This window comes from Aquarana catesbeiana, linkage group LG03 (genome assembly GCF_042186555.1).
Source record: "Aquarana catesbeiana isolate 2022-GZ linkage group LG03, ASM4218655v1, whole genome shotgun sequence".
In the NCBI taxonomy this organism is placed as follows: Eukaryota; Metazoa; Chordata; class Amphibia; order Anura; family Ranidae; genus Aquarana; species Aquarana catesbeiana.
In genome coordinates this window covers 401,689,923-401,762,011 of record NC_133326.1, presented here as the reverse complement: position 1 = coordinate 401,762,011, position 72,089 = coordinate 401,689,923, and positions in this window count along the sequence as shown.

Genomic DNA, 72,089 nt, shown 5'->3' with positions numbered 1-72,089 from the left:
ATATCACTCTGAATCACAATGATAATGTATTATATTCCATTCCATCTATCAAGCCAAACTTTAAGCTCCTGCTTCAAATTTTCCCCAAGACTAGTAAAATTGCACATTTTTAATGCAAACGTGCAATCCCACTCATTTACTATCTAAAAGGTGTAAATTGAATTTTGGAGATTTAACACTTTTTTTAGCAGCATTAGATTTGTTGAAAATGTTGCAAAAGTACCATTTGAAAGTTAACTGAATCAAAAGGAGAAAAATGGAAGAATAGCACTGATCATTATTCAATACATTTGAAATCAACTGCTGCAAGAAAATATGTGAGGTGTCTGCTGCTGGACTGACATTGGCTATCTGCAAAATATGCACATGACTTACTACTGGGAAAAAGCAAACTTTTACAAATGAATGGAACAGAGCTATACCAGACTATGAAGGCATGTTCTAAGTAAAAGTTCACAATCAGAATTTAACACATGCAATTCCATTAAATTTTAAATCCTAAATCCAGTCTTACATGTTAAAAAAAATGCATTACTATGTACTATACCTATGTACAGTGCAAGCAGCAAACTGAAAGTGCAATGTGCAATACATTTTATAAACCAGAATTTACTCTACTAAAATTTGACCACTACAAAAAGATCCTGACTGATTGAAGTCTGACCACTACAATGTATTGTAGATCCCAATGGACTGCTTGTACTCTAAGTGCTTTGGTCCTTAAACAATTTATTGAATAAGTCTATTGCCCTGTACACACGATAGGATTTTCCGATGGAAAATGTGTGATAGGACCTTGTTGTCGGAAATTCCGACCGTGTGTAGGCTCCATCACACATTTTCCATAGGAATTTCCGACACACAAAGTTTGAGAGCTTGCTATAAAATTTTCCGACAACAAAATCCGTTGTCGGAAATTCCAATCGTGTGTACACAAATCCGACGCACAAAGTGCCACGCATGCTCAGAATAAATTAAGAGATGAAAGCCATTGGCTACTGCCACGTTTATAGTCCCGACGTACATGTTTTACGTCACCGCATTCAGAATGATTGGATTTTCCAACAACTTTGTGTGACCATGTGTATGCAAGACAAGTTTGAGCCAACATCCGTCGGAAAAAATCCATGGATTTTGTAGTATGCAGGTGCGCTAATCTACCTACTGTTTTTTTACATTACTAAAATTCAGAGGTCACCATAGCTTAATTATCAATGAGAGGGAAATTTTTCTTATGGTTTTTGTGCTACTGCATTTCCCAAAAGAAAGATATAGTCATTTGGATACATTTTGTGTGAAGGGGAAATTCAATCTGTGCATGGATACCCTATTTTTGTGAGGGCTGTGCTGTTTATGACCAGAGCTAAACAAAGCAAATATTTAAGTATTTTATTTTTACAGAGTAGTAAGGTTTCCACAGGATACAAACTCATTTGATATTTCCTGTCAGGGGTACTGAAGAGTTTTTGAAAATCTCAACACCGACACTACCTGCATGCTTGTATGGTTTCCTCTGAGTGCTGTCCAGAGACATGCTGGTAGTTGAATTTAATCTTGTCTAAACTGGCCCTTGTCTGTGTATGTATGCATTTCAAGTATGGACCATAGATTGTAGGCTCCTTGAGGGCAGGTAGCTTGATAGCATTACATCTTCAGACAGCTTACAACCACTTTCCATTCATTTCCTCCTTTGCAATTCTCTATGGAAAATGGCCTCTATAGATCTTTTGTTCTTCTTCCACTTTCATCCCTAGCTCTGCGCTAACCTCCATTGTGGCCTCTTTTCTCCTAACTTTCTTTTGTCATGTCATCTCTTCTACTTTTCCCATTAGTGGTTCTGCTATTCTTCTCTGTATTCTTTCTTCTTTGAATAATTTTAGTTATACGTAGGGATGAGCTGAACACCCTTCAGTTCACAGCAGAACATGCGAACAGGCAAAGAATTTGGCAGAACACATAAACAACGTTAAAGTCTATGGGATATGGACATGAATAATCAAAAGTGCTAATTTTAAAGGCTTATATGCAATGCCTGCAAAGTGGCGCATTTTTCCCGTGTAACAGTACCACAGCAAGATGACATTTCTAAAGGAAAAATTGTCATGTAAAACTGATCGCAGCTCTAATGAATTGTTGGGTCTCAGCAATATAGATAAAACTCATTGAAAAAAATGGAATGGGCCCCCCCCCCATCCATTACCAGGCCCTTTGGGTCTGGTATGAATATTAAGTGGAACCCTGAACCAAAAAAAAAATTGCGTGGGGGTCCCCCCAAAATCCATACCAGACCCTTATAAGAGCATGCAACCTGGCAGGCTGCAGGAAAAGAGGGGGGATGAGAGAGTGCCCCTCCTCCTGAACCATACCAGGCCATATGCCCTCAACTTGGGGAGGGTGATTTGGGGTCTGACCCCAAAGCACCTTGTCCCCATGTTGATGGGGACAAGGGCCTCATCCCTACAACCCTTGCCCGGTGGTTGTGGGGGTATGTGGGCGGGGGGCTTATCAGAATCTGGAACCCCCTTTAACAAGGGGAGCCCAGATTCCGGCCTCCCCCCTGTGTGAATTTGTAATGTACCCCTACCATTTCACAAAAAAGTGTCAAAAATGGTAAAAAAGACAAGAGACATCTTGGGACAAGTCCTTTATTAAAAAATAAAAAAATAAAAATGTCCAGCATTGTCCATCCATCTTCTTCTATCACGCTGCCGACAGACTGGAAAAAAAAAGTCGCAAACCGATCCTCCTCCATGGGAGGCTCCCGCCGACTGATGCATCTTCTCTGTGACAGTTCTTATATAATTGAGGTGACCCTACCCCCCTCTGACACCACGGGGAAGTCCCCGTGGCGTCAGAGGGGGGTCACCCATTTACATCACCGGGTGGCCCTGCCCTCAGTTATATAAGAACTGTCACAGAGAAGATGCATCAGTTGGCGGGAGCCTCCCATGGAGGTGGATCAGTTACATGTTTTTATTTCTTTTTCAGCTCGTTGGCGGCATGATAGAAGAAGATGAATGGACAATGCTGGACATTTTTATTTTTTGATAAAGGACTTGTCCCAAGCTGTCTCTTGTCTTTTTTTTTACCATTTTTGAAACTTTTTTGTGAAATAGTAGGGGTACGATGTACCCCATTACCAATTCACACAGTGGTGGAGGCCGGAATCTGGGGGTCTCCTTGTTAAAGGGAGCTTCCAGATTCCGATAAGCCCCCGGCCCGCATACTCCCACAACCACCGGGCAAGGGTTGTGGGAATGAGGCCCTTGTCCCCATCAACATGGGGACAAGGTGCTTTGGGGTCAGACCCCAAATCACCCTCCCCATGTTGAGGGCATATGGCCTGGTATGGTTTAGGAGGGGAGACGCTCTCTCGTCCCCCCCTCTTTTCCTGTGGTCTGCCAGGTTGCGTGCTCAGATAAGGGTTTGGTATGGATTTTTTATTTTGGCGCAGGGTTCCCCTAAAATACATACCAGACCTGAAGGGCTTGGTACGGATTTTAGGGGGACCCCCCTGCTCTTTCTCCCACTATTTTCCAAAGGGTCCCTCTAATGGACCTACTTATATTTCTGACAAAAGTTATCAGTACCTCCTGTCATTATAATAACAGTACTTTTTCTTTCACCTCCTGTATAAATGTACCAAGTTTTTGATCCCAGGCTTTTAGCACATGAGGTTGCACCAGACAAACACACAAGAATTAAGAGGTCAAGCACATGCCACCATTGGGAGATGCTATATTTTATTTTATGAAATTTAAGTTTGTAGGTATGATTAAATAATGTTAACACAATTTTCCTGAGGTCAAATTGAAAAGCAATCAATTAGGTCAGAAATTTTTGTTTTCTATGTAGAATTTTGTTTCCTATGCAGAATAACAACTTGTTTTATATGGAAAAATTATGCAAAATTGAGACGTATAACAAGTTTACCCACTTCCTGCAAATAGAAGTACCCATATGTCCTTGGGGGTTTAATGGCTCTATTTTTTTCAGAGCCAGCAATTATCTATATTTTAAAAGTGAGCCAAGAGTGTATACAGGGGTGTCTAATAGACCCCAGATCTCTCAGTAGAAGTACTTGTCCATGCCCATGCTATCACAAGGGATGTTGCTCATACCTTATGATAGCAATAAAGTTGATTTAAAAAAAATGAAAGAGACAGTGTCAAAAAATGATTGTAAATAAAATAAATAATATATTTGAAAAAAAGGTAAAGTTCCTCCCATCCCCTTTGCTCATGCTCAAATGCAAACACATACATAGGTCCTGCACACTTATGTACAGTGATCGTCCCACACTTATAAGGTATCGCCATGAACGACAGAGCAACAATAGTTCTAGCACCAGACCTCCAGTTTATTTCTAAACTGGTAATCTGTAAAGGCTTTTTAAACATCAGCTACAGAGATAGTATAGTAAATTGTCATCATACTATGGGTGTGTGCAATTTTTAAGCATGACATGTTTGGAATCTATTTACTGGGCACAACATCATCCTTTATATATATTTACTAAACAATTAGATATTATATTGTGTTTGTGTGCACTAAAATTCATTATTTTTTGTCTTTTTTCTTGAACATTTGTGTTTGATAAACTCCTGTTCAAATGTCCTGTGACATAAAAAATTGCAACAACAACCATTTTTTTTCTACAGGGTCTTTGCTTTCAGAAAATATAGGTTTTGGGGTCCTAACTAATCATCTTTTTTTAAAAATGTTGATTTTTACATGTATGTGGGACATTTCAAAATTGACTTGGGCAGCAAGTGTTAAGGTAGGTATTTGTCATTGAAAGAATATGATCTGAAGTTGCCATTAAGAGTTATTAACTGGATGTACCACATATGCTCTCTTCATTCAGTAAAAAGAGTTGAAAGAGGGTGGAGTACATAAAAACTATACTAAAGTCAAAATCTTTTTTAAGCTTCCTGCTTTGGTCTTACTGTTGAATGGGGTAACAGAATTGACCAAACAGTTACAAACTAAAAAAACCATGAACTTCTGTGTGTAAGAAAACAGGCTTTTCATAGACATAAATATATATTAAATCACCTGATCTACAACTATTTGATACTTCCTCTCCATATGACTTGATACTGTAAGTGAATACAACTTTCTTTCAATAGCATTAACTGAACATTCTCCAGAACATTAATAAATCAGCCTCTTTCCATGTGATAAGGAATATGTGTAATATGCAATAGGTGATAAATGGTTTGGAGTGGAAATTCTGCCTTGTTTTTTTTTTTTTTTAGTTTTGGATAGAATTGAAAATGGTTGCTAGATTTTTATCGCTGGCTATATTCCAACTGTTTATTAGGCCAATAGAGTGAAAAGGGAGTAGAGTATTTCTAATGAGGATACAATAACAGCAATAACATATTTTTTTTTAAGAGTGGGAAAGCAGTAAAACTTTTTTTTATTTGTATCCCCATTTGGAAGATTACTTTAAAAAGTGAGGGGAAATGTCCCAATGGGACACATGTAGTGATAAAATATTTACTAAGTTATCAGTTTGTCCTTACTCTATACAAAACAAAACAAACATGGCTGGAATTGAACTTTAATTAAATGTGCTTTAATATCACAAAACAAAGGCTTTATTAATAACATATTAATTTTAGTATACATGACTAAAAAAATAAATATTATGCATACAGTCCTAAACACCTCCAAAATTACCTGATTAAGTATTTACTGACCAACGGCCATAAAAATAACAAGTTCTTTTGAGGTGGCAAGAACAACAGGTATATTGCAGAGCACAAGCATAACAACAGAATCCAGAAGACAACACATCTATAACCAAAGATTCACTTATGCATGACGTGATGTGGAAGACGATTTCTGGGTAAAGGTTATTTTCCATTGTCTGTGCCTATGCTGACAGAACTTTGGATCGCTTTAGTATATGAACTTTCAAAACATAATAACAGTAATTTAACTGTCAAAATTGCATGTAAGTTATATTTACTTTTGCAAATCCTTTTACTGTGTGACATCTATGCAAAACTATCCATCACTGTAATCATGGCTGTAGGAAAATTGTAAACAACATATTGAAGAGGACCTTTCACCAGTTCACAGACTTGAAAAACAATAGCAAATCTCTCTCTCTCTCTCTCTCTCTCTCTCTCTCCCTCTCTCTCTCTCTCTCTCTCTCTCTCTCTCTCTCTCTCTCTCTATATATATATATATATATATATATATATATATATATATATATTTATATATATATATTATATAGGCATTTTTAAAAATAGTTGAAGCCCTTCAACTGAGACTGATATGAGCCATATAAAGATGCCACAAGACTTACAACACAGACCTGAGGTGTGCCCTGGTTGGCTGGATGGTATGCCAAAAAGGGGGCGTACCCAAGATAAGTAACAGATGATTGAATAGAGAATATGTTGAGAAGTGCCCTGAAAGGGGGAATGGGTGTGAGGGTACTGTGCACTGGAACTGACAATGAACACAGGTGAGTGATCTGCTTATATAGCCCCCTGGACTCCTCCCATAAATTCAGGCCACCATACTGGCCTTCTTATTCATGGTCTAAGACCTTCAACTGAGACTGATATGAACAACATAAAGATGCCAAGATGCCACAAGACTTACAACACAACATAGACCTAAGGTGTGCCCTGTTGGGATGAATGGTATGCCAAAAAAGGGGGAAAAATACTCGGATAGGAAAGTAACTTTTTATTAGTCCCGTAATACTTATTGAGAAAACTTGTTGAAGGCCTGCAACATTTCTACCTGAGGGTTTGGAATGTACCTGGCGAAGCAGGTGGATTTCCACCTGCCTAACTTCTTGATGACATGGTCTGGCACCCCACGCTGAGATGCAGCTGAAGCTGCTCCGATCCGAAATGAGTGTCTAGAATACCGGCCGGGGTCAAGGCCTAGGTTAGTCAAGAGGAAATGAAAAAATGGAAAAGAGTCCCCCAGTGGGGTTTTTTGGCAGCTAACTATAGATATGAGCCAAGCATTAATGTAAAACATTGGGATTTTTTATTGAGAAGTGATAAATAGGTATAACAATATATCAATATAGATTGTGAGCTCAAGTGGGGAAATACCCATACCAAATTCAGACAATAGCAAACATATAGGTTATACATAGCATGTGATAAAGCCATTGCACAACAATACTGACGCATCCATGAAGTTTGGGGTCTCTTCAGAGGATGAGTTTGCTAAAGAAATAGAAAATTATGACATATCCAGCTCATTTTAAAGGGTTATAGCATAGACAAGTTTGTTAAATAACATAATGTACATAATTACCACTGAGTTTGGATGTACCCCTCAATCAGAGCTTCCCCACATAGCAGCCAGGCCATCCAGTGTGCCCGCATGTAGCAGCACCCCGGAAATAGGGGAACAGGAATCCACTTGATGTGGCTTGCAAGGAGTCACACATACAGTTGCCTCCCCACCAACACGCCACAAGGGAGGTGGGGCCAGAACCTACAACAATTATCAGAGCATTAGCTCATGGACAAACCCATGTTAATTAATGATTGGATTTATCTATATATAGGGCGGTCAGAAAATATTGTAATAATATATTATAGGTTGGGTGTATCCATCATGTAAAACTTATAATAATGATATTGATAAGATAACTGTGTTGGTATAACTAATGTATAATATGCCAGGAATGACCTTGTCTTTAAATACTGACAATAGGTAATAGGTATAACAATATATCAATATAGATTGTGAGCTCAAGTGGGGAAATACCCATACCAAATACAGGCAATAGCAAACATATAGGTTATACATAGCATGTGATAAAGCCATTGCACAACAATCCTGGCGCGTTTAGACCCATGAAGTTTGGGGTCTCTTCAGAGGATGAGTTTGCTAAAGAAAGGTTAGTCAAGAGGATCCTAATGTGTCTGATGAACTGGTTGCCACCCAGGGGACTGGTAGGAAAAGGTGACAATGGGCTGGATTCCAACTGGCTGGGCAGATGAGACAATAACCGGTCGAGGATCGCACCAGAAATTGTGGGTCTGGAAGAGCTTGACGTCCACCACGGGACCAGACTGTTGGGTTTTGGACACAGTGAGGTGTAGAACAAAGTGATCTTGAAGGCGAGCCAGGAGCCATCTGCGCAGCATCTGGCAGCTGAGGCGACTAAAGGTGAACTCACTAGGCCGCAAAAAGCAGTAGGAGGCCAGGTAGATGGCTGCTTAGATGACCAGGCTGGGTAAGAACCCAAATGGGGAGCGTGAGAGGATGGCAGACATGTCCCTGAAGATGGCACTTGTGACGGGTAAGTGCTTGCTGTTAGCTACAGGCTAATGTTTCTGGATGCTGCGCAGGATGGATTTGACTGCATGGGTTGTAAGGATGGCTTACTAGGGTTTTGTAAGGACAAGAAATTCTGGATGCTGGCTAGTTATAGCCTGATGGTGCTATGAGAGAGAGCCAGCACAAGTGCATATATATATATATATATATATATATATATATATATATACACACACAAAAATATATACACATACACATGCAAATACAAATGCATACTCACTAGTGTACAGTATATTCAGTGGTAACAAAATTGGAAAAACACACCTTTGTTTATCAAAACTCATAGACGCATTTGTGCGCAAAAATGTGCATAAGGGTTTAAACCTGTGAGAGTGCCTACTGAAAAATGGAGTGAGTTGACACACTGGTAAAAAATGGGGGGATCTGAATGACACCTACCTACATACCGTAGAATGAATGGTTGGTTTGTTATTTGTTGTTTGTTGTTTGTCTGTCATCTGTACCTACAGAGATATCAATGACACAGAAAGATGGACCCAGAGGGAATAACCCAATAAACTGATATAATGTACACTTGACAGTGTCAGTGGGTATAAAAGAAATAGAGTGAATTGAATCATCCATATTGCTGACATGCGTTTGAACTTGTAAGGCTGCAGCCCATACACATCAGTTGCAGGCTAAAGGCAGTCTTTCTGGGAATTTTGCGATCCTCCTAGCAGAGTGTTGTCCTGTGTTGCAAGAGAAGTGCTAGGAGACTGCAGCTGTGTGGGAACAGGCATCATTTAAATCAGGATGCAGGTGTGTGTAGAATGGAGGTGGGTGGGTCCATGGAATGATCTTGTGACCCGTGATATCAGACCTAGGAAGTGGATCCTATTCTATAGAGGCTAGCCAGGCCAGAGGGTGGTCCGCAGGGAGCCAAAAATCTGTAGGCTGTTCTGACTGTGCGAGTGAAGAGACTGGGTGGCTCCAAGCAGTGACCATGTGATCGGTGTGTGAGAACCAGGAAGGGACCCAGTGTTGCAGGACAATGACTGGTTAACAAGATGGGTCACGTTGTGAAGGTGTCCCTTTAACCCATCAGCAGCTGCGACCAAGGTGGGATAGGAGAAGTGGTCGGATCGGATCCAGGCTCCTGCAGAAAGAACACAGTATAGTTAAAGTGGGACAGTGCATCTGCTGCGATATTGCACTTGCCCAGGATATAAGTGCAGTGCACATTGAATTGATGCTGCGGGGACAACTGCACCTGCCTGCGTAGGAAGGACATGGCTATTGTTTTTGATCTGTCTTTGTTTATGATCTTGGCTGTAGCCTGAATGTCTGTGGCAAAGACCACCGTTCACCCTGTCCAGGTATGGCCCCAGACCTGAGCTGCTGCCACAATAGGATAGAGTTCAAATATTGAAGATGACTGGCTAAACCCGGGGATCAGGAGGATCTCTTGTGGCTACTGATCTGCAAACCAGTGATGGCCAAAAATTGCAGTGAAGCCTCTGGAGGCTGCGGCATCTGTGACCACATGAGGAGATGCGGCTGATGTCTAATGGAATAAATATAGATATGCCATTCCAGTTAGCAAGGAATTCATCCCACATTGTCAAATCTGCTATTGCTGCTGGGTCCAGCCTGAGGATTTGATAGAGGTCTTGTACTTAAGAGAGAAAAACCAAGAGAAGGGAAATGAACCACCCCTTGGGACAATCCTCAATTCATGTGTAAAAATTAAAAAAAATAAGAATAGCGCTAGGTGCGTGAATAATGTGAAAAAAATAAATAACATGAAAAATATCCTGCAGCTGAACACTATAACCCCAATATGAGGGCACAAGAGATATAAATAAAGGTAAGAGTGCAGCGCTGGATAAATACCACAAGTAATTAAATTGTGTATGATAACAATAAGTGCCATATATACCAGTAAATTAATAGCGTTAAATCAAGTGCGAATAATACTGGTAACAACATCTAATAATACTCCATGTAAAATTAATCAACTGACAGTGCATAAATACAAAGCACAAAACATAAAATATGAAAACAAATATATGTTAAAAAAAGCGGGTAAAAAAAGGTTCATTAGTGAAAAGTATCCAGATGGAAATATCCAACGGAAGACCCTGGGTCTGAGCTTTCACCACTAGTGCTGCCCGTCACCTTCACAATAAAGCAATGGAAGCTTACCAAAAAGCCTGCGACCGCCCTTATTTAGGGGGGTCAATACAGGCTTATTAGAACAGCAGGAACAACAGGATACTGCTGGGATCTCACAGGCTTCCTTTGCAGATCAGCAACAATGAAGAGCACCTTAAATGGCGCATTCCCAGGAGACAATCCCTATACAGTGATGGACATGCATTTCCATGGGTCCGAGATGGGCATTCCGTGGATTAAAAAAGGAAGGGAGAAGAAAGAGACTCCAATAGTGTAGAAAATCTTTTGCTGATTTATTTAAAAAATTTTTTTTTAGGAAAGTATCAACACATACACATTCCTCGCTAGGATATATAGTAAAATGCTCCGCTCATGATTAAAAACAAAAATTGCACATGCACAGTGCGTATAAGCGTGTTGACCCTACGACCGTTTTGTCACAACTGACGCCATCAGGAGTATGCAACCATGCATGCCCATGCACTTTATAAGTCCTCACGGCGAAGCAAAGAAGAGCAGCCATTGGTTACCATAAAACTATACTCAGAGCTTATTGGTCAGATTAAGATGGCTTTCACCTCCAGAGTTGAGCCAAAAAAGATTTAGCTCTCCCCTGACATCCACAGGACAGTTCTAACACTGCTCAGTGGTAAGACTTAAAAGGATATTGTAAAAAAGGTAATGATGAAAACAGTGCCATCTTGTGGATCATTACGATACTGCTTAAAAAAAGAGGAAAAAAACACATATATAAAACTACTATGGAGTGAGCGTTTCATATTTAGGCCAAAAATTGGTTATTAATCTTGGCCCATAACAGAAAAAAACGCCCTGGGGGAGAATTCATTATTATTGTAAAATACGCTTCTCCAAACTCCCAAAACAGAATTATCATAATTTAAACATATAAAAACAATCTCGTATGTGACCAAAAGCTATTAAAAGTTGGACAGCATATCTTATATGATGCAAAAAATGCAAAAATATAAAAATACAGAAATGAATCTCTAGGTATCAAAACTTCAGTAATTTAGTTACAGATTAGAGTCTGGTTAATAAAAGAGGTGACTAGAGGGGGCATCAAAAATTGTTAATGAAATAATTGATGTCCCACTCTACATTGAGGCCATTGGGAACATGAGATCTGAGCCCTATAGATCCAGTTAGTTTCGGATCTAGATATTGTTCTTCTACTGTTGCTGCCACGCCACTGGGGAATATATATTTCCAAAGCTTTAAAGATAGAACCCTTGGGGTCTCTGTTGTGTTTGAGATCATAATGCCTAGAGACATTATGTTTGTCAAAACCTTTTTTTAGGTTTGTAATATGCTCCCCTAGTCTGATGTGTAACATCCGGATTGTACGTCCCACATATTCCAATCCGCATGGACACCTCAAAAGGTACACAACACATTTAGTGGTGCACGTTATGAATGATTTGATGGGATATGTAACCCCCACTGATGTTGCATCGCTCTATACGGCGATATCTCATAGGTTGGGCCATGAGGTTGTGCGACATTTTCTCTATCGAGACTCCAATATCTCCACCACGCAATGTAATTTTGTGATGGAGCTACTGGACTTCTTGATGGAGCATAACCTCTTTTGGTACAGTGGTGTGCATTATTTACAAACAAAAGGAGTGGCCTTGGGAGCTAAATTTGCTCCCAGTATGTCCAACCTCTTTATGGCCAAATGGGAGGAGGATGTGGTTCTACATGATAGACCACCGCAACTTATCATGTGGAAAAGATTTATAGATGATGTCTTGTGCATTTGGGACGGTGATTCTGAATCTGTGGCCACTTTCCTATCCTTCCTGAACAACAATGATAGGGGTATTTTACTCAGCTATGAAGCTAGCCTGATCCAGATTCATTTTTTGGATTTGGTAATCGCAATTGAGGATGGTAAGATTACTACATCCACTTTTTTTAAATCAACTGACAGGAAGTTATATTCCACTGGATTCCTGCCATCACCGTTCCTGGCTGTCGGCTGTCCCTAAGAGCCAATTCCTGCGCCTAAGGCGTAATTAGTCCAATGTGGTTGAGTTTCACAGAGAGGCCTTAATCCTAAAATCTAGGTTTTTAAGTAAGGGCTATGACAGTGCGGCCCTGGATTCTTTGATTACCGAGGTAGGGAGTAGGGATCGTAAAGATCTTTTGGGTGATAAACCCTCTCTGGTTGAAAATAGAGAGAATTTTGGCCTAGCTTTTCTGACCACTTACTCTAGCCAACATTGGGCTATAAAGAGAATCATTAAAAGGCACTGGCCGGTGATTAAAAATAACCGGATTCTCGGACCCTTGCTGTCTGATAATCCCCATGTACTGTTTAGGGGTGCTACTAACTTTATACACGTATTAGCACCCAGTGTTCCAGACCCACCCACACGTCCAACTTTTTTTGGTGACTTAAAAGGTTTCTTCCCTTGCCGAAAGTGCAAAGTCTGTAGGGTGAATGCACTACGCGATAGGAGATTAACCAAATTTACATCTGAGGGCACAGGGGTCACATATCCCATCAAATCGTTCATAACATGCACTACTAAATGTGTTGTGTACCTTTTGAGGTGTCCATGCGGATTGGAATATGTGGGACGTACCATCCGGATGTTACACATCAGACTAGGGAAGCATATTACAAACATAAAAAAAGGTTTTGACAAACATAATGTCTCTAGGCATTACGATCTCAAACACAATAGAGACCCCAAGGGTTCTATCTTTGTAGCTTTGGAAAAATATATATCCTTTTAAGTCTTACCACTGAGCAGTGTTAGAACTGTCCTGTGGATGTCAGGGGAGAGCTAAATCTTTTTTGGCTCAATTCTGAGGAAAAAGCCATCTTAATCCGACCAATAAGCTCTGAGTATCGTTTTATGGTAATCAATGGCTGCGCTTCTTTGCTTCGACGTGAGGACTCATAAAGCGCATGCACGTGCGTGGTTGCGTACCCCTGATGACGTCAGTTGTGACAAAACTGTCGTAGGGTCAACACGCTTATACGCACTGCGCATGCACGATTTTTGCTTTTAGACACGAGCGGAGCCTTTTACTTTATATCCTTGCAAGGAATGTGTATGTGTTGATACTTTCCTAAAAAAAAAATTTTAAATAAATCAGCAAAAGATTTTCTACACTATTGGAGTCTCTTTTTTTCTCACTTCCTTTTTTAATCCACGGAATGCCCATCTCGAACCCATGGAAATGCATGTCCATCACTGTATAGAGATTGTCTCCTGGGAATGCACCGTTTAAGGTGCTCTTCATTGCTGCTGACCGGTCATCTGTGAAGGAAGCCTGTGAGATCCCAGTAGTATCCTGTTGTTCCTGCTGTTCTACTAAGCCTGTTTTTACCCCCCTGAATAAGGGCGGTTGCAAGGCTTTTTGGTAAGCCTCCATTGCTTTATTGTGAAGGTGACGGAAAGCACTAGTGGTGAAAGCTCAGACCCAGGGTCTTCCATTGGATTATTCCATCTGGATACTTTCCACTAATGAACCCTTTTTTTACCCACTTTTTTTCACATATATTTTTTTTTATATTTTTGTGCTTTGTATTTATGTACTGTCAGTTGATTAATTTCACATGGACTATTATTAGATGTTATTACCAGTATTATTCGCACTTGATTTAACACTATTGATTTACTGGTATATATTGCACTTATTGTTATCATACACAATTTAATTACTTGTGGTACTTATCCAGCGCTGCACTCTTACCTTTTTTTAATCCTCAATTCAAAATTGAGCATTCCTAACAGGGAATGTAGCTGTCTCTTGGTGGCATGAATAACTGACCTGATCTGGGCCAATTTTTTCGGGGGGTAGGCCTGCATGGAGCGAGTGTCTAAAGTGATACCTAGGAAGGTGATGGACTGCATCGGGCCTTTCATTTTACGTTCCATTATGGGCACGTTGAGATTGCTGAATACTATTCTCAATCTGTCCAAATCTAACGAGGGCTCGCGGGCCATTCAATTAGCAGGAAGTCATCAAGGTAGTGAATGTCTTTCTGGCATTGAGCTTGGTGCAACAGGATTCAGGTAAGAGACTGGGCGGAGGTGTCAAACAGCCATGGGCTGCTTTTTGAAATGAAAGTTAACTTGGTGGCAAAGTAATACAAACCTTTCCATTTAATGCCATGTCATCGCCAGAGGGATGCCTTGATGGGCAGTAATTTTAACGCATCTGAAATGTCTGCCTCTGGACAGCCATGTGCCCGTGTCTATGCTAATAATGGCTTGAATAGCTAGGTCCACTGATACATATTTAAGGGAAAACTCCTCAGAAGGAATTAGGAAGTTCAAACTTGGGATGTGAGAACAATGAGGCCTGGACAAGTCGTACACCAACCAAAGTTTATTTGAAAACTTGCCCTTGACAAGCTGACTCTCCAAGTAGCGAAAGGTGATTGAGCGAAGGGGCCGATGATGAACCTTCAATCCAGTTCAGACTGCAATAGAGTATCTATAGCTGCTCAGTGGTGGCAGCTGAAAGGAGATTCCTGCACTCGTGGGTCAAGTGGGGTAATATGATGAGGCTGGTGTGAAATCCAGATGTAAAACCGTGCACCAGGAAAATGGCCAGTGAGGGAGTTGGGTGTGAGGCAAGGTAAAACCCCAGCCACCGGACATCCACTTGGCCTAGTCATGATGTGTTGTGCTGCTTGAGGTTGCACGCGGTTTTTGGGTGAGCTCTGTGGCATGTGATGCAAATGTAGAGCCACCGGTATTGGCTAAAGTTGCAAGTACCATAATTAAAGTTGTTGCAGATTGATGCGCCCCCCACTGACTGGATAGGCCATCCCAACTTGTCCACATGGGGTGGCTGTGTGGGGGTCGGTAGGCCCTGACTTGTACCAGAGGTGGAGGGGAAGTTGAGGAGATGTCTAGCACCTGTATTAAAGCACCAGTTTGTAGCATGGGTGGAGGACTGGCAAATAGCACAGAGTGGGGAACGGAGACCCGCAAAGTGTCGGCAGAATAGTATTGTGTCAATTACCCTCCAGTGGGTGCTGGCCTGGAACTGCATAAGCCTGGCTGCAGCTTTAGCAGAAAATGACCGGTGGCAGTCAAAAAAAGAAAACCCCCAATACTTGTAACCTAGGTCCATCACTGCATGGAGGTAAAAGTCCAGCTCTTCCCTCCTGCTGGGGTTGGTCGAGCAAAGGACATCCAGAAACCTCTCAAGGGCCAGCATAAACTCCACGATAGATAGCTTGCAGTTGAGCCTGGGGTCTTTAGATTTAAGGACCACTGAAACGTCCCCCCAGGCATATGATTTATTCTCGGCCATGTCATGGACCGATATGAGGAGGGAAGCCAGATTAACGTCCCTACCATCCAAGATGCACTTCCTGATGCTGGCTGGGACAAGGTGTGCAGGGAAGATGGTAGTACTGATCTCTGGCATATCTGCAGGTGGAGGTGTCAGAACAGAAACATCAATTGAGCCCGGAAGGGCCACAGCTGGGTGCACTTTCAGGACTCCCACTCTAGCCTGGATGTCAGAGACTGCTGTGGGCAATGTGGACACCATAGAGGGGAGCTGGGTGATAGCCGAGGAGATTGACTGCAGGGATGCCTGGTGAGTGCTGGGCTGAGCTGCCACTGGTGGTGGGAAGAGCAGCTTGAAGAGCTTTGGCTTCCCTGGCTGTGGCGGGGTAGGGAATTCGAATCATTGTGCCGCCGACGCGACTAGACTCGAATCGGGCTGTATACAAATGAGTGGTATGATGATTGAGTAAAAGACTGGGGAATAGGGATGTGCTTTGTGTTTGAGTTGAATGCATGTTCGACTCGTACATCATGTGTTCGGTCATTCGCCGAATTACGAACGATATGGGCCTATCGCGCCAAATACAAGTGGCGTGTCACGGCCCATAATTCACTGCGGCATCGTGCATTGCTGTGCATTGCTGGCTGATGATTGGCCAAGCATGCACTATGACCCGCATGCTTGGCCAATCACAGCGATGTGTGTACAGAGAGCCGTAATTGGCCAAAGCCAAGGAGGCTTTGGCCAATTATGGATCAGGGGGTTTAGTACATTCTCCACACTATTTAAGGCCACCTGCACATCGGCCCTGTGTAGTGTGTTCCGGCTTGAGAGAGAAATAGACAGAGAGAGACAGTGTCATTTGATTTGAGTTAGATAGAGTAGGCAGGTCGAGTCAGTTAGCTGCACTTACAGTGTATTGTGTATATATATGCATCCCAGGTGTTGTGTTTTTACAGTATTTCCAGTTACTGTACTGTGTACCCTGCACAGTTGCACCTACAGTATAGCTACCTGAAGCCAGGTGCTTCTGTAGGCTCTTGACGTATTTCCAGTTACTGTACTGTGTACCCTGCACAGTTGTGCCTACAGTATAGCTACCTAAGGCAAGGTGCTTGTGTAGGTCCGACAATACACATAAAAGTTCATTAATAAAAACGGCATGGGAATTCCCCACAGGAGAACCCCGAACCAAAATTTTTAAAAAAATGACGTGGGGGTCCCCCTAAATTCCATACCAAGCCCTTCAGGTCTGGTATGGATATTAAGGGGGACCCCGGCCAAAATTAAAAAAAAAAAAAGGGCGTGGGTCCCCCGAAAAATCCATACCAGACCCTTATCTGAGCATGCAACCTGGCAGGCCGCAGGAAAAGAGGGGGGATGAGAGAGCACCCCCCCTGAACCGTACCAGGCCACATGTCCTCAACATTGGGAGGGTGCTTTGAGGTAGCCCCACAAAACACCTTGGGGACAAGGGCCTCATCCCCACAACCCTTGCCCGGTGGTTGTGGGGGTCTGCGAGTGGGGGCTTATCGGAATCCAGAAGCCCCCTTTAACAAGGGGACCCCCAGATCCCGGCCCTCCCCATCAGAAGAGGAGAAGCGTCACACAGCAGGAGCCTCCCTCCATGCCATCATGGATGCAGAGCAGCCCGAAAAAAAGATGAAGACAAGAAGATGAAGAGAAAAAGATGAAGAGAGAAGCGTCACACAGCGGGAGCCTCACCCAATGCCATCATGGATGCGGAACGGCCCGAGGAGAAGAATATAAGAAGACGCCGCGGAGGAAGATGCCGGACGAGAACACCGGAGGAAGAACCAGAAGAACCAGAAGAAGTTAGAGGAAGAAACCGAAGGAAGATAGAGGATAGAAGATAGAAGAAAGAAGATAGAAGATAGAAGAAGCATTTAAATAAAGGAATTGTCAAAAACTGTTTCTTGTCATTTTTAACATTTTTGACAGTTTTTTTGTGAAGTGGTAGGGGTACTTTTGTACCCCCTTACCATTTCACACAGTGGGGTGGGCCGGGATCTGGGGGTCCCCTTGTTAAAGGGGGCTTCCAGATTCTGATAAGCCCCCGCCCGCAGACCCCCACAACCACCGGGCAAGGGTTGCGGAGATGAGGCCCTTGTCCACATCAACAGGGTGTTTTGGGGGGCTACCCCAAAGCACCCTCCCACTGTTGAGGGCATGTGGCCTGGTATGGTTCAGGAGGGGGGGGCACTCTCTCGTCCCCCCTCTTTTCCTGCGGCCTGCCAGGTTGCGTGCTCAGATAAGGGTCTGGTATGGATTTTTGGAGGGACCCCACGCTGTTTTTTTTTAAATTTTAGCCGGGGTTCCCCTTAATATCCATACCAGACCTGAAGGGCCTGGTATGGAATCTAGGGGGACCCCCCACGTCATTTTTTTTTTAAATTTTTGTTCGGGGTTCCCCTGTGAGGAATTCCCATGCCATTTTTATCAATGAACTTTTATGTGTATTGTTGGACCGGCAATTCATTAATAGCCGCGAGTAGTTTTAAGTGACTTTTTTTCCTTTGAAATGTAATTTTGCTGTCAGACTGTTCTAAACACGGGAAACATGCACCCCTTTACAGGCATGCTATAGACACCCCCCAGGTATGAAATTTAAAGGGATATTACACTTTTATTGTTTCACTTTAAGCATTATTAAAATCACTGCTCCCGAAAAAACAGCCGTTTTTAAAAAAATTTTGCATTCATCCATGTCCCCTGGGGCAGGACCCAGGTCCTCATACACTTTTTATGACAATACCATGCATATAAGCCTTTAAAATTAGCACTTTTGATTTCTCCCATAAACATTTAAAGGGTGTTCCGCGAACACCCCAAATTGTTCGCTGTTCGGCGAACTGGCGAACACCCGATGTTCGAGTCGAAGCTCATCCCTACACGGGAACATACAAACGATTTGTAAGTCTAAATGCGGGTGGGAAAACAACAAGGCAGAGGGAATCTGTGAACCTACGGTGATGGTAATTACGAATGGTGAACATGATGAATCAAAACAACAATGCTTGACACAAGAAAGGCTTGCGAATCCTACCTACGACAGTGAGTAAGAACTGATTGACGAAAACCACAAACGAGAAACCTCAACACACTTGAATTTGAATACACAGACTCGCGAACACGAGGTGAGCTGGCAGAGTCGGCTTGGTGATGTAATACCACGCACTGGAACCGACAAGGACCACAAGTATGTGGTCTGCTTATATAGCCTGCCGGACTAGTCCCATAAATTCAGGCCGCCATGCTGGCCTTCTTATATATACACAGTGGGGAAAATAATTATTTGATCCCCTGCACATTTTGTAAGTTTGCTCACTTATAATTTTTATCATAGGTGTATTTTAAATGATAGAGACAGAATATCAACCAAAAATCCAGAAAAATTACATAATACAAATATTATAAATTGAGTTGCAATTCAGTGAGTAAAATAAGTATTTGTTCCACAAGCAAAACATGACTTAGTACTTGGTGGAGAAACCCTTGTTGGCAAGCACAGAGGTAAGACGTTTCGTAGTTAATGACCAGGTTTGCACACATCTCAGGAAGGATTTTAGTCCATTCTTTTTTAAAGATCTTCTCTGAATCCTAAAGGTTTCCTGGCTGTCGCATGGCAACTCGTAGTTTCAGCTGCATCCATAAATTTTCCATAGGATTAAGGTCTGGAAACTGGCTAGGCCACGCTATGACCTTAACGTGCTTCTTCTTGAGCCACTCCTTTGTTACCTTGGCAGTATGTTTTGAGTCATGCTGAAAGACCCATCCATGACCAGTGTTGTGTATAGTGTTCTGGCTGAGGGAAAAGGGTTCTCATCCATGATTTTACAATACATGGCCCCATCAATTGGCTCCTCCATGTGGCAAAGTCAGTCTGTACCTTTAGCAGAGAAACAACCCCAAAGCATAATGTTTCCACCTCTGTGATTGACTGTAGGGATGGTGTTCTTAGGGTCATAGTCAGCATTTTTCTTCCTTCAAACTCAGCAAGTCCCCCTCCTCAAGAAGGCACATTTACAGTCATGCCAACGAACATCTAAATGATTCAGGGATTGAGAGAAAGTGCTATGGTCAGATGAGACCAAAATTGAGCTCTTTGGCATTAACTTGACTCACCATGTCTACAATTTAAAATTGAGCTATATAGGTTATGCTGTAGTCAAAGATGAAAAATTCTACAGCTGTATTACAACTTGTGTAGATATTTTGTTTTTTCATTCAGACATTCTTGTGTTGCACCAAGCCCATCAATTTGCCTGTCATCTGGTGATGGTTGCACTCTCTTACTGCCTCTAACACATTGAAGGGTAGGAAACCTCCAATAAAGCAACAAAAGTACTTTTTTAGTAGACTTCACATCACTGGCTGTGCCCCTCTGTTGGAGATTTACCAAACTTCTCATGGATTGCTGTGCGGGGGTTCACGGCTGGTGCACTCTTTACTTCACGAGCTGCTGGACACTGCTTTAGATGTACATGGTCTCGATGGAGGATCAAGATGTGGAGGCTTTTATGAGGTTAATATGATATGCTAATGTCTATTAGCTTTCCGCTGAGTGCATAGTGATCTTCACACACTGGATTCACAATGCATACATTTTTGCACTGGGAATCACCATTATTGAATGTTGTAAGTGGATGCCGTTTGATTTCTGGGACTTTCATTGGACTCTTCGTATATTTAGTAGCACTAGCACCTTGTGGTCACCCTAGTGTCACGTTTATAAGGTCCTTTCATATGTTATGACAAATTCATGCACAATATTTATACACACATACAATATATATATATATATATATATATATATATATATATATATATATATATATATATATATATATATATATTTTTTTTTTTATTTTTTTATTTTTTTTTTCAAACATTTGATTGTATGAATTTTTTAATGCATTTTATATTTATAATTGTATACATTTTTATGCACTTTATGTTTAAGCGCTGCATGTATTTTTATTTATTTGAGTATTAGGTTGAGAAGGCCTCAAACAACATTAAGCCTAACACAGGTTTTTATCCTTCACTATTATCCTACTATCACTGTTGGGTGTTACAATTTAATACAGTTACTGTGTTCATAGGATAGCATAATTATTTATTTTCAGGAACATTTTTATTGGGAGCACTGGCTTTGGCTTCGCATAAACATTTAGCAAAATTAAGCATAATTTAGCAAGCTTCAAGCATTGTTGAACTTTGCTAATGCTATCTAAAAACCACTATAAACTTGTCTATTGCAGCAACCCGCACACATAAAAGATCTGCAGACAGCATTTCCAGAATAGAGATAACAGGTGCTTTAAGCATGGATTGATGGATTGCAATTCAACCATTTGCACAGGGACCAGACAAAGGTTGATTTATGTGTGGCTGCCTCCACTCAGCAGTAGTCTATCGTTAGATTGACTTCTTTAATAAGGATAAGCTGGGAAACTTTTGTCAATCAGCATCTGCAGCTGATGGTTGGAGTATTTTGGGAGCACCAGAGTCCCACTGTCAGAATACAGTGCTGTGTAAAAATATTTGTCACCTTCCTGATTTTTTATTTTCTTGCATATCTCTTGCACTTAAATGATTCAGATCATCAAACAAATTTTAATATTACACAAAGATAACCTGAGTGTCAGAAACCATGAATCAGACTGAGACAGAAGTACAGTTAAATCATACTTGTTTAATAATAAAATTAAATAGAACAAACGCAGTCAAAACATAGCCAAAGTTCGGTAACCGGAACGGATAGTCAGACAAGCCAGAAAGTCAGGAAGCCAGAGATCAGCATAGTGGAACAGCAAGCAAGATCTGGAGCCAGAAGGAATGTCAGCCAAGCAAGTATTTAACAGGAACGCTGGAGAGTCTCTGTGATGTTGACCAAGGCGAAGGCAGAGATCATCTGGGCTGGACGGATTAAATAGACAGGACTGACGAGCAGGATATAATCAACATGTGAGTCACTGTGGAGAGATAGGAGCTGGAAATTACCTGACAGCTGAGAAGCCAGCTCAGAGAAGGGAAGGGCTGAGCCCAGGCCTGACAGTACCCCCTCCTCAACAAACCCCACCCTCGGAGGACCACCAGGCTTGAGGGGAAAACCTGTACAGAGCGAGGACATGGCATTAAGGTGGTAAAACAGTTGCAGGCCAAAGGTTTTAATAGGGAGACATGAAATACATTAGAGATATGCATATTAGTAGGAAGGTCCAATGCGTAAGCCACTGGGTTAATCCCGCGAAGAATACAAAAAGGCCCAATAAACTGAGGTGCGAACTTCAGAGAGGGAACACGAAGATGGAGGTTGTGAGATGACAGCCAGACCCTGTGCCCAACATGGTAGGAAGGCGCAGGCAGACATCTGCGGTCAGCATGGAGTGTACCTATTATTAGCATGTCGCAAGGCCTCCTGGACTTGTTCCCAAGTGGAACGAAGACCACGGAGATGCTCCTCTAATGCAGGAATACTCTGCGTAAAACAAATGAGTCAGGCAACATGGAAGGTTGGAAACCATAGTTCGCCATAAACAGGGACAATCGGTAAGCAGAATTCAAGGCACTATTGTGAGCAAACTCCGTCCATGGTAAGGGGTCTGACCAGTTATTATGAAGGTCAGAAATATAGCAACATAGGAATTGTTCCAAGAACTGATTGGCTCGTTCTGCAGCCCCATTAGACTGTGGGTGATACGCGGGGGAGAAAGCAAGCTGAATTCTCAACTGTGTACAAAAGGCTCGCCAGAACCTGGACACAAACTGACTACCCCTGTCCGAGACAATCACCTTGGGCAGCCCATGTAAGCAAAAGATCTCCCGAGCAAAAATGGAAGCCAGTTCCTTAGAAGTGGGCAACTTCTAAGCAAAATTCAATGAGACATTTTCTAGAACCGGTCAACTACCATAAGGATAACTGTGTTGCCCTAGGAGTCGGGTAACTCTACAATGAAATCCATAGACATGTGGGTCCAGGGCCTCTCTCCATTGGGTAAGGGTTTTAGGAGGCCCACTGGAAGGTATCATGGAGTCTTACTCTGAGTACACACGGAACACTATGAAGGCGGTTACATCAGTACTTAGACTAGGCCACCAGAATTGTTGGGAAATGGCCCAAAAGAGTTGATTCTTCCCAGGGTGGCCAGCAGCCTTGGGAGAATGGTAAGTCTGGAGCATGGCAGTACGCAGACTCTCTGGGACAAAGCAGTGGTCACAAGGTTTCTCAGAAGGAGTATGGACCTGAGCAGTAAGAATTTTGTCACCCAAAGGAGAAGTAAGACTGGTGCAAACCGTAGCCAGAATACGCTCAGGAGGAATTGCAGGAATCGGAACCAACTCCATCTTGGAAATGGAAGAAAATTGTCGTGACAAAGTGTCAGCCCTTACATTCTTAGTACTGGGTAAGAATGAGACAATGTAATTGAAACGTGACAAGAAAAGAGCCCATCGCTCCCCTTCTGGGAGAGAGGCGTTTAGCCTCAGACAAGAATGTGAGATTCTTATGGTCAGTAAGAATGAGAACCAGCACAGTGGTACCTTCGAGGAGATGTCTCCATTCTTTCAGGGCTAAATGATTGCTAACAGCTCTCTGTCACCAATCTCGTAATTGCACTCCGCAGGTGACAATTTCTTGGAAAAGTAGCCACAAGGATGCATAACGCTCTCAGAGGTAGGAAATTGAGACAGAAGGGCACCAACTCCAGTCTCAGAAGCATCAACCTCAAGAAAAAAAGGTAACGTAGGATCAGGATGTGCCAACACACGAGCAGAAACAAAGGCAGCCTTGAGACTCTGAAAGGCCTTAATGGACTCCGGAGACCAACTCTGTGGGTTACTGTCCTTTCTGGTCATATCAGTCAGGGGCTTGACCAGAGACGAGAAGTTTCAAATAAACTTTCCGATAATAGTTGGCAAAGCCAAGAAAATGCTGCAGAGGATGTAAACCCACGGGTTGGGGCCATTGTAGGACTGCTGAAAGTTTCTCTGGGTCCATCGAAAAAACAGCAGTGAAAATGACATAACCCAGGAATTTAACCTGTTCACAATGAAGTTTGCACTTCTCCAATTTACAATAGAGATTGTTCTCTCTTAGTTTCTGAAGCACATGATAGACATCTGTGTGGTGGCTCTCCAGGGACTTGGAAAATATGAGAATTTCGTTGAGATAAACCACCACACATAACTGCACAAATCTGAGAGGACATTGTTAATAAATTCATGGAAAACTGCCGAAGCGTTACAAAGGCCAAAAGGCATTACGAGGTACTCATAATGGCCTGTTCTGGTATTAAATGCAGTTTTCGACTCATCGCTCTCCTTAATCCTCACAAGATTGTATGCCCCTCTCAAATCAAGCTTCGTGAAAACCGTTGCTCCCTTGAGGCGGTCAAATAACTCCATAATCAACTGAATTGGATAGGTATTCTTAATTGTGAAACAACTGAGACCCCTATAATCAATACAAGGTCTCAGTTCACCACTCTTCTTCTTCACAAAGAAGAAACCAGCACCAGCAGGAGATGGGGATTTGCAGACGAAACCTCGAGAAAGTGCATCTGCAACATACTCCTCCATGGCCTTTTCCTCCAAGACCGACAATGGGTAAACCTGGCCACGAGGGGGTATGGCACCAGGTTGATGGTCAATTGTGCCATTATATGGCTGGTGTGGAAGCAAACTACTGGTTTGACCTTTGTCAAAGACATCGCTAAAAACGCGGTACTCCTCCGGCACGGAGGGGAGTGAAGAGGTGCACAGGACCTTGGCTACCTTTTGGAAGCATGCCTTACTGCATTGTGGTGACCAGGAGAGAACCTCAGCATGGAGCCAATAAAAAGAGGGGTTGCGCCTCTGTAATGAAGGATAACCAATAACCAGCATAAGCTTAGGTGGGGAAATAACTTGGAATTGGAATCTCATAGTGAAGAGCCCCTATGGCCATGGACAACGGAACAGTCTCATGAGTCACATGGGCAGGCTGTAGAGATCTCCAGTCAAGAGCCTCAATGGCAAGTCTCATGAGTCACATCACCAGGCTGTAGAGGTCTCCCGTCAAGAGCCTCAATGGCATATGGAGTGTCACGCAGCTGCAGTGGAATTGAGTACTTCGATACAAAGGCAGCATCAATGAACAGGCCTGCAGCCCCAGAGTCGATTAGAGCCTGTATCTTGATGGATGACCAGGGACTTATACTTCTGGATAACTGGGGATGAAACAACGCCACCTAAGGTCTGTCCATGACAGGCGTTCCCTGGACGTTCCCTGGATGGGTAGGACAAGACTTAAAGTGACCTGCCTGGCCAAAATAAGGGCACAATCTCTCCCTCCTCCTAAGGGTTCTCTCATCCACAGAGAGATGTGTGAAGCCCAATTGCATGGGTTCACCTTCACTGACCGACTCGGTACCAGGAGGCATGGGAGGTGAGGGAGGCAAGGGTGGGACTGCAAGCACTCCTTAGAAGAAAGTCTTTCTCTAAGTCTGGAGGCAATGAGGATGGCAAACGTGATCAACTTCTCTAGTTCAGTGGTTATATCTCAGGCTGCTATCTCAGCCTTGATGGTATCCAAGAGACCATGAGAAAAAGTAGCTACGAGGGCCTCATTGTTCCAAGCAACCTCTGCTGCCAGAGCACGGAATTCAATGGCGTAATTGGCAATAGTTTTATTACTCTGTTTGATGGACAAGAGGCACTTGGCAGCAAAAGCGGAGCATGTGGGAATGTCAAATACCCTTTTAAAAGAAGCCACAAACTCAGGGTAGCTCAAGGCAACAGGTTTTTGCATCTCCCATAGAGGGTTTTCCCAGGCCAAGGCTCTCTCAGAAAGCAAAGATATCACAAAACTTACTTTGCTTCTATCCATGGGAAACGCCTGGGGCAGCATATTAAAGTATATCTCAACCTGGTTGAGAAACCCTCTGAATTGGACTGGATCACCCCCAAATCACTGGGGAGCACAACAAGACATACCCCTTATAGAGGTAATACTCGACATGGGTGCCTGCACAGAGACTGGAGCAGCAGCAGGGATGGCCTGCAACACAGGTTGTGGGAGATTCCAGGTGAGCCGTGCAACTCAGGAGCATTTGTAACGTCATGGCAAAGTGATCCATGCGGTGATCCTGCTCATGCAATCTGGAAAAAATATTACCAACAAGTGGATTGACTGCATCTTCTGAATTCATGGCCTTTGGCTACTGTCAGAAACTGTGAATCAGACTGAGACAAGTACAGTTAAATCACACTTGTTTAATAATAAAATTAAATAGAACAAATGTAGTCAAAACACATTCAAAGTTCGGTAACTGGAACAGATAGTCAGACAAGCCAGAAAGTCAGGAAGGCAGAGTGGAACAGCAAGCAGGATCTGGAGCCAGAAGGAATGTCAGCCAAGCAAGTCTTTAACAGGAACGCAGGAGTCTCTGTGATGTTGACCAAGGCGAAGGCAGAGATCATCTGGGCTGGACGGATTAAGTAGGCAGGACTGATGAGCAGGATATCATTAACAGGTGAGTCACTGTGGTGAGATATGAGCTAGCAATTAGCTGACAGCTGAGCAGCCAGCTCAGAGTAAGGAAGGGCTGAGCCCAGCCCTGACGCTGAGTAAATCCGAGATGCAGTTCTTAAATTATAAAAACCTGGCCCTATGTGAAAAACTAATTGCCCCCCCCCCATGCTGAATCATGAATGAACTGTGATTAACCACAATTTTTTGGAAAGCTGAGTTAAATTTCACTTGCCACACCCAGGCCTGATTACTGCCAGACCTGTTGAATCAATAAATCACATAAATAGAAGCTGTATGAAAAAGTGAAGCGCACTAACAGATCACAAAAAGTCACACATCGTGCCAAAATTAAAAAAAATTCAAGAACAGATTAGAAACAAAATAATGATCATGTATCGGTCTAGGAAGGGTTTCAAAGCCATTTCTAAGGTTTTGGAACTCCAGTGAACCATGGGGAGAGCCATTATCCACAAATGGAGATAACTTGGAACAGTGGTGAACCTTCCCAGGAGTCGCCGACCTACAAATTTACTCCAAGAGCATAACGATGATTCATCCAGGAGGTCATAAAAGAATCCAGAACAACATCTAAAGAACTGCAGGCCTCATTTGCCTCAGGTAAGATCAGTGTTTATGATTCAACAATAAGAAAGAGACTGGTCAAAAATGGCATCCATGGGTGAGTTCCAAGGCCAAAGCCACTGCTGACCAAAAAGAACACAAAGGCTCGTCTCACATTTACCAAAAAATATCTTGTTTATCCCCAAGACTTTTAGGCAAATATTCTGCGGACTGATGAGACAAAAATGTAGCTTTTTGGAAGGTGTGCATCCTGTTACATCTGGCATAAAACTAATGCAGCATTTCATAACAAGAACATCATACCAACAGTGAGACATGGTGGTGGTAGTGTAATGGTCTGGGTCTGCTTTGTAGCTTCAGGACCTGGACAACTTACTATAATTTATGGAACCATGAATTCTGAGATCTTCCAAAAAATCCTAAAGGAGAATGAGCGGCCATCAGTTTGTGATCTCAAGCTCAAGTGCACTTGGGTTATGCAGCAGGACAATGATCCAAAACACAACAGTAAGACCACCTCCAAATGGTTAAAACAAAGCAAAATTTAGGTTTTGGAGTGGTCTAGTCAAAGCCCGGAATGAAATCCAATTGAGATGCTGTATCATGACCTTTCACAGGCCGTTCATGCTAGAAAACCCTCCAGTGTGGCTGATTTAAAACAATCTTGAAAAGAAGAGTGGGCCAAAATTGATCCACAGCAATGTGAAAGACTCATTGCCAGTTATTGCAAATGCTTGATTGCAGCTGTTGCCACCAAGGATGGCACAATCAGTTATTACGTTTAGGAGGCAATTGCTTTTTCACATAAAGCCAGGCAGGTTTGGACAGCTTTTTTGCATAAAAATAAAAAAATCAGAAAGGGGGCAAATACCTTTTCACACAACTGTACATTGGCCTAGCCACATTGCTCCCAACTGTTTCCTATTTACAAGAATAGTCCTCTTATTTACCATAATTGCCCCTCTTTCGGCTCTGATGTACAGATCTGTATAAAACAAATTATTAATTCAAAGTCTTTAAATTGGTGTTTTATTTATGTTTGCTTCGTAAATAATATCAATGCTTAAAAAGATGTCTCATAAAACTTCTTAGTTACTCCTGTCCCCCAAAGGACAGCACTTGTCTCGAGCAGAAGGAGATGAGAGACAACAGTACTCATGCTGGAGGAGTCCCACAGAGTGAAGTTTACTAAAATTTGAGCACACATTATGGTGCAGTTGTGCATTGTAAACCAATCAGCTTCTAACATCAACTTGTTCAACAAAGCTTTTACAATAAAACCTAGAAGCTGTCTGGTTACTATGCACAGCTGCAGCAGATTTGTGTGCACCAATTTTAGTAAATCTCATTTTGAGACATTCAAAGGAACATTCTTTTAGGAGACCAACACATGTTTTTTCCCCATTCTCACTGAGCTCTTTTTTTAGATTTATGCTAGCCAGAACCCCCTGGCTGTTTGTTTGTTTGCTGTTTGTTTGCTGTTTGTTTGCTGTTTGTTTGTTTGTTTGCTGTTTGTTTGCTGTTTGCTGTTTGTTTGTTTGCTGTTTGTTTGCTGTTTGTTTGTTTGCTGTTTGTTTGTTTGCTGTTTGTTTGCTGTTTGTTTGCTGTTTGCTGTTTGTTTGCTGTTTGTTTGTTTGCTGTTTGTTTGCTGGGTTGCATTTTTGGGGCTTTTCCTTTTAGTTTTTAATTTTTGCTGTCACTTTTTAAATAGCTTTTTTTTTTTTTTTCTCTGGTTCCATCAATCTATCAATTAAGGGGGGTGGTTAATTGCTCACAGGTGCCTATTTAACTGGTTGTAGGACTCAGTCTGAGCGTGCTCAGTCTGAGGCTGTGGAACTTGGTGTAAGTGGAGCTGGTATAAGTGGGAGTTGAAAACAAGAGTTTAAAACAGGAGGTTATAACAGGGGTCATAGTACCTGTGTAGTGTGAGTATCTGAGTGTTGTCTGAGTAGTGTGTGTGGATCGTTAGTACTTGTGTATTGTATACTTGTGTATTGCGAGTGCACGTAGGTCTGTGAGTACCTGTGTATTGTCTTGTTGTGTACCTGTGTATTGTCTTGAGTATTAATGCCAGGAAGCTAGCTGTTAGGTAATTTGGACAGGGTAAAATCCCCAAATCCTCACTAAATTTAATAGGTACGATGCCCGGCGGGTGTGGAGAGGCGACTCTTTGTACATCTTGCCGCATGTATGCGTTCCTTAATCATCCAATCGAGGGCGAATACTGCTGTGCAAAATGTAAGCACATTGTTTCCCTGGAAGCCCAGGTTCTGAATCTGGGGAAGCAACTGTCAGCACTGAGAAGTCCCTCCATACTAAAGGTGAGCCAGGAACGTACACGGCAGGTGCCGGCAGGGGCCAGCACAGAGGCGGGTGGAGACAAAGAGGTGCAGGCACTAGCAAAGAGTAGATGGGTGACAGTCAGGAGGGGTAGAGGGGGAAGTGCCAGAGAGGCCGATCCAGAACTGGAGCATCCCAATAAGTACGCTCCATTGAGTGACATTGGTGAAACCAGTCAGGGACCAGCACTGCTGGAGATGAGGGACTCTCCTAGCTGTCAGGGGAAGAACTCCTCCAGTGAGAGTGGGGGGGCAGCAAAGGGAAAGGAAAGACAGATTCTGGTGGTAGGGGACTCAATTCTTAGAAGTACAGAGAGGGCAATCTGTAACCAAGACCTGAAGCGCCGAACAGTATGTTGTCTACCGGGCGCTCGGGTTCGGCACATCACGGATCTTGTGGACAGATTACTGGGAGGGGTTGGGGAAGACCCGGCGGTCATGGTGCACGTTGGCACCAATGACAAAGTCAGAGGCAGATGGAGTGTCCTAAAGAACGATTTTAGGGACTTAGGTGCTAAATTGAGGAAAATACCTCCAAGGTAGTGTTCTCAGGAATACTACCGGTACATCGAGCCACACCAGAAAGGCAGAGGGAGATTAGGGAAGTAAACAAGTGGCTGAAGAGCTGGTGTAGTAAGGAGGGGTTTGGGTTCCTGGAGGACTGGGCCGACTTCTCAGTCGGTAACCGGTACTATAGAAGGGACGGACTGCACCTAAATGAGGAGGGTGCAGATCTGCTGGGAATGAAGATGGCCAAAAAGTTAGAGGGGTTTTTAAACTAGGCGATGGGGGGGAGGGTCCAGAGACAGTGATAGGCAGCGCGGAAGATATTCAAGAGGGTAGTATTGGGGGCATTAGTGGTAGGTTAACCAAAGCACAAAAACACAAGGTGAGTATAGTAGCAAGTCCTAGTTGCAATCTCGAAACACCCAATACGAGGACAATATGTGACCAGTCTAAACTATGTGGCATGTTCACCAATGCCAGGAGCATGGCGGACAAGATGGGTGAACTAGAGATACTGTTGTACAAGGAGGATTTGGATTTTGTGGGAATTTCAGAGACCTGGTTCAACAGCTCTCATGATTGGCTGGCAAACATTCAAGGGTATACCCTATACCGCAAGGATAGAGAGGGTAAAAAAGGGGGAGGGGTATGCCTATATATCAAGAATAATGTACAAGTGAATGTGAGAGATGACATCACTGAGGGAGCTAGGGAGGAGGTGGAATCCTTATGGGTAGAGCTCCAAAGGGATGAAGCTAAGGGGAAAATAATACTGGGAGTATGCTATAGGCCCCCTAACCTGAGGGAGGAAGTGGAGACAAATCTCCTATCACAAAATGGATTAGCAGCAAGGATGGGAAGTGTTATCATAATGGGGGATTTTAATTATCCAGACATAGACTGGGCGGAGGGAACCGCGCATTCATTTAAGGCTCGCCAGTTCCTTAATGTCTTGCAGGACAATTTTATGGGTCAGATGGTAGATGCACCAACTAGAAATAAAACATTACTGGATCTACTGATTACCAACAATACAGACCTGATCACAGATGTGGAAATACGGGGCAATTTAGGTAACAGCGATTACAGGTCAATTAGTTTCAGTATAAATCACAAAAATAGGAAACATGAAGGGAACACAAAGACACTGAATTTCAAAAGAGCCAACTTCCCTAAACTACAAACCTTGCTAAAAGACATAAATTGGGATAAAATATTAGGAACAAAGAATACGGAGGAGAGATGGGTTTGCTTTAAAAGCATATTAAATAAGGGCATTAGCCAATGTATCCCATTGGGTAATAAATTTATAAGAGCGAACAAAAATCCTGGATGGCTTAACTCCAATGTAAAAATGCATATAAAAGCAAAGGAGAAGGCCTTCAAAAAAAACAAGGTTGAGGGATCATCCTCCGCATTCAGACTTTATAAAGAATGCAATAAGAAATGTAAGGGTGCAATTAGGACGGCTAAGATAGAACATGAAAGACACATAGCGGAGGAGAGCAAAAAAAATCCCAAGAAATTCTTTAAGTATGTAAACAGTAAAAAAGGGAGGACAGACCATATTGGCCCCATAAAGAATGAGGAAGGACATCTGGTTACAAAGGATGGGGAGATGGCAAAGGTATTGAATTTATTCTTCTCCTCAGTATTCACGAGTGAATCGGGGGGCTTCAGTAACCAAAACTGCAGTGTTTATCCTCATGACACAACACAGGAAGCACCTACATGGTTAACAGAGGACGGAATTAAAATTAGACTTGAGAAACTTAACATTAATAAATCACCGGGACCAGATGGCTTGCATCCGAGGGTACTTAGGGAACTCAGTCAGGTGATTGCCAGACCGTTGTTCCTAATTTTTACAGTCTATTGACTGGAATGGTACCAGCTGATTGGAGAAAAGCCAATGTAGCACCAATATTTAAAAAGGGCCCAAAAAACATCCCTGGGAATTACAGACCAGTTAGCCTAACATCAATAGTATGTAAACTCTTGGAGGGGATGATAAGGGACTATATACAAGATTTTAGTAATAAGAATGATATCATTAGCAGTAATCAGCATGGATTCATGAAGAATTGTTCTTGCCAAACCAATCTATTAACCTTCTATGAGGAGGTGAGTTGCCATCTAGATAAAGGAAGGCCCGTAGACATGGTGTATCTGGATTTTGCAAAAGCATTTGACACAGTTCCCCATAAACGTTTACTGTACAAAATAAGGTGCGTTGGCATGGACCATAGGGTGAGTACATGGATTGAAAACTGGCTACAAGGGCGTGTTCAGAGGGTGGTGATAAATGGGGAGTACTCAGAATGGTCAGGGGTGGGTAGTGGGGTTCCCCAGGGTTCTGTGCTGGGACCAATCCTATTTAATTTGTTCATAAACGATCTGGAGGATGGGATAAACAGTTCAATCTCTGTATTTGCAGACGATACTAAGCTAAGCAGGGCAATAACTTCTCCGCAGGATGTGGAAATCTTGCAAAAAGACCTGAACAAATTAATGGGGTGGGCGACTACATGGCAAATGAGGTTCAATGTAGAAAAATGTAAAATAATGCATTTGGGTGGCAAAAATATGAATGCAATCTATACACTGGGGGGAGAACCTCTGGGGGAATCTAGGATGGAAAAGGACCTGGGGGTCCTAGTAGATGATAGGCTCAGCAATGGCATGCAATGCCAAGCTGCTGCTAATAAAGCAAACAGAATATTGGCATGCATTAAAAGGGGGATCAACTCCAGAGATAAAACGATAATTCTCCCGCTCTACAAGACTCTGGTCCGGCCGCACCTGGAGTATGCTATCCAGTCTGGGCACCAGTCCTCGGGAGGGATATACTGGAAATGGAGCGAGTACAAAGAAGGGCAACAAAGCTAATAAAGGGTCTGGAGGATCTTAGTTATGAGGAAAGGTTGCGAGCTCTGAACTTATTCTCTCTGGAGAAGAGACGCTTGAGAGGGGATATGATTTCAATTTACAAATACTGTACTGGTGACCCCACAATAGGGATAAAACTTTTTCGCAGAAGAGAGTTTAATAAGACTCATGGCCACTCATTACAATTAGAAGAAAAGAGATTTAACCTTAAACTACGTAGAGGGTTCTTTACTGTAAGAGCGGCAAGGATGTGGAATTCCCTTCCACAGGCGGTGGTCTCAGCGGGGAGCATTGATAGCTTCAAGAAACTATTAGATAATCACCTGAATGACCGCAACATACAGGGATATGTAATGAAATACTGACACATAATCACACACATAGGTTGGACTTGATGGACTTGTGTCTTTTTTCAACCTCACCTACTATGTAACTATGTAACTATGTAACATAATTGTCCCCAGTCTCACTGGGCTCTCCTTGAGCGTTATACTAGCCAGAACCCCCTGGCTGTTACCAATCACCCCTCTGATATCAACAGCCTGATATCCCTCACTTTCATCAGAAGTCCCCACACAGGGGGACTGGTCCATTCTGTCACTTTGAGGCATCTTTTGGATGATGATGGGTATGTGCTGTAAGGCTCCTCAATTTTAAGTAGAGAATGGCAGGAGAACAAGAGGAGGAGAACAACATTGGTATTGGGAAGTGAAGGAAGAGGAATGACTATGGGAGGCCGAAGGATTAAATAGAGTTTCTAAAAGAGAGAATGACAGTGGGGAGACATAGTAGAGAGGGAGGTAGCTACTGGACTCCTCTGAAGATCCTATATACTGTAGGATCACCCACAAATCAGGCTTCATACAGGAGTAGAGCTTACAGACAAAAATACCAGACATAAAAAAGTAATTTTCTGACAAATGGTTCTGCATATTTTTTGTGATGTGTAGACTATTTCTTATATAAATCACTGAACTGGCAGACAACGGAAAATTGAATACTTACCTTTCCGTAAGTTTCCTTTCCTGGTGCTTACCCATGGCAGCATACAATGGTTGGTTTCCCTGCCCCCTACCAACCCACAGGACCACTTTAACGCTATAAAAAACAGTTGCTCCCCTCAGCCGGTATTCTTGTAACTAGATTTCATAACACTTAGGATTATTGAAGGGAGGGTGTATGCTGTCATGGTTAGGCACCAGGAAAGGAAAATTACGAAAGGTAAGTATTCAATTTTCCGTTTTCCTGGTGCCTCCATGGCAGCATACCAATGGTAAATAACTGGCTTACAGGGAGGGTACTGCAATAAGAAATTTAATGAAGAAAACTACAGTACAGATGATTGCAAAGTCCTTTCCCCAAACTCTCGGTAAGTAAGAACTGCTGGGTCTACGCTATAGTGAGACATGAAAGTGCTGAAGGATGACCAACTGGCCGCTCTGCAAATTGTCTCAGGGGAGACCCGTGCCAAGGCTACCCAGGAGGAGGCTATTCCACGCGTTAAATGCGCATTGACCGCATCTGGAACTGGAAGACCACTAGCCCTAAATGCTCTTTGGATTAACCTCACAATCCAGCTTGCCAAAGTAGTCTTGGATGCTGCCATTCCCTTCTTGGCACCTTTTGGGATGATAAATAGCCGTTGATCTTTCCTGAACTGTTGCATCAAATTTAAGTAGTGTCTTAGGGACCTGGCTATATCCAACTCATGCAGTCTTAAGGAGGCTTGGTCCTCCCCGAATGCTGGAAGAACCCATTCCTGGTTCAGATGGAAGACTGAAGGCACTTTAGGAATGAATTGATGAATAGGCTGCAACACCACTCTGTCTGGGAAGAACGTGATGTAGGGTTCTTGCGACTTGCGACCCTAGCGCTTGGATCTCCGATACTCTGCGACCTGAAGTAATGGTGATTAGAAAGACCGCCTTCAAGAAATATCCTCCAAGGTGCATTCCTCTGTGGGAGCAAAAGGAGGATTTGAAAGGACACTAAGCACAATAGTTAAGTCCCATTTGGGGTATAGCGTTTCCTGGGAGGTCGCAATCTTAGGACTGCCTTCAAGAAATGTTCTACAAGAGGATCTAGTGCCCACCGGGTATCTGTTAAAGCTGAAAGGGCTGAAACCTGGACCTTAAGTGTGTTCAGGCCCAAAAGTCCAATCCACTCTGTAAAAAGAGAAGTATATTCTGGACTCTGGGACTCAGGGGATCGAAATGGTTAGTCTCTGCTAATTCTGTAAACTTCCTCCAAACTCTATAATAGGTGGTATTAGTAGATGATTTTCTTGCATGTAGTAGTGTTTGGATAACACTATGCGAACATTCTAGCTCGCCCAACCTCTTCCGCTCAACTTCCAGGCCCTCAAGTTTAGGATCTCCGTGTGCGGGTGACAGAACTTGTCCTGAGACAGAAGGTTGTCTATGCGTGGAAGGGGAAGTGGTTTGCACAAGGCCATCCTGACTAGGAGTGTGAACCACGGTCTTTTGGGCCAGTACGGAATTATTGCCAAAACTGTGATCTTCTCTGTTGTTAGGCGTTGGAGAAACCTCAGTATCAGAAGGGTTGGGGGATATGCATATGCCACCTGAAAGTTCCATGGTTGGGTTAGGGCATCCACCCCTGCTGACCTCGGAGATGGGAATCTCGAGAGCGGGGAGGCAAAAAGATCTATTTGGGGAGTGCCCCATTGCTGGCATATCAGAGGAAGACCTTCGGATTCAGAGACCATTCGTTGTTGTTGCTGAAAGATCTTGAAAGATGATCGGCTAACTGATTCTCGGGCCCTGGGATATATAAGGCCCGTAGGTTGACTAAATTTCTCTCGGCCCATGTTAGAATGGGTGTCACTTTGTTCAAGAGGGACCTGCTGTGCGTTCCCCCTTGATTCTGGACATAGGCCACTGCCGCTCTGTTGTCCATCTGGAGAAGAATGGATCTGCCCCTGAGGAAGGTGGCTAGATATAAAATCGCCAACCAAGCTGCCCTTGGCTCCAAGGTGTTTGACACTACTCCCGCTGAATCGAATTGCCATCTCCCCTGTACCAACTGGTCTTGATAGTGTGCTCCCCACCCTAACCGACTTGTGTCTATCATCAGAACAGTCCATGAGATGGACCAAGGGAACAGGGAACCAGAAGGTTGGATGGCCTTGTCCACCACCAGAGGCTGGATTTCATTGTGGGCGTAACCAATATCCTCTGATCCAGGTGATTCTTCTTCCACTGTGATAGAAAGCCCAGCTGGAACACCCGTAGATGCCATCTGGCCCATTTCACCATGGGTATGCATGAAGAGAGGGACCCGAGCAGGCTCAGACAGTCTAATGCTGACATGGAATGGCTCGCCAGTGCCCTTTTTACTTTCCCTATCAATGAAGGAATTTGTTCTGATGGGAGTGAATTTGCTTTTTCTGGAGTGTTGAAGAATGCTCCTAGGTATGTCATCTCCTGCGTGGGTGTGAGCTGGCTTTTGGAGTAGTTGATCAGCCATCCAAACTTGATCAGCATGTCTAGGACCAATTGCACATGTGTTTCCTAGGTCTGTCTGTGCTGGGATAGAATTAGGATATCGTCCAAATAATGTAGTACTCTAATCCCCTTCTCTCGAAGAGGAGCCAAGATCGCCACTAGTACCTTGGTGAAGGTTCTGGGTGCCGGTGAAATCCCGAAGGGAAGGCATTGGAATTGAAGATGTAAGTTGCTTACTCTGAACTGAAGGAAAGGCTGAAACTGCGGGTGGATAGGTATATGAAGATGCGCTTCTTGAAGGTCTATGGAAGCCATCCAATCCCCGGGTTGTAGGGATAGGATTACTGTGTTTAAGGACTCCATTTTGAAATGTTCCACATGGATATGCTTGTTCAACCTCTTCAGGTCCAGTACAGGCGTCCAATCCCCCGACTTCTTGGGGACCAAGAAGACTGGGGAATAAAATCCTAAGCGTTTTCTTGAGTCCAGAACTGGTACCACTGCCTGCTGGAGAATAAGGATTTTAACATATTGAAGAAGGGCCTCCTTCTTTTCTTTGGAGGTTGGAATTTTGGTGGGTTGGAAGGAAAAAAGGGGGGGTTGCCTTTTGAATTTCCAGAAATGGCCTTGAAGGACCGTGGATACTACCCACTGGTCTACGCAATCTTCCACCCAAACCTGGGTGAACGCCTTGAGACAAGCTCCCACCGAACAAGTTTGGGTGGGGAGGGCGTCAAAATGACTTCTGGCTCTCAACCGTGGATGTAGAGGCTTTAGGTTTTACCAACCTCAAAAAAGTGCCTTTCCAGCCTCTTCTGTATTCCTTTCCTGGGCGGTAAGACCTGGAATCCTTCACTCTCTGCTGGCCAGCTGGGCGTGTAGTGAATATCTTCCTCCTGCCTCTGTCCTGGGGAATCAAACCACTTTTCCCCCCTGTGACTCTGGAAATAGCCGCATCCATTTTCTCGCCGAACAGGGCTTTCCCATCATATGGGATACGACACCAGGATTGTTTTGATGTTGGGTCAGCCGACCATGGCTTTAGCCATAACGCTCTTCTGGCCGTGATGGAGTACAGCATGGCTCTGGAGGAACATTTTAAGACATCAATAGCTGCTTCTGCTATGAAATCTGAGGCCAATTTTAATTCATCCAGTGCCTTAATGATTTCCTCTGAGCCCACACCTTGTCTGAGGGCTGTTTCGACGTGGTCTGACCATACTCTGGTAGCCATCGAGATCGAGGTCAGAGCTACCGCCAGTTTACATGCTCCTCCAGCTGCCTGATAAGACTTTTTTAGGTCTGAATCAATTCTTCGGTTAAGGACATCCTTAAAGGAGACTGCGTCTTCTAAGGGTAGTGTCGTATTTCTGGCTAACTTCATAATTGAGACGTCTACAGTCGGTACAGTATCAAAAAGCTGTGTGTCTGCTTCTGCCAGCGGATATACTGTAATTTGAGAAAACGATTATAAGCAATGGGTCTTCTGTCCACTTTCTGCCACTCGTCTGTCACTACCTCCTTGATTTCTTCCATCAAGGGGAAGGTTGATATTTTCTTTTTCCGGTGTGGAAAATATCTTTTTGTTTTAGATGGAGGCTCAGGATCTTCCTCCCACTGGATTGCGTCCTTAACTGCGGTGATGAAAGGCTCAACTAGCGTATGATAAGTATTATCATCCACCATTTCTGTCTCGTCTTCAGAATTAACTTCTGCGTCAGGATGAGGAGAGGGTGTATTTACTGCTGTTTGGGCCGAGGATGGGTTAATTTGTTCTTGGGATTGGGCCAGCTCCCTGATTGAGTCCTTGATCAGGCTTTTAATTGATTCCAGTGACTGCTGTTTGTCTCTTTCTTTGTCACCTGTAGCCTCTAGTAGGCACTGCCCACATACTAATTTCTCAGGTAGGGCTTGTTTTCCGCATACCGACCATGTTTTTTCTCTTGGATACATGGTTCTGTGGGATTTGTGCCTATTAGAGGTATCCCGGGGTGACCTCTGGTCACTGCGGGAGGCATGAGCTGAGGATGAATGAGAGTGACCCGAGCTTCTATGACCCTTTGATATCTTCGGTGGGATGACCTGCGGGATGATCCCCGATGCGGCTATATTAACAAAAAACAAAAAAAAACACTATGTTCCAACTTGCCCGGAGTGCTCTTTTTTTTTTTTTTTATAAAAAACTTACCTGACTGTTGTAGCCCATACCTAGTGGTATGATGAGGATCTTTTTGTTGTGGCATTAGATTACTAGGGGCAACTAGGGAGAAAAAAAGAAGAAACTATATAAAAAGAGGAAAAAAATAGGATTTTTTTAAAAACATATATATAAATATACACATATATACCTACATATATATATATATATATATATATATATATATATATATATATATATATATATATACACACACACACACCCACACACACCCACACATTCAATGCCCCAATAGTACCTTGGCCAGGCTGCATTATGAGAGAAAAATAGGGAAGACAGCTAGAGAGATGTCTTCTCCTTGATAGCTGGCTACCTAATGAATCCAAAGGCTCTCTATTTATCCTGAGAGCACTTTGGGTGTATCAAGATGGCTGCCGAAGGCCTTAATGTAATGTGCTACTGCGCATGAGTCGTGCCGTCCCGTGACATCACACCGACCCCGTCGGGTAAAGCAGAGCCGAATGGCGCGCGTAAAGCACCGCACACTCTGACAGGAAGAGGGGGAGGAAAAACACATGGAGGGACACTGTGAAACAGGTAGCAAACAAAATATGAATAAATGTATATATATATACATACATATATATATAGAGAGAGAGAGATGTATATATATCTATATCTATCTATCTATCTATCTATCTATCTATCTATCTATCTATCTATCTATCGATATCTCTCTCTATATATATATAGATCTCTCTCTCTCTCTCTCTCTCTCTCTATATATATATATCTATATATAGATATCTATATATAGATCTCTCTCTCTCTCTCTCTCTCTCTCTCTCTCTCTCTCTCTCTCTCTCTCTCTCTCTCTATATATATATAGAGAGAGAGAGAGAGAGAGAGAGAGAGAGAGAGATCTATATATAGATATCTATATATAGATATCTATATATGGGACATGCCAGAAGGAAAATAGAAGAGAGAGACAGGCTCCTGTTAACCTTCCAAACACGGCCAAAAAAAACCACAGAAAAACGGGCTCCCATACCTATCTGGCGCCTTTAGCCCAAGCAATGGGACTCCATACTGCAGGAGAGCATGAGCCTGCAACGGTCACACCATAAAGCGGTGAGGTAGGGCTGATCGTGATCCTGCAGGAATAAGGACAGACAGAAAAAAGAATACCGACTGAGGGGAGCAACTCTTTTTTTATAGAGTTAAAGTGGTCCTGTGGGTTGGTAGGGGGCGGGGCAACCAACCATTGGTATGCTGCCATGGAGGCACCAGGAAAATATTTTATTTCAGTCTTCTTTAATTTAAAATACCTGTTATAACAGAAACAGAAGTGAACAGGTAGTAGAGTGTTTCAAAAGTGTATATGTTTTATATCCTTTGTTTTGTTTGCAAATAGTTATTTGTGTTGTGTATAACTTAGTTACATAGTTAGTCTGGTTGAAAAAAGACACAAGTCCATCCAGTCCAACCAATAAAAAAGGGAGAAAAAAAATCATACAATCCCATATACACAATCCTATACCCACATTCGATTCAGAGGAAGGCAAAAAACCCCAGCGAAGCATGATCCAATTTGCTCTAGCAAGGGAAAAAATTCCTTTCCGATCCCCCAAGAAGCAATCAGATATGCCCTGGATCAACTTTGCCTATAAATGTTAGTATCCAGCTATATCCTGTACATTCAGGAAACAATCCAGGCCTTTTTTAAGCAATTTACTGAACTGGCCATAACCAGCTCTTGAGTAGGGCTGGGCGAAAGGTTTGGCCCAAGCATGAGTTAAGGCCATCGCCAAACACCCAAATTTGCAGTGTGTTCGCTGGGTGTTTGCCCCGACAAACACCAAGCGATGCACTGAGCACTGCACAACGCATTCTGCACCCTGAGTGGGCAAAGCTTTGCCCACTCAGGGTGTAGTGTAAGCTGGTTGTCAAGTAACGGGGCTGGGAAGCCATCCACGGCATCCATAACAACTGATATGTCATCAGCTGTCAATGGGTGTTCCCACTGATAGCTGAACAATAAAAAATAAATAACATATTGGTGAAAAAAATAAACCCACACCAAATGTATTTATTTACTTTTAAACTGCGTGGGGTCCTCCCCAAAATCCATACCAGACCCTCATTCGGGCATGCAGCCTGGCAGGTCAGGATAGGGGGGGGCCCACGTTGGCATGTATTTTGGGGGGACCCCACGCTGTTTTTTGTAAATTTTAGTGTGGGGTTCCCCTCCAAATCTATACCACACCCAAAAGGCTGGGTATGAACTGGGGGGGACCACACATTGTTTTTTTTCTTTATTTTTTCAATAGTTGGGTGTCTGCAATTGTAACTGCAAGCCATTTTAAATGGGATTTGACTTTTCTTTAGAAATTAAATTTTTGCTACAGCATGCTCTATACATGCTACAGATGTGCCACTTTACAGGCACATTAAGGGAACCCCCTAGGCACTATATTTAAAGGAATTTTTCATTTTTATTGTTGCACTTTAAGCTTAATTAAAATCACTGCTCCTGAAAAAAATAATTGTTTTTATTGTTATTTTTTGTATTTATACATGTTCCCCAAGGCAGTACCCAGACCCCCATACCCCTTTTATTGCCAATTACTTGCATTACGCCTTCAAAATTGGCACTTTTGATTTTTCCTGTTCAGCTCCCATACACTTCAATGGAGTTTGCCGTTCGGGTTAGAACATTTCCCAGCAAAACTCCCGAACAGGGGGGTGTTCAGCCCATCCCTACTCTTGAGGGAGTCTATTCCACATTTTCACAGCTCTTGCTGTGAAGAAACGTTTCCATATTTGGAGATTAAATCTCTTTTCCTCTAGACATAAAGAGTGCCCCCTTGTCCTCTGTAATGATCTTAAAGTGAATAACTTACCACCAAGTTCACTATATGGACCACTCCTCTGCCCTACCCACAGTCTACTTACTTTGCCAGAAGAAAACCTTACCTGTTCCTTTCCACATAGGAGACCAGTACATCTCTCAAGAAGCCACTGGGTGACCCCACCTCCAGGAAGCCACTCACTGCAAGTATCTTTACTTTTCCTATAAACTTTGTCCCTGTGTAGTGCTACTAAGCTTAAGTTGCCTCTGAATCTCCCAGTTGTGGCTGTGTATTACCACCCTAAATAAAACCGATTGCATTTCCAAACTTTTCTGAGTCTTCCTACCTGATAGCTGTTAAGGTTAAAGTTAACTGTTAAGAATATAGTATTCATAGACTTCCGAAGCTGTGATCCACACAATCCAACATAGTTCACTGCCTGAAGCATTACACCTCTCTTTGGAGTCTATACCTCTCTTAATACAAGGAAGGATTTTGCTCGCTTTGGAAAACACAGCTTGGCATTGCATGCTATTATTAAGCTTATGTTTTACCAAAATACCCAGATAATTCTCCACCATTGATTTCCCCAGTTGTACTCCCCCTAGTATGTATGACCCCAAGTGCATAACTTTACATTTATCCACATTAAACCTCATCTGCCACATAGTTGCCTACATAAACAGTGCATTAAGGCTTGTAAGCTGGAGACATCTTGTAAGGATGCTATTCCACTGCATAGCTTGGTGTCATCTGTAAAGAATGAAATTTTACTTTTAATCCCAGACCCTATATCATTTAGAAATAAACTAAAAAGTAAGGGTCCCAACACTGAACCTTGGAGTACACCACTGATAACCTTAGACTATTCAAAGTAAAATCATTAACCACTACTCTCTTAATTTGGTCTTTTAGCAAGTTTTCTATCCATTTACAAACCAATCTTTCTAAGCCTGTAGACTTTACCTTACACATGAGCCATATGCGTGGAACTGTATCAAACACTTTTGCAAAATCTAAGTATACCTCATCCACAGCCACCCCTTTGTCCAAGGTTTCACTTACCTCCTCAAAAAAGAAATCAGATTTGTTTGAAAACTTCTGTCTTTCATGAATCCATGCTGTCTGTTGCTTAACATATTTTTTCTAGCAAGAACTCATCTATGTGGTCTTTTATTAAACTCTCCAGTATCTTCCCAACTATAGAAGTTAAACTATCAGGTCTATAGTTACTTGGTAAAGACTTTGATCCCTTTTTAAATATAGGCACAACATTGGAATTACACCAATCCAGTGGTACTATTCCAGTCATTAAAGAGTCCATAAAAATTAGAAAAAATGGCTTTGAAATGACAGAGCTCAATTCTTTTAGGACCCATGGATGTATGACAGCTGGTCCAGGTGCTTTATTCCGCTTAATTCTGTCTAAATATTTCTGGACCATATCAATTTTGAGCTATTGTGGGTCATTTGGGGCTGTGTCAATTCCATCCCCATTATGGTCATGAGCTCCCCCATGCTTCTTTGTATACACTGAGCTAACTGTTAGTATAGCAATTACTATGTTGGTGTGGAAGGTTAGGAGGTATGTCTTGATGGAGCTTTCCATTTGTGTGTGATCTGTTAGATGTAAAACAAGTAGTGTATGATCAGTTTTCTTTGTTATTTTTCACTTCAAAAATGACAGCAGATATTTTAGCAAATCTGCCTTTTACATTCATTTGTACATTCCTGTAATTAAACCCCAGTAATGGCCTACACTGTTATGTCACAGCATAAACCATCTCCCATTTTGCATAAACATTGTGCCCAACATCTTACCTGCAGATGAAAACGATTTTTTTTTTTTTAATTGTTTTGCCTTTTTGCCTCTATAATGTGTATGTTGATGAATCTGACCAGTATTAAATATACTGCATGGTTACCTAGCAAAGGCTGCTATTTTCAAACTAATTGTAGTAAAAATGGTAGCGCATAGGAAATAAATTATTTAACAATTTCCCCCATTTAGGGGTTCTATACTGTATATTTCCATACCCATTCATTGAGCTGAGAGTTTGTTGTTGTCCTTACTCATCTTTAGATGAAAGCCTTATTATAAGCTCATTTCAGCTGAAAAAATCTCTGTGGACTTCCAGCATTTAAACTTTAAAGATGGAAGGCATACATTTTCCACTCCTGACAGTGAAAACCTTACTGCTGGTTCACACAGGGGCAACACGACTTGCAGGCCAACCAGGGGCAACACGACTCACAGAGGCGACCTGCACACGAATTCAGCGGTGACTTGCAAAGCGACTGCTGTATAGAAGTCAATGCAAGTCGCTTGAAGTCGCCCCAAAAATAGTACAGGAACCTTTTTCTAAGTCGGAGAGACTTGCGCCGCTCCTATTAGAATGGTTCCGTAGTACAGAATGGGACGTGACTTGTCAGGCGGCTAAGTCACCTGACAAGTCGCCCCTGTGTGAACCGGGGATTACTGTGCAACCATAATGATACACATGGAAGCTTTCAGATTGTTCTGTTGCAGAACACATTAAGGCATTTAACTGCTTACTGCATTTTTCTTGAGTGAAGAGACATCAGAGGTTTACATTTCCAACTGTCACTATAGTTTGGGTGATTGTCTCAAACCCACGGATTTTACTCCTTTTAGGTGTCTATTTGTACAGAAGGATCATAACACATTATTTAATCCTTGGTAAAATTTTATGAGAAAGTTTAAGAAAAAGTGCCACTTTTAAGTAACCTAGGATAACATTATATGCTACTGAGAAGTTTTAGTTTTTACTTGGCATATTTATATATTTTGTTGATAAAAGTTTTCCATAGTCTTTCTTTAAGTGCAGTTGTTTCCAGAGACAGCCCAAATTCACTTAGGACAACCAATGCAATGTTCTTGCTTAACAAAATCAATGGGTATTCAAAATGCACTAGAATGCTTATATTTAGCTCATGGTGCTCTGCAAACATATATGACTCTTTGTGACAAGTTTTTCCATGCCTTACCATTATCTTAGATACAATAGTGATTTTTCTTAAAAAAAGAAAAAAACAGAATTAAAGACCTTTTATACTGTCTGAGTGCATAAGTTTAACAAACAACTGCTGAACTATAAAGCTAGCAGTGTTAATCATACACATTTTACAGCATGCTACTAAGTTTTCAGAAGACCTCATAATGGGAAATATGGGAACAGATCAGTACAGTGCTTAAAGGGGTTGTAAATGTACATGTTTTTTCACCTTAATGCATTCTATGCATTAAGGTGTAAAAACATCTGACGATTAGCGGCCTCCCAGCCCCCCATTTACTAACCTGAGCCCTCGAAAGTCCCGCGTCATGAACATGCTGGCTTCTCGACCGGGCTTCTAGGCTCTTCTCGGCTCATTCATTGGTCGATTGATAGCAGTGCAGCCATTGGCTTCCGCTGCTGTCAATCAAATCAATGACACGGCACGCCGGGGGGTGGGGCCGAGTGATGCAGTATCACTGTATCACGGGAGCGCACTGGTAAGCTAACCCCCTTGGGAGAGCACTTCCCAGAACGTGGGTTAGCTGATGCGGGGAGGAGCCGAGACAGCCGCCGAGGGACCCCAGAAGATGAGATGACGGGGCCACTCTGTGCAAAACGAGATGCATAGTGGAGGTAAGTATGACATGTTTGTTATTTTTTTTTTAAAGGAATCTTTACAACCCCTTTAATTAAAAAAAATACATATATATATATATATATATATATATATATATATATATATATATATATATAAAAATATATATTCATGTTAGTCATAGTTTATGCCATGCTTTGTCTGCTTATGTCAAGAACTGAATCTGAGCTCATCCCATGTTTGTTATGCCACATCAACTGTGTTCCTTTATGGTTATCAAGAGAATAATAGTATATCACTAGATATTCGGTGAGGCACTTATTATCCTAGAGAATTAATAGGAGGCTAGATGGGAGGTAGGAGAAGGTATTAAGTATGACTTCAGTAGTAAAAGTGAAGATTTAGGTATGAAGTGAGCTGTGTTTATCTCTGGATCTATTGAATGGATTGATGAAGAGTTTGAACTGAAGGTAACTGCTGCCTATGTACAGTGTTTTTTACCTATGGTCAATTTGAATTGCAAAGGTTCATGATAGACCTAAAGAAGTAATAAATACCAGTTAGAGGATTAAAAGCCCCTGAAGTACAGAATAGGTGATGTAGTGATTGCGTGAATATCACCATCTAATATATATGAGATGATGTTCACCAGTTCAACTACTGTATAAGGAAATTAGCACAATATCTACTAGCCGTATAACTCTTGGAACCAAGAAGGGTTCCCTTATCAATGTACAATGAAATAACTTCACCTTTTTAACCACTTCAATACCAGGCACTTACCCCCTTCCTGCCCAAGCCAATTTTCAGCTTTCTGCTCTGTTGCTGTTTAAATGACAATTGCGCGGTCATGCTACACTGTACTCAAACAGAAAACAGAATTTTTATCATTTTGTTCCCACAAATAGAGCTTTCTTTTGGTGGTATTTGATCACCTCTGCGGTTTTTATTTTTTGCTAAACAAATAAAAAAAGACCGAAAATTTTGAAAAAAATAAAAGTTTTGCTTTTGTTTCTGTTATAAAATTTTGTAAATAAGTAAGTTTTCTCCTTCACTGATAAGGTGGCACTGACGAGCACTGATAAGGTGGCACCAATGAGGTGGCACCAATGAGCGGGCACTGATGGGCACCGACGATGGGCACTGATATTCGGCACTGATGGGCAATAGTAGGTGGCACTGATGGGTGGCACTGATATGCAGCACTGATGGGCATTGATAGGTGGCACTGATGGGCACTTATGGGTGGCACTGGTGGGCACTGATAGGCGACACTGATGGGCACTGATAGGCTGCAAAGATGGGTACTTATGGGTGGCACTGATAGGCGGCACTGATGGGTACTGATAGGCGGTACGGCTGGGCATTGATGGGCATTGATACATGGCACTGATGGGCACTGATACATGGCACTCACATGCGGCACTGATCCCTGGTGGCACTGGTAGTGGTAGTCATTGTGATTGGGCACTGATTGTCAGCTGTCTGGGCATTGATTGGCAGCTGCCTTGGCACAGATTTGCATTTCCCTGGTGGTCTAGGGGGGGCATACCTGGTGGTCCAGTGTGGATGGCCATCCTGGTGGTTCTGGGCGGCATTATGGTGGTCCTGGGCAGGATCTGAGGGGGGCTGCGCTGATAAACAATCAGCATAGACCCCCCTGTCAGGAGAGCAGCCCATCGGCTCTCCTCTACTTGTGTCTTTCAGACGCGAGTGAGGAAAAGCCGATCAATGGCTCTTCCTGTTTACATCATGATCAGCCGTGATTGGACACGGCTGATCACGTGGTAAAGAGCCTCTGTCGGAGGCTCTTTACCAAGATTGGTGTAGCGGTGTGTCAGACTGACACACCGCACCACCGATCGCCACGATGCATGCCCCCATGAGCGCGCAGCAGCTGTTATCCTGCTGGACGTCACATGACGCCCAGTCAGGATAAAGCAACCACCACCCAGTCGTCATTTTGCTATAGGCCGGGTGGGAAGTGGTTAAAGAGATTCTCCACAAAATTTAAAAATGTTTTTTTTTAATTAAGCTGATTTTCTTAAATTAAAAGATGGTGTGCTGGTAAAGATAATGTATGTATGAAGTTATCGTATATACTTGTGTATAAGTTTTTCAGCACATTTTTTATGCTGAAAAAGCCCCCCTCGGCTCATACTCGAGTGAGGCAGAAGGGCCCGGCTGTCTGGCGGGGATTAGAGAAGGCAGGGGTGGGTGCAGGAGAGCTCTGTGGCTGCGCTGGCTTTTGGAATGTGTGTGAGTTTTTATTGAGTTGACATTGGACTCTTTGCTGCCCCCTCTGGTAAATTCCTGCATGTGCACCCCTAGTGTGTCCTGCACAAGAATTGGGAGTGGGACAAGGAACACCACCTAACAAGTAAGGGCTGTTCTACAAGTAAGGGGGGTTGTGTGTGTTTCTGTGTGCATGTGTGTGTCTGTGTACATGTGTGTGTGTCTGTTTACATGAGTGTGTGTGTCTGTGTACATGTGTGTGTCTGTGTACATGTGCGTGCCTGTGTACATGTGTGTGTGTCTGTGTACAAGTGTGTGCCTCTGTAATTTACCAGTAGCTGCTACATTTCCCAAGCTAGGCTAGTCAATACATTTTCATAGTTTTTTGTGGTAAAATTAGGTGCCTTGGCCTATATTCGGGTCGGCTTATACTCGAGTATATACGGTAGGTTAGTGATTACATTGGTTACACAAAAGGGACCTCCTGTTTCTTGTCGTAGGCAACAAGCAAAAAAGAAGAATGGTTTATTTAATTCAGCTGCATGTACAGGTAAAAATCTTGAAGTCTAAATATGTGTGTACTTAGAAGTTTCAGTGAAATTGTAGCTTTTTCACATGGGCCTGTTGAAAAAAGTAAAAATACATGTATGGCATCACTAGTAAATATCCATTGTTACTCCCATTGATTATTTTGCAGGAATTTAAATGTTCTTATGGATGCTGAGACTGCACAAACAGTATCTCTGCAATTATGGCATCAAGTATAGCCAGCATTTTTGTTAAAACTGTGACCTATGATTTATTAGGATTTGTTTACTTCGTCTGAATTGTATTTTTTTAAATAAGGATATTTTGCTACTTGACTTAAGTTTGTTGGTGTTACTATTTAGCATTATTGGTGTCATTCAATAATATCATTAACAATACCAAGAGTGTTCTCAAAAGTATGACAGTATCCCGGTATTATAAATACAATACATCACTATATTTTTTTTTTTATGAGACTCATGGCTTTTCTGAAAGAAAAGCAGTCACTTTTGTTTACATGTAACAATGTAAGCATATGGTGTAAGATTTGAAGTAATGACAGCAAAATAACCTTCTCTCTGTAATCAACATCAGTGCTTTCTAGTAAGTATTGCTTTTGGAGAAGAAAAAGAGCGTTTGATCATGAAGGTAAAGAGGATAAATGCAGCTGTAATTATTGGAGAACCCACAAAAAGGTATAATTTATTTGAATGTTGTAAAGATAAAATACTAGAGATGTCCACAATTTTTTTTTGGAAGGCTCCTTGCAGTCTCGTACATTCAATACTGAACTTCTTTTAACTAGCAACCTTCACTGATTTACTGCAAGGAGCGCCTCAAGTCTCTTACGAGCCTAGATGGTATATCACAGGTGAATTGAGGTCTTAAGTATTCATCTTTTGATACATTACCAAATTCATGGATCAGGGATATAACATAACCTCCTTAGTCTGATAAATTGTATTCAAAATATAAAGAGACAGAGTGGAAAAAAGACAGGACTCTGTCCTGTCTTTGCTAGTGTTCTCTGGAAACTGGAGTTCTATGTTGATGACTTTACTAGCTAACAAAATATTTATGCAAAGGAGTTTTAATTCTGAGTACTTTAGTAAAATGCCCATATAAGATAAAAAGATGAAGGGGTGCATCTGTTGTTTGACTAATATTGTCCTGTCTTAAGCCTCGTACACACGATCCGATTGTTGACAGGGGATTGTGTTATGACAGACTGCTGCCCTAAAATCCGATCATTAGTACGCTCTTTCAGACAAATTGTCGCCCAACAAATGTTGGATGGCAGGCTAGTAAATTTTTGGCGGACAGCGGTCTGTTGTCAGATTTTCGTATTGTTTGTACACAAGTCCATCACATAAAAGTCCAAAGTACAAACACGCATGCTCAGAAGCAAGGACGAGCCGGAAACGGTAGGTCATGTAAACTAGCATTCGGAATGGAGAAATAACATAAGTGAAACAGTAAATTATGAAGCGTTGAAATGCAGCGCACATTCTCTTCTTCTTTAATGGGATAATAATGAAGTTGCTTTACTGGTGATACTGATGGAGTTATGGCAAACATATTTGAAAAGGCTTTTTTTTCTAGTGATACCAAGAATAATATTATGCTTGTTGTTTTATTTTTTGGGCAAGTTACCACAACACCATTATCCCGTAGATTTTAAGATCAAAGATACAACTATGTTGGTGTCCCTTTGGTAATTTTACATTGTATTTTTAAAAATGTAATTGCCTACTCCCAAACTGTCATTTGAAGTAAAACACATAGCCAAGTATTATTCTACACATTTTTTTTTATTGTGCATTAAAAAAAGAAGATAGCATCTCTATATTAACCACTTCAGCCCCGGAAGGATTTACCCCCTTCCTGACCAGAGCACTTTTTACAATTTGGCACTGCGTCGCTTTAACTGCTAATTGCGCGGTCATGCAATGCTGTAACCAAACGAAATTTGCGTCCTTTTCTTCCCACAAATAGAGCTTTCTTTTGATGGAATTTGATCACCTCTGCCGTTTTTATTTTTTGCGCTATACACGGAAAAAGACCGAAAATTTTGAAAAAAAATGATATTTTCTACTTTTTGTTCTAAAAAAAATCCAATAAACTCAATTTTAGTCATACATTTAGGCCAAAATGTATTTGGCCACATGTCTTTGGTAAAAAAAATGTCAATAAGTGTATATTTATTGGTTTGCGCAAAAGTTATAGCGCCTACAAACTAGGGTACATATTCTGGAATTTACACAGCCTTTAATTTATGACTGCCTATGTTGTTTCTTGAGGTGCTAAAATGGCAGGGCAGTACAAAACCCCCACAAATGACCCCATTTTGGAAAGTAGACACCCCGAGGAAATTGCTGAGAGGCATGTTGAGCCCATTGAATATTCATTTTTTTTTGTCCCAAGTGATTGAATAATGACAAAAAAAAAAAAAAAAATTACAAAAAGTTGTCACTAAATGATATATTGCTCACACAGGCCATGGGCATATGTGGAATTGCACCCCAAAATACATTTAGCTGCTTCTCCTGAGTATGGGGATACCACATGTGTGGGACTTTTTGGGAGCCTAGCCGCATACGGGGCCCCGAAAACCAATCACTGCCTTCAGGATTTCTAAGGGCGTACATTTTTGATTTTACTCCTCACTACCTATCACAGTTTTGAAGGCCATAAAATGCCCAGATGGCACAAACCCCCCCCAAATGACCCCATTTTGGAAAGTAGACACCCAAAGCTATTTGCTGAGAGGCATGTTGAGTCCATGGAATATTTTATATTTTGACACAAGTTGCGGGAAAGTGACAATTTATTTATTTATTTATTTTTTTTTGCACAAAGTTGTCACTAAATGATATATTGCTCACACAGGTCATGGGCATATGTGGAATTGCACCCCAAAATACATTCTGCTGCTTCTCTTGAGTACGGGGATACCACATGTGTGGGACTTTTTAGGAGCCTAGCCGCGTACGGGACCCCGAAAACCAATCACCGCCTTCAGGATTTATAAGGGTGTACATTTTTGATTTCACTCTTCACTGCCTATCACAGTTTTGGAGGTCATGGAATGCCCAGGTGGCACAAACCCCCCCAAATGACCCCATTTTGGAAAGTAGACACCCCAAGCTATTTGCTGAGAGGCATGGTGAGTATTTTGCAGCTCTCATTTGTTTTTGAAAATGAAGAAAGACAAAAAAAAAAATTTTTTTTTTCTTTTTTTAATTTTCAAAACTTTGTGACAAAAAGTGAGGTCTGCAAAATACTCACTATACCGCTCAGCAAATAGCTTTGGGTGTCTACTTTCCAAAATGGGGTTATTTGGGGGGGTTTTGTGCCACCTGGGCATTCCATGGCCTCCGAGACTGTGATAGGCAGTGGAGAGTGAAATCAAAAATTTACGCCCTTAGAAAGCCTGAAGGCGGTGCTTGGTTTTCGGGGTCCCATACGCGGCTAGGCTCCCAAAAAGTCTCACACATGTGGTATCCCCGTACTCAGGAGAAGCAACAGAATGTATTTTGGGGTGTAATTTCACATATTCCCATGGCATGTTTGAGCAATATATAATTTAGTGACAACTTTGTGCAAAAAAAAATAAATAAATAAATAATTTGTCTCTTTCCCGCAACTTGTGTCACAATATAAAATATTCCATGGACTCGACATGCCTCTCAGCAAATAGCTTGGGGTGTCTACTTTCCAAAATGGGGTCATTTGGGGGGGGTTTGAACTGTCCTGGCATTTTATGCACAACATTTAGAAGCTTATGTCACACATCACCCACTCTTCTAACCACTTGAAGACAAAGCCCTTTCTGACACTTTTTGATTACATGAAAAAATTATTTTTTTTTGCAAGAAAATTACTTTGAACCCCCAAACATTATATATTTTTTTAAAGCAAATGCCCTACAGATTAAAATGGTGGGTGTTTAATTTTTTTTTTCACACAGTATTTGCGCAGCGATTTTTCAAACGCATTTTTTGGGAAAAAACACACTTTTTTACATTTTAATGCACTAAAACACACTATATTGCCCAAATGTTTGATGAAATAAAAAAGATGATCTTAGGCCAAGTACATGGATACCAAACATGACATGCTTTACAATTGCGCACAAACGTGCAGTGGCAACAAAATAAATACATTTTTAAAAGCCTTTAAAAGCCTTTACAGGTTACCACTTTAGATTTACAGAGGAGGTCTACTGCTAAAATTACTGCCCTCGATCTGACCGTCGCGGTGATACCTCACATGCATGGTGCAATTGCTGTTTACATTTGACGCCAGACCGACGCTTGCGTTCGCCTTAGCGCGAGAGCAGGGGGGACAGGGGTGATTTTTTTTTTTTTTTTTTTTTTCTTTATTATTTTTTTGCTTTTTTATCTTATTTTAAAACTGTTCCTTTCATTTTTTTTTTTTTTTAATCATTTTTATTGTTATCTCAGGGAATGTAAATATCCCCTATGATAGCAATAGGTAGTGACAGGTACTCTTTTTTGAAAAAATTGGGGTCTATTAGACCCTAGATTTCTCCTCTGCCCTCAAAGCATCTGACCACACCAAGATCGGTGTGATAAAATGCTTCCCCAATTTCCCAATGGCGCTATTTACATCCGGCGAAATCTAAGTCATAAAATGCTCGTAGCTTCCGGTTTCTTAGGCCATAGAGATGTTTGGAGCCACTCTGGTCTCTGATCAGCTCTATGGTCAGCTGGCTGAATCACCGGCTGCATTCTCAGGTTCCCTGTTGAGACAGGAGAGCCAGAGAAAAACACGGAAGACTGTGGGGGGGGGGCATTCTCTCCCACTGCTTGTAAAAGCAGTCTAGAGGCTAATTAGCCGCTAGGATTGCTTTTACATGAAAGCCGACTGCTGGCTGAAAAGAATGATACCAAGATGATACCTAAACCTGCAAGCATCATTCTGGTATAACCACTCAAAGTCGTGAATGCTGTACCTGAAGACAAAAAAATGGTTAACAATAAAGCACAGTAAACGGTAAAGTATAAAAAATTGCAGACCTGAAAAGCAAACATGATAAAACATAATAACAATAAAACATTGCAGAATAGAATACAGTAAAAAAGAGCAGAACAATAGAGAGAATAGAGAGAGAGAGAATAGAGAGAGAACAATAAAACGACAACTATTATTTTTTATTTTATATTTTTGTTTGTGTTTTTTTTTTTTTTTTTACACTTTTTTTGTAACTGTAACTTTTATAACTGTAACCGTTTCCAGGTTCGGGTCTCTCAAAATGCGATGGCATCTTGGGAGACCCTGTGAAAGTGTGTCCTAGTCTGTGCAATGCTGTACCCTACGCTAATACTCAACTAGTGAATGGTAGCGTTCAAAACATTCACCAATGCAAAGACCAGAATTGTCAGGACAGGAGGGACAATAATAGCGGGTGTCACGCCTATATCCGCGTTTGCTGCAGACACAACATCTTTTTTGGGGGGGTTCGTTGGGTAGGGGTACTCGGGAGGACATAAAAATGCCTCTCATGCAGCCGACTGCATTTGGTTGGGGATGTGAATGGGGGAAGTACGGGCGCTGCAGAAGTGGTGGGTTCCCAATTAGGATTGGCGAATGCAGCAGGAAGGGCACTATGGGCACGACGGGCCTGTGTTTGTCTTCTTGGTGGCAACGGGACACTATTTGTGCTTGCCACCTCACCAGCTTGAACTGCACTTATGGGACTCGCCACGTCACCAAGTGTTACTGCAGTGCTGGTTTGACTACGACCGGGGTGTACTAGGCCGCTGGCGCTTGCCAGTTCACCAAAACACTACCAAAAAAACTGTTAACGATCGCAGGGATCAGGCCTGACTCTGCGAACGCTGCAGTTATGCGTTTAGTGTTTTGTAAGTGACAGTGATCGATCGATACTGCACTTGGGTGGGCTGGGCCGGGCAGAGGGGCAAAAAGCAGGTGCTAGCAGGTATCTGGGCTGATCCCACTAACACTGCGTTTTTGGGAACCCTAAACTGCTGGGGACGCCAGTATAGATCTGATCGGATCAGATCAGATACTATACCACTAAGGGAGGTGTACGGTGCGTGCGTGGGTGTTAGCGCTACTGGCACTAACCTGACGCTGCCTGGGGCTGGTGCTTGCCAGTTCACCAAAACGCTACCAAAAAAACTGTTAGCGATTGCAGGGATCAGGCCTGACTCTGCGAACGCTGCAGTTATGCGTTTAGTGTTTTGTAAGTGACAGTGATCGATCGATACTGCACTTGGGTGGGCTGGGCTGGGCCGGGCGGAGGGGCAAAACGCAGGTGCTAGCAGGTATCTGGGCTGATCCCGCTAACACTGCGTTTTTGGGAACCCTAAACTGCTGGGGACGCTAGTATAGATCTGATCGGATCAGATATTGATGCGTTCAGATACTATACCACTAAGGGAGGTGTACGGTGCGTGGGTGTTAGCGCTACTGGCACTAACCTGACGCTGCTTGGGGCTGGTGCTTGCCATTTCACCAAAACGCTACCAAAAAAACTGTTAGCGATCGCAGGGATCAGGCCTGACTCTGCAAACGCTGCAGTTATGCGTTTAGTGTTTTGTAAGTGACAGTGATCGATCGATACTGCACTTGGGTGGGCTGGGCCGAGCCGGGCGGAGGGGCAAAATGCAGGTGCTAGCAGGTATCTGGGCTGATCCCGCTAAAACTGTGTTTTTGGGAACCCTAAACTGCTGGGGACGCTAGTATAGATCTGATCGGATCAGATATTGATCCGTACAGATACTATACCACTAAGGGAGGCGTATGCTGCGTGCGTGGGTGTTAGCGGTACTGGCGCTAATCTGACGCTGCCTGGGGCGACGCATATCACCGCCGGGCGATCAGGGGGCTAAATCTTTATTCGGTAATAAACGGCGGGTGCCCTGACACTATAAAAAATAAACAAACTAACCAGCGTCACCCGTAACGGTTATACAGTGATCAGTGGTGAAAGGGTTAACTAGGGGGCAATCAAGGGGTTAAAACATTTATTAGGTAGTATGTGGGGGTCCCTGTCGCTATAAAACGCTGACGGAGAACCTAAATATTTACGTCCCTAACTAGCGTCACCAGCGACACTAATACAGCGATCAGAAAAATGATCGCTTAGCGACACTGGTGACGGGGGGTGATCAAGGGGTTAAAACTTTATTAGGGGGGGTTAGGGGGGTATCCTAGACCTAAAGGGGGCCTAACACTCACTGACCTAACACTGTAACTGTCACAAACTGACACCAATACAGTAATCAGAAAAAAAAAAAAAAAAAACCTGCTTGGTGTCAGTTTGTGACGGGGGGGGGTGATCGGGGGGGGATCGGGGGGCGATCGGGGGGGGGATCGGGGTGTTTTGTGTGCCTGGCATGTTCTACTGTGTGTGTAGTGTGTTGTACACTTACATTACAGTCTTCTCTCCTCGGCCCGGAACGGAAAATACCGAGCCGAGGAGAGATGACATCCCATTGGCTGGGAGCGATCGCGAGGGGGGGGCCACGAATGGATGGCCTCCCCCTCACCACCGATCGCCGGGGGAGATTTGCCGACCGCCGCAGGCACCGGGGGGGGTCCAATCGGTCCCCCCACCCGCGGGCAGGCAAGGACGTACCTGTAAGTCCTTTTGCCTGCCCGTGCCATTCTGCCGACGTATATAGTCGTGCGGCGGTCGGCAAGTGGTTAAAGAACATAACCAAAAAGTGCATACAAAAATATAGAAAATATAACAAATAAAATTATTATTCAACAAAAAAAATAGTAAATGGGGTAGGGGCGCAAATCCCCAGACCAGCGGACTTGTGGGGGTCTTGTGGCTGGTATTGCCACTGACCGCCATGCTGCTGTGGTGGGTGGGGTGGCTGTGGTGTGTGGGTTGGCTGTGGAGGTGGTGGATGTGGGGCCACAAAATCACACAGGTGTGTGTTTTCAGCATTTTGGCCCCTCACCCCCTTGTCAAGGAGATGCATGAGTTCCTCACACCTGCTCCTTTGCTCACTGTCCATCTGCCTTAATTTATTGGCAGTCAGCACGGCAAATCCCTAAGCCTCATCTGGGTCTGTCTAGATGGCAGTAGTGGCCTGGCTGAGGAAGGCAGCTGTGGTCTCCTCCAAATTCCTGCTCTTCCTGGCCCTTTTAGCAGGAGGGCATAGGGAAGGGATATGTGACTCTATCTGGCTGCTAACTGCTGGCTCCTCCAGACTGACACTTTCCTGTGTATGAAAATGGGACATAATTAGAATCTTTTTTATGGTTTGGTCATCAATCCCACACAATTTTGATCTCCTCACTGTTGCAAATTGAATGTGGAAAAATAGAAAAGACTATCATTCTGACCCCATCAATTTTTGGTCACTACTGTCTATTGATATGGAAACCACTTATGGCAGAAATCTTTGAACATATATTTTTTGGATACAAATGTGTTCAACAATGCTATACCTGGGTCAAACTGGGCTCCTTCACATATTCATCCTGTGCAGCAGGACCTGTGTGGACCTCAGGAGCTGTGGCCTCAGCAGATGTTGAAGGGAGTGTAGACACCGATGACTTGGGTTCTGTCTGGTTGGTCAAAATACACAGGCTGTGGTAATACCACAGCCTGGGGACATATAGATCATCTGCTGCTGCTCCAGATCTCTCTGAGTCAAGGACCTTGTTGAACTCCCTTTTAAAAGTACTCCTCAGGTTGGAAATTTTCTGAAAGGCCCAACAGCCAAAAGAACCTCATTTTGGAAAAGGTCATTGCCATTTTGAATTGTGAATTTTTGGTGGAACGATCAAAGGACCAAATCAGAAAACGATGGTCTGATCTCAAACATCTTGAACAAGACCAGATGGAGTACATACATCAGATCATAAAAAATTAAGCAATATTTGTATCTAACCAATATGGATATGTGAAAATTAGCTGTCTGTATATGTTTTTTATACAAGTAGCTCGAAAGAATTCTATCTAATGTTTTCTAAAATCTTTGTATGACTTGATATTCTAAAGATGAAGGTAAATATAAAGCAGATATGAACATTCTTATTTGCTTCTGTTATTGGACATTTCTTTATTTTTGGATCAAATTTATTTCTCTTCTATCAACAGGGAGACACCAAGAAAAGAGGCTACAGCCAAGCCACCACAAGGGACAAAGGGAGGCTACCCCCACTCAGGGCCCCAACAGGGGAGGCAACAAGGCCATCTTCCTCATAAAAATGTAAGTGCCAAATTCAAACACACTCATTTAGCCACCGACAGGGGTGTTTCTAGGTGAGCCAAAGACCATGGGCTTAGGACAGAACTTAAGGGGTCAATAACACTTTCTGGTTGCTGCCTGGCTTATCAGTACCCATTAATGCAGCCTTTCCAATGTAGACATGGGTAGAGGAGAGGCCTCAGGGATAACAGTCACACAGAGTCATGACCTGCTAGAATGATCATCATATATCTCCTATCCCATAGGAGACAAGAGGGGTGAGGGCAACTGCTGTACTTTTTCAATGTTGGCACTTGTCCAGTGTTTGCCCTCTGTAAAATGACATCACCTTCCCTTTTCTATGCATTTTTCACAGAAAAACAACCAGAGTGCAGCATGGTGGAGTCCACTAGTCAGGAGCAAACACGGACATCAGACCAAGTGCAAGGTTGGTCAACTAATGTAGCAAAATGGATGCTAGAAACAGATGGAACTTAAGGGTGGCTTAATGAATGGTGTATTGTTTCTTTTTAGAGGAAAGTGAGTATGGTGAGCTCACCCAGGATGTTTATTTGGAGCCATGGGATCTGACTCCTGAACCCAGCAAGGACCATGCCATTGTGGATGTCAAATCCCCTGACACGAGTCACACTGAGGGCCAAAGTGACCCAGAAGAGGAAGAAAGTATTCAGGAGCCTCTTGTTTGTGCAAGTAAGTTATCTTGGAATCTGCCTTTAAATGTGTATACATGTTGAGTGTTTAGATGTCCAAATAAAACTCCCTTTCCACACATTAGCAAAGTATTTAGTGCCTTAACATTAGTATGGAGAAGGAAGAGGTGGAAGGAGCTGGCAGTATTGCAAGTTCCCTGAGTTTTGGAGACCAAGGCACCAGGGCCAAGATTAAAAAGTAGCTGCAGTGTGTACATTACTAGTAGTGGAGGTGTCTGAAGGGCAAGCAGGTTGCAAGCAACAATAGACTGGGTAGGTAAGTATTTCTGGAATTTGAATAGTAAACTCACTATGTAGGGCCTCTTGACCATCATTCCTTTAGTACTTTTTACTCTTCTTACTAGGTCATGATCTTCCACGATGCACTATTGGCAGAATGAGTGCAGATATGTTGCATTGTTTGAAGGATCTGGAGCAAATCAAGAAGGCTGCCACTGCTTTACAGCGAAGAATCCGAGATTTTGTGGACATGCTTGCCAAATTTTTATTTCCTCTTGCCTGGTCTGAAGTTTCTTGCTCCACTTGTTGGCTCTGTTTGCCCTTTAAATATTTACCACATTTTTATGACTTTGAAATGTGAACGTTTATGGACAGAACTTGTTTGTTCACTCCACTCCTCTAGGTGCACCACCAGGTCCTGTTTTCTGAATTTTCCTCAGTGTAAAAACAACTGTGCGAATTACTAACAGTGAAAAGGACAACTTCACCTGTGCCAAATTCAACAAATATAGAAAACATGACCTGGGTTTGCATCTTGAGAAGGAGAGTTGTGAGACACTGCCATAACCACTGCCATGTGAATTGGAATGTTTCTATGTTTTGAAGACTAACAAAGCCCACATTTGAAGATGCCCACAAATTGTGCCTTAACATTTTTATTTCCCTCATGATCCCATGCCTAAAATGTGTGTATTTCTATACATATATTTTGCTGAAGCCCCAAAACACAGTGTGTTAAAATGTGCTATCTCCCATCACTGGGTATCAATGCATTTTGGGGGTGCAACCCCTCCTTGCACCCTCGAAACACGTCCATTAATACCCCATGATGGGAGATAGCACATGTTGAAACACTGGCGGGGATTTACTAAAACTGGAGCACTCAGAATCTGTTGCAGCTGTGCATGGTAGCCAATCAGCTTCTAACTTCAGCTTGTTTAATTAAACTTGGACAATAAAACCCCACTGTGTGTTTTGTGGGTTTAGAAAATAACATGTTTGGAAATACAAACATTTTCGGCAGTGGATTATAAGGGACATTTAATAGTTCTGCCTCCGTGTGTCCGTGGCTTCAAATTTTGGCTTTTAGGGGGGGGAGAGCACCTCATCTGAGGAAGGCAACAGCCACACAGTCTGGGGATACTAATGCCTCATTTGGCCTTTACTTTACCAAACTCGAACTTTGTAAGTTCCTGTGTTGGAGATGTGTATCTAATGTTTTCTAACATGCCTGTTTAGCCACAAAAAAGGAGAAATAATGCAAAACATACATGTTATACACCGAGATGTTGGTTTGTTTTAAAACCTTAAAATGCACATGTGAATGTGCTTTGAGTAAAATGTTGTTTGCTAAACAATGTGTGTTTTTTTATTTCAATGCTCAATACCAGTGTATTTGTTAAGTTGTTGCAGTTACAGTGACAATGTTCATTTAAATGTTGCCAACTTCGGCAAATGTTATGCTTCCAAAAAATTAAAAGAGTTGAAAAGGCATAATGTTCTTGAACTTTAACTGCTCCCCGACTTCCTCACGCAGATATACTGCGGCAGAAGGGCACGTACAGGCAGATTAACGTACCTATACGTTGCCCTTTAAGAGGCGGTTTGCGGGCGCGTGGGAGTGGGGGAGCTCCACGAGCGTGATCGAGGGTCCCACGGACTGAGGAAAAAAAATGTTTTTTATATATTTTTTGGGGATATTTATTATAGCAAAAAGAAAAAAATAATGTGTTTTTTTCAAAATTGTCGCTATTTTCTTGTTTATAGCGCAAAAAATAAAAAACGCAGAGGTGATCAAATACCACCAAAAGAAAGCTATATTTGTGGGAAAAAAGGACGTAAATTTTGTTTGGGAGCCACGTCGCATAACCGCACAATTGTCAGTTAAAGCGGCGCAGTGGCGAATCGCAAAAAGTGCTCTGGTCTTTGGCCAGCCAAATGGTCCGGGGCTTAAGTGGTTAATGCATTAGATCCATTAATAACCAAAACATTGTGTGTGTGTAGCAGACCCACAGCACACCATAATAGTTAGCTGAAGAAGATCTTGTCACCTCATGTAGCAAATAAGGAACATTTATACTATTGTAGCAAGTGGCCAAAATAAAGGCCATTTGTGAAAATATTAGACAGATAAGAAACACAGACAACAGTAGTTCAAATTAAATATGAGTTTAGGATCAAAGAAAAATATTATTCCTGGTCAGCTACAATTTGCTGCCAAGCCTCTGCCCCTCTACCCACAAAATAATCCAGGTATTTTTGCCATAGATCTCTGGCATTTTGGGAGGGCAATCCAGCATGGGCATTTTCTAGAGCCGTCATCACGCCCACAGACGGCCGAGCCGCAGCCTCTTCAGCTGAGCCCGCCACTGCAGGGTCCGCGTCAGTTGGCACTGAAGCAAGGTAGCTGCTAGCATTCCTCATTAAAATAATATGGAGTATACAGCAGCACAGTACCATATGGTTTATTTTGTACAGTGCCAGGTTAATTTATGTTAGAAACAGCCTGAACTGACTGGAGAGGATGCCAAAAGCATTTTTGACCACCTTTCTGGCACAAGAGAGCCTGTAATTAAATATTCTCTGCCCTGGGGTGAGGTTCCTAATAGGAAACGACTTCATAAGATGTTCCGGCAGAGCAAAGGCCTCAACTGCAACAAAAACAAAATTGAGGCACTCAACATTCTCCTCAGCAGGTGGCAAGTTTAAGGTTCTGGAGCCGCTTGTAGAACTTTGTTTGCATAATGACTCCTTCATCAGCTACAGCTACAGCTAGCTACACTACAGCTAGCAGGACTATGTTGAAAAAGCCCTTATAATTGAAATAATATGAGCCAGAGTTGGGTGGTGGGTCAATCCGGACATGTTTTCCATCAATAGCACCACCACAGTTGGCAAAATCCCACTGATAATGGAACTGGGCTGAAACGTCCTGCCATTGCTGTGGTTTAGAAGAAAACTGGATTAAAAAAATAAAAAATAAACCACTACTTCCACACATAACATTGCAAGCAGAGTTTACACAAACATTCTTGGCCAACATAAGGATAAAACTTAAATGAGTATTTAAAGACCGAAGTGTAAGGTCAACTTATCTGATTCCACACCCCCTCTGGTGCCCCATTATAAAAATGTTATGGTGGTGGGAGGTAATGGGTAAATGTTTTGGACAGGTAACCCTCTCCACTTCCATGGGAGCTGTTTGCAGAAATAATGTGTGATACTTTGGCCAGCCCCTCCTTACTTACACTATTGGCAGCCCACTGGACAGGTAAGACGTGTCATAATCTAAAAATAGGGATACACACTGTCCAAATTGCAGCACATTTGGACATTCTGAAATATACTATCAATATAATAGAAGACAAAAACTTTCTATGTTACAATTTGAAGGTAATCAGGCAGGTCCTTGCACTACATGGTTTATTGAATTAAGCCAGAAATATGAACACAAAAGAGGGATAGTGTGTATGGGTTTTGCAAAGTCAACATATGAATTAGCATTTTTGGGGGGAGGGAGGGTTTAAAATTAATTTGTGACACAAAAAATGGCCGCTTGCACTCTGCCTGAATTTTTTTTATTCCATATTTTTATTAGATTTTTGAGAGAAAATATAATGTACAATTAAACATTGTACGTCATGCAACGACGTCTGGGTAAATAATACAAAGTATGAATTCATAGTCCGCAAACAGGGATCTGTTGTAACAAGTAGTGAACGTATATCCATAAACAGTCCTAGAAATACAGAAGTATATATATATATATATATATATATATATATATATATATAGTCGGTCCTCGTCACTAGTGTTGCACCCCATGTGGGAGTTCTAGTTCCACAGGAGTGAAGGGGACCTATTTGTTATAGACCTACTGTAGTAGAGATGAGCTAGATAGTACTAGCTGTTACATGTATCTTATTACTCTTGTAAAGAAATTGGTATTGCTCGGTCAAGAAAGAAAGATCTATGGAAAGATCTATGTTTCAGTTCTTAATTGTATGGGGTGTGCAGTGTTTAATCCAGTCAGTCCACGGTTGCCAGTTAATGTGCATTTTCGTTGCCTGGCCAGTGTATGTAGCTGTTGTAATCTCGTAGCTGTAGTGGAGCGCTACCAAGTCAGTGACTTGGGCAAGTGTCAGAGGAGTGTTGGATTTCCAGTGTCTGGTTATATTAAGTCTTGCTGCCATGAGGATATGAGTGACTACCAGCCTGAGTGGATGAGGGATGATCTCTATATTTAGGTTTAGTATCGCAAGTGCCGGCGAGGGAGGAATCTTGATGTGGGTTATGTTCGAGATTAAGAGAAAGATATTTTCCCAGTATTGATGTAGTTTGATACATGTCCAAAAAACATGGAATATATCGCTTGGAGAAGAATTACATCTTCAGCAGGTGTTGGGGATTCGTGGGTTAAAGGATGCTATTCTGGCTGGAGTTAGATACCAACGTAGTGACATTTTCTGCATGAGTTCCCATAGGGCCACGCATTTGGTGGCTTTATAGACAGCTTTGACTGCTTGTTGCCATTGAGTGTCGGTATAGGTATGAGCAAGGTCAATTTCCCAGCTGTGGTGTGAGTTTAGTTTGGAGAAGATGCGTTTTTGGTGAAGGGTGTTATAAAAATAGGAGATACCTCTAGTTTTAGTGGCTGGGTTGGTGAGGTAATCCCAGGTCTTGGGGTGAATACTGTATAAAGGAAGAGGAATAGTATTCAGGTAGTGACGCATACGGAGGTAAGTGAAGTGTTCGGATGTTGGTAGAGCGAATTCGGATTGGAGTTGTGAGAATGTTTTAATGTGGTTGTTATGTATTAAATCTTGCAGGAATCGTATGCCTTTGACGGTCCATGTTGATAGCGAGAGTTCAGGTACTAGATGTAGTAAAGATTTTAAGGGAATATAGGATTGTGGCTTGGTGGGTGTGAATGTCAGTAGGGCTGATGATTTTATCCAAGCGTGTGCCGATGCTCTCATGGTTGGAGATAAAGATATTGGTATTGTAGTGCCTAGCGGTGTGCTAAGTAGCCAGGTTTTCAAACTAGGTCGTGTGAGTGAGGAGTTCTCAATTTGTCCCCAAAGTGTGCTCGGGTATTTTTGGAACCAGGAGGGTAATTGGGCTAGGATTGTTGCCAAGTAATAATCCTCAAAATCTATAGATCCTGTTCCTCCGACTAGTTTGTGTTTAATTAGTTTGTGATGGGCACATCTCGGCCATTTGCCATTCCAAATGAATTTGTTGAATATCATTCGGAGGGATCTAAAGAAACTGACTGACAGAGGGATGGGTAGAGTCCTGAAATAATAGAGTATTTGGGGGAGGCATATCATTTTAAAGGCCGCAAGTCTACCTGACCATGAGAGTTCGTGTTTTGCTATTTGTTGTGAAGTTGATTGGATTTGTTGGAGGAGTGGTAGATAGTTGCATGAGTAGAATTTCTTAGTTTTCCTCAGGAGTTGTACGCCTAAGTATGATATGTCAGTATCTATCCAGTCGAATGGGTATTGTAGTTGTAAGAGGTTTTTCATGGTGGCGTTTATACTTACATCTAATATGTAGGATTTGGTCGTGTTGGCTTTATAGTATGAGACCGAACTAAACCAGTTAAGCAATTTTTGTACTTCTGCCAGGGAAACAGTTGGATTGGTAAGAATGAGAATTACATCATCAGCGAAGAGACTGATTTTGTGATGAGAGGGGCTGATTTGAAGGCCCGAGATGTTGGGGTGGGAACGTATATGTTCCGCTAGGGGTTCCATAAGCATATTAAATATTAGAGGGGAGAGGGGGCATCCCTGGCGGGTGCCGTTTATAATGCGGAGTGGACATGAGAGCATGCCCTCTGAGAAAACCTGGGGCTCAGGGTTGGAGTACAATGCCATAATGGCTCTTAAATTTTGGCCTTGGAACCCAAATTGTTGGAGGACCGCTTTGAGGTAGGACCAGAACGCCTTCTCTGCATCCAGGGAAAGGAGAAGAGAAGGCGTTCTGGTGGATTCAGCATGATGTATTAAATTAATCATTCTTCTGGTGGCATCGGAGGATTGTCTTCCTTTAGTGAATCCTGTTTGATCTTGGTGTATAATAGTGGGCATGATGTCAAGTAATCTTGTTGCTATGGTTTTGGCGTATACTTTGATGTCAAGATTGAGCAAAGAGATTGGGCGAAAATTTGGGGGGGCATTTGACTGTTTCCCTGTTTTTGGTATTGTAACGACCAATGCTTTTAAATATTCTTTCGAGAAGATAGCAGAGGAGGCAGCGCGGTTGAAGAGCTCGGTGAGATGTGGGATTAGTTTGAGGAAAATTGTTTGTAGTATTCCCCTGTCATCCCATCAGGGCCTGGTGCTTTACCACTAGGTAGCGAGTCTATAGTTGTCTTGATCTCCTGGTCAGTGAATGGGGCGTTCAGGGCGGTCAGTTGGTCATGGGTCAGTTTGGGTAGGTGTATATTGCGGAGAAATTGGTCAATGCCATCTTGTGTGGGTTGAGGGGTAAGGGGGTCTTGTTTCAGGTTATACAGATCTTCATAGTAGACACTGAAGGCGTCGGCAATGTCTTGGGGATTACTCAATGGGGTGTAAGTATGGGGTGGATGAGTTGAGTTATTCTAGTTTTAATGCGTCTACCTTTGAGGCGTTGTGCGAGTTTCTTCCCTGCTTTGTTAGAGGTGGAATATGTAGACGCTTTGAATTTCCTTTGAAGGAATTCATAGGAGTGGAGGAGTAGGGTTTTAAGTTCCTGTCTGAGGGATAGTAGTTGGTTTGTCTGTGGGTCTTGATGGTCAGATTTGTGTCTCGTTACTAGGGCCGCTATCTGAGCTGTTAATTCATCTACACGCTGTGTCCACTGTCGCTTATGATAGAAACTCAGTTTAATTAACATTCCTCTCATAAACGCCTTATGTGTGCTCCACACCATGGCAGGGTCGGGTACCGAGCCTTTGTTCAATGAGAAAAAATCTGTAATTTGTTCTGATATTTCTGGCGTGTACTTGTCATGTTGAATAATGGAGTTGTTTACTCGCCAGAGAAATGTATTCTGCTGCAGGTTGGAGTCTTGGATTGTAATTGAGGTGGGGGCATGGTCCGGCCATGTCGTGGCGTGGATCAGAGACTTAGATATTTTTTGTAAAATATGCTTGTCAGTTAGGAACAGGTCTATTCTTGAGTATGAGCGGTGCCTAGAGGAAAAAAAGGTGAAATCGCGTTCGGCGCCATGGTGGCAGCGGCAAACATCATATAATTCTTGGGAGGTTATGAACTTCTTCAAAGGTGAGTCACGTCTTTTTGCTGATGAGGTGGAGTCCATAGATACGTCTGGTATCAGGTTGAAGTCACCACAGAGGATTGTGTGACCCTTTTGAATGGGTTTGACAGTGCGTATAAGTCTATGTAAGAACTTCATTTGATAGGAATTCGGGGCATAGACGTTGATTATAGAGTAAGTCGCTCTATTGATGGTGCAGACTAGGATAATAAAGCGACCTTCAGGGTCCGGGACTACATCTAGTAGTTGGAAGTCTATGGTATCTTTGATCACAATCATGACTCCTCTAGTCTTAGTAGAGTGTGTTGCGTGGAAGACATGTGGAAAATGGCGGTTGTTACACAGAGATGTGTTGGAAGCTAGTAGGTGAGTTTCCTGGACACATATGATGACACCTTGGAGAGCCGTGGCGGTTTTCCAGAGTGAGTGTCGTTTGGTGGGATGGTTTAGCCCATTGGCATTTAGGGAAAGTATGGTGAACGGCATCTTGTGAGTGCGAGGTTGGAGGGTGTTGTGCGCAACACTTCCGGTTAGTCGCTGTAGTATGGAGCTGGAGGTACCTGGGGGTGAGACTGAGAGGTAGGTATACGGAGATCCGAGGCTTGGTTCTGATAAATTCTGGGTGAAGGTTCAGTAGCAGTAGGTTCTTGGCTGTCCAAGGGACTGATATGAGGATGGACTTAGGAGACTGCGAATAGAGCAATACGTTAGGTATCAAGACAGAGACAGTCAAACAGAGACCATGGATATATATTAAAAAAAACTGAAAACAGTGAAAAGAAACTTAGATGGTGATCCGTTAGTGGATATTGCGGAACAGTAGTTGATATTTGTATCAACAAAAAAAAAGGAAAAACTTAGAGGGGGTGCTGAGCACCATAGAAGCCTCTATTTTGGGGGTACAGAGAGTTATTATCATGGGGAGGAGAGGGCAGGAATAGCAGGTAGCCAGAGCGCAGGGGAGTTATAATGACTGTTATCGGCCAAATGGGTCTTGGAAGATTGTGACTTTCAGTTGATGTTTTGATCTAGTTGTCTGCGGGATGAGGATGAACCTCTGTCATGAGGAACAGTTAGGCGGTTCCGGAATTATACCCCAGAAGTGGAGAAGTTTCAGGCCTTTTTCTAGATCCCTATCGTGTGGGTTTGCCCATTGTGCACAATGAGGATGGTGGCGGGGTAGTGCCATTTATATTGTAGCTTACGGTTTTGCAAGCCTTTGGTGATCTGGTTCAGTTGACGTCTCAGTTGAAGGGTATATTTTGACAAGTCAGGGAAGAGTTGGATCCCAGTATAAGGAGAAGGTAGGGGCGATTTGGTTCTGAGTCCCATGAGGAGTTTTTCTTTGGTGTGGTAAAAGTGGACCCATCTGATGAATGAATACCCTAGAGATGAATACATCTCTAGGGACCGAGGCTGCCAGGTGGGATGGTTTAGCTATTCTATGAATCCTGTCAATAATGACGTCTCGCGGTGATGCTTCAGGGATAACTAAACGCATCAGTTCTTTTGCATAATGTGGCAGGTCCGCGGGTAGTATAGTCTCGGGGACACCCCTCAGTTTGACATTGTTCCTGCGAGATCTGTCTTCTAAATTGGCCAGCTTGGCGCGCATCCATGCCTATTCCTCTTTAACAGCATCATAAGCTTCAATGGTTTCATTTACTGTGGAGGTGCAGGCATATATCCCCCTCTCAGCGTTGGTCACTCTATCATCCAGTGAGTGGATGTCAGTGGTGATCTTGCGAAATAGGGATGAAAGATCAGGCATGAGGGAGATGAGCATTTCTTTCAAGGTGGTGTCCATGACTGGCTGGCCTGAGGTGGGGAAGGAGGACATGGAGGAGTGCAGGGCCTGGTCTAGGGAGAAGGGGATAAGAGCCTGGGCCTCAATTTGCGGGCGCTGTGTCCGCGGCGGCAGTGCATCCAGCCGCATCTTAGCTTTTGCCAGGCTGCCAGGGAGAGGGTCACCTTCTGGGGCCTGGGAGAGGTTATCCACGGTACCTGTATCCAGTTGTTCATCTGTCAGAGCATCCGGGAAGTCCGTGTATGCTGTGGACAGCGCGGCCTGGCCGGCGCCATCTTGGTTTTTCCAGCCCGCTGGCTTGTAGGCAAATTCTGTTAATTTTTGGGGCTTGTGGTCTGTCAATCTCTTCCTAGATGACAGCATCTTTGTCTCCTGGACGTGCGGAGCAAGGATGGGTGCAGATGGAGTCTCGATGGCGGCCGATGGCGCTGGATTGTATCCCCTGGCTGAAGAGCTATAGAATCAAGCGTCCATCTGCTTCCCCGGCTGGCCACGCCCCCCCATTCTGCCTGAATTTGAAGACAATAAGAACATCTTGACACATTTTAGGGGTTGTTTAGGGTAAAACCAAAAATGTATCTGACAAAAAACATTGTTAAGTTACTAGGCTAGGTGTGTATGGGCCCAGGATAGCATACTGGGGAGGTTAATTAAGGAAAATATGCATGCAGGCCAAAAAAAGAGCATCAAAAGCTTACAGCATGCATGAGGACAAAGAGGACATTCATAGCATATTCCAATATTGATAATTATGGAATCAACAAATTAATACAAAACATTAGCAAATATTAATACATAGAATATGATCTTAAAGGTAAAAACTTACCTGAATATAGTCCTTCTGCAGGACTTGAATAATGGCTGAGCAGGTGTCTGAAATAATGAGTCCCAGAGCCTGGGGGGAGATCCCAGTGGTAAACCTGAGGTCCTGGAGACTTCTCCCCATCGCCAAGTACCACAAGGTGGCTGTGAGCCTTTGCTTGGGAGTGTCCTAAGTGTCCTGTTCTTAATATAGGGGGTCATCAATACCAAGAGTTGGTGAAAGCAGGGGTCCAAGATAATTCTGAAAATCATCCAGATTATTCTCCTGAAGCTCTCACAGCAAAGGCATATGACATAATTGGTTACGATTAAGCAACCAATTTTTGGTCCAATAATGCCTCCTTCTAGTGTTCCTGGACTGGACTTGGGTCAAAGCAATAACTCCAAGCCCAAAAATAGCATGTTCTCTCTTCCGATTCCGCAACATGGCTGGTTGACGAATGGCCACTCAGAAACTAACTTGAAAGCACAAACTGAAAAGCGCGAATCAACACTCATCAAACTTCTACTAACGCGCAATTAGCAGAAGGAGCCCAAAGGGTGGCGCCTGACATTTGAACTTCCTCTTTATCGTCTCATAGTACGTCTATGTCTACGTCTGTTTGTTGGCCAACAATTGTGTACCGTTAGTATGCAAGACAATTTCCTGGCACACGCCCTTGGGACAAAAGTCTGACGCTCTGTTGGCCAACAATCCGATCGTGTGTATGAGGCTTTAGGGATCTATTCTTCCCATAGGTCCATGCCGAACACTTCCAACTTTAGGTCACAAAGCAGCAAATTGCCTTTGCACTCTCAAATATTCTACACAGATTTCTAAAGTTAGATGTAGGGTTGATGTTCAGGTTCAGCACTAGTATGGTATTATAGTGAATCCTGTATAATAATAATAATAATAATAATAATAATAATATAGGAATCCTACGTTTTCAAGATTTGTGGACTCCAATAACTAATGTTAGAATTTGTCAGACCAAATTCTTTGTAATCATAATGCACTTCCTGGCCTTTGAACTTAGGTCAGCTGGCTTAGAAGAGTTAATCAAGTGGCCTTTGGATAAGCCAACCTCCTGTAATGAATATGCCATTTTTGTCTTATAACCCTCCATCTTGTCTCTTGTATTAATTATCTTGTTAGAAATTATAGGATGGTTCTCCCGGCCTGTAACAAGGCCGGGAGAACCAACCAATTCAGTCCATTGTTGCCACATTTGGAGATTTTGTGTTTTGTTGCCATGTCTTAGTGCTAGAGTCGTTTTGTGTGTAAAGTGCACATGTGTGGTTTGAACTACGTCTGTAAGTGTAGGGGGGGTCTGGGTCTTTCCATTTCCTAGAGATATTAAGACGTGCTGACATCAGAAATGAATCGGAAAACTGAGTGCCAGTAACGCGTGAGTTTGGGGCAGTCCCAAATCGTATGTAGTAAGTCACCTTTTTGTCCACATTTTCTCCAGCATGTATCGTCAGGTGTTGCGTCATATTTGGACATTCTATCAGGAGTCAGATACCAATGGTAAGTCAGCTTAAACGCAAGTTCCCAGAGTGTAGAGCAGCAGGTAGCTTTATATGTGGAATGACAAGCCTTTTCCCATTTGACTAGTGTAAAGTGTTGGCCTAGGTCTTTTTCCCAGCGCAGTATTGCTGCAGAGCTAGTGAATGTGGTCTTGTGACGAAGTAAGTTATAGAATAGAGATATCCCTTTTCAATGCACTATTGGCGATCTAAAGAAGATCCAGGCTTTTTGGGGGAGTTTGTCCATGTTTTAAGTGAAGCAAGGCAGTGTTTGGTACGAATGTACAAAAATATATCAGAGTTTGGGAGTAGGTATTCTCTTTGAAGTGTGGAAAATGTTTTGATTTTATCGTTATCTATCAGATCAGATATGTAGGTAATGCCCCTGCCTTTCCAGCTTGAGTAAGAGGTGGAGAATATTAGGTGTTGTAGGGTTTTTATGGGGATGTGAATTGTCGATTGAGTGGGGTAAGTTGCTGAGATTTGTGTGGGTCGGGACCACACTTTGATAGTCGCCGCTATGGTCGGTGAAAGGCGGATAGGGAGTTTCGCGCCGAGTGTAGTGGTGAATAGCCAAGAGGGTAGATTACCACCTGGTACCAGAGAGGCTTCCACTCTCCCCCATAGGGTGGTAGGGGGGGAGGGTAGAAACCACTCTTTTGATTGTGTGAGGATAGATGACATGTAATAGACTTGAAAGTCAACATACCCTGTTCCCCCTGCTAAACAGTGTTTAACTAATTGGGAATTACCGCATCTGGCTTTCTTGCCCTGCCAAATACATTTACAGGATCGTTTGTAGTGATTTGAAGTAGATAAGGGGAAGAGGAATGGGTATAGTCTGAAACAGATAAAGTATTTGGGGGAGATGGAACATTTTGAATGCTGCTAAGCGTCCCAACCAAGAGAACTCAAAGGACACCAGCCTGGTGAGGTCGGTTTGTAGTTTGGTTCGGATCGGCAAGTAGTTAGTTGAAAACAGCGATTTAATTAGTTGGATACCCAGGTATGTTATGCTATTTTCCGCCCATGTATATGGGAATTGTAGTTTGAGTCGATTGCTGGTGGGCACGTCCAGGCCCAAATCAAGTACATACGATTTAGTTTCATTGACTTTATAATAAGAAACATCACTGAACCAGGCGAGCGTCCTTTGGACCTCAGGGAGAGATCGGACAGGGTCAGTGATCATGAGGATCACATCATCTGCGAACAAACTGATTTTATGTTCTAAGCCAGCAAGAGATATACCAGAGATTTTGTTGTTAGTTCTCATTTTTTCTGCTAGGGATTCCATGACAAGATTAAATATTATGGGTGATAATGGGCATCCCTGTCTTGTTCCATTGGATATTTGGAAAGGTGAGGAGAGGGTATCTGCTGAAAAGACTCAAGCTGAGTCAAGGTGGTTGGAGTACAAGGCCAATATCGCATCATGTATTGGGCCTGTGAGACCAAATTTATTTAGTACTGCTGATATGTATCCCCAATGAACCCTATTGAATGCCTTTTCAGCATCTAGGGATAGGAGGAGTGAAGGGAGTTTGGTGGTTTCTACATGCTGGATTATACTTATCATTCGCCTAGTGGCGTCCGAGGCTTGGCGCCCTTTGGTGAATCTTGATTGATCCATAGAAATAAGGGAAGGAAGTATGTCCTCGAGTCTGTTGGCTATAAGTTTTGCACAGATTTTTAGATCGAGGTTCAGTAACAAGATAAGTCGGAAATTTTTCAGAGATGTGGGCTCTTTGCCAGGTTTAAGCAAAGTCACCACCATGGCAGTAAGCATTTCAGTAGGGAAAGAAGCAGATTTGGCAGCTAAGTTAAACGTTTGGCATAGTGTAGGGGCTAAAATATGTTTGAATTGTTTGTAATATTCCCCAGTGAAGCCATCAGGGCCCGGAGATTTGGAGGTAGGAAGTTTGTCGATTACTGATAAAATTTCAGTGGTTGTAAAGGGGTCATTCAATGCTGAGAGTTGTCGAGGGGTAACGGATGGTAGATTCAAGCCATCTAGGAATGTTTGAATTAGTGCAGGAGAGGGTTGGTTGGTGGTTGAATCAGCTTTGAGGTTGTATAGGTCCTCATAGTACGTACTAAAGGCATTTGCTATTGATTGGGGTTTAAGGAGTTTTTTGTTGGTGTGGTGGTGATGTAGGAACGGGATTTTCATTTTGTTTCTATGGCCTTTGACTCGTAGGGACATTGCCTTGCCCGTTTTGTTCCCTGTGGTGTTTGAAGTGGCTTTGAGTGTTCTATAAGATTTTTCATACTTTTCAAGGAGAAAGGACCTTAGCTCATGCCGTAAAGTAAATATTTTAGATTGTAGGAGCGGGGAGGGATTTGCTTTATTTAGGGATACAGTGGTGGATATATCAGCTGTGAGATTATCTAATCATTGGGTCCTTTTCTTTTTAGCTTTAGCACCCATTTGAAGGAACACCCCTCTTATAACTGCCTTGTGGGTGTTCCACACCACCAGCGGGTCAGAAACTGATGCTTGGTTGAGCGAGAAATACTCTTCTAAGTGTTGTTTAATAGGTGTGGAATAGCACGGTGTGTTGAGGAGGTAATTATTAACCCTCCAGATATAGGAATTGGGTTGATGTGATTCATCAGAGATGGTGAGGCTAATAGGAGCATGATCTGACCAGGTGGTGGTGTGAATTTGATATTCATTGTAATAACCATTTGTCAGCTAAAAACAGATCAATACATGAGTAGGTGTTGTGACGCGGCGAGAGGAACGTGAAATCCCTCTCGCTCGCATGACAACACCTCCACACGTCATACAAATCATTGGAAGAGATAAAAGCATCTAAAAGGAGAAGCACATCTTTTAGATCCTGTGGTGGAGTCCAGTGTGTTGTTCGGGACCATATTAAAGTCTTCACATATTATCAAATGGCCCTGTTGGAATTTCCGAGCTGCTCGTAAGGTTTTCTTAAGAAAGGCCATTTGGCCATGATTTGGGATGTAGATGGAAACCAGGGTGTAAGGCATATTGTTAATTGTACAGTTCAGGAAAATATATTGACCTTCCGGGTCTGTGACACATTGCTGCAGTTTT